Source organism: Primulina tabacum, chromosome 8, assembly GCF_025594145.1.
Source record: "Primulina tabacum isolate GXHZ01 chromosome 8, ASM2559414v2, whole genome shotgun sequence".
In the NCBI taxonomy this organism is placed as follows: Eukaryota; Viridiplantae; Streptophyta; class Magnoliopsida; order Lamiales; family Gesneriaceae; genus Primulina; species Primulina tabacum.
The window spans coordinates 7,814,990-7,881,057 of NC_134557.1; the positions used below are offsets into that span (position 1 = coordinate 7,814,990).

At 36.4% G+C, this 66,068-nt stretch overlaps 4 protein-coding genes across 9 annotated transcripts; 2 read left to right on the forward strand and 2 right to left on the reverse strand.

The window, feature by feature from the left end:
• Positions 1 to 12,906: 12,906 nt before the first annotated feature.
• LOC142553539 (glucomannan 4-beta-mannosyltransferase 2-like) lies at positions 12,907 to 18,011 on the forward strand. The gene is made up of 9 exons (XM_075663871.1): positions 12,907 to 13,620; positions 13,731 to 13,829; positions 14,228 to 14,480; positions 15,936 to 16,046; positions 16,202 to 16,338; positions 16,416 to 16,529; positions 16,626 to 16,825; positions 17,089 to 17,292; positions 17,399 to 18,011. The coding sequence occupies exons 1-9, from the start codon at positions 13,291 to 13,293 to the stop codon at positions 17,559 to 17,561; spliced, it is 1,611 nt and encodes a 536-aa protein (XP_075519986.1). The 5' UTR covers positions 12,907 to 13,290; the 3' UTR covers positions 17,562 to 18,011.
• Positions 18,012 to 25,550: 7,539 nt separating this feature from the next.
• LOC142553540 (histone deacetylase HDT1-like) lies at positions 25,551 to 28,195 on the reverse strand. 2 transcript variants are annotated; one of them, XM_075663873.1, is made up of 8 exons: positions 28,051 to 28,195; positions 27,368 to 27,438; positions 27,072 to 27,288; positions 26,726 to 26,782; positions 26,424 to 26,608; positions 26,254 to 26,310; positions 26,098 to 26,179; positions 25,551 to 25,927 (listed from the first exon to the last, which is right to left on the reverse strand). In XM_075663873.1, the coding sequence occupies exons 1-8, from the start codon at positions 28,061 to 28,063 to the stop codon at positions 25,809 to 25,811; spliced, it is 801 nt and encodes a 266-aa protein (XP_075519988.1). In that variant the 5' UTR covers positions 28,064 to 28,195; the 3' UTR covers positions 25,551 to 25,808. The 2 variants fall into 2 exon arrangements, with proteins under 2 accessions (XP_075519988.1, XP_075519987.1); XM_075663872.1 differs by having other exon boundaries at positions 26,098 to 26,188; positions 28,051 to 28,194.
• Positions 28,196 to 29,400: 1,205 nt separating this feature from the next.
• Positions 29,401 to 30,585, reverse strand: LOC142553541 (uncharacterized). The gene is made up of 2 exons (XM_075663874.1): positions 29,903 to 30,585; positions 29,401 to 29,759 (listed from the first exon to the last, which is right to left on the reverse strand). The coding sequence occupies exons 1-2, from the start codon at positions 30,306 to 30,308 to the stop codon at positions 29,623 to 29,625; spliced, it is 543 nt and encodes a 180-aa protein (XP_075519989.1). The 5' UTR covers positions 30,309 to 30,585; the 3' UTR covers positions 29,401 to 29,622.
• A 14,227-nt stretch (positions 30,586 to 44,812) lies between these two features.
• On the forward strand, positions 44,813 to 53,479 carry LOC142553542 (uncharacterized). Of its 5 annotated transcripts, none has more exons than XM_075663880.1 (5): positions 44,813 to 45,691; positions 49,177 to 51,529; positions 52,506 to 52,603; positions 52,862 to 52,911; positions 52,993 to 53,479. In XM_075663880.1, the coding sequence occupies exons 1-2, from the start codon at positions 45,244 to 45,246 to the stop codon at positions 49,203 to 49,205; spliced, it is 477 nt and encodes a 158-aa protein (XP_075519995.1). In that variant the 5' UTR covers positions 44,813 to 45,243; the 3' UTR covers positions 49,206 to 51,529; positions 52,506 to 52,603; positions 52,862 to 52,911; positions 52,993 to 53,479. The 5 variants fall into 5 exon arrangements, with proteins under 5 accessions (XP_075519995.1, XP_075519992.1, XP_075519994.1 ...); XM_075663877.1 differs by having other exon boundaries at positions 49,177 to 52,058; positions 52,858 to 52,911; positions 52,993 to 53,478; XM_075663879.1 differs by having other exon boundaries at positions 49,177 to 52,058; positions 52,993 to 53,478.
• Positions 53,480 to 66,068: the final 12,589 nt, after the last annotated feature.

Sequence of the window (66,068 nt, forward strand, 5' to 3'; positions counted from 1 at the left end):
CAGTAATTATCACGCTTGGCGTGCTAAGACAGGTATGCTTCTGAATATGGTTTGTTCTGAGGTTAATTTAACTTCAGTGCCTAGACACACGTGGTTGATAGATTCTGGTGCAACAACTCACATCAGTGTATCTATGTAGGGTTGCATGGATTGCCGAAAACCAAGTGATGTTGAAATATTCATCTATGTTGGTGACGGCAACAAAGTTGAAGTTGAAGCAATAGGAAAATTTAGATTATTATTAAAGACTGGAATATATTTGGATTTTTATGAAACATTTGTTGTACCGTCTTTTAGACGGAATTTGATTTCCATTTCTGCATTGGACAAATTTGGTTATTCTTATTCTTTTGAAAATGGAATATTCAGTTTGTTTCTAGATTCAAAATTGGTTGGTTCTGGTTCTTTATCAGGATACGATAATCTTTATTCTTTGGATGTTATTGCTTCATTTAATGAATCCCTGCAAACAAGTAGAGGCACTAAAAGAAAATTAACCAGTGAGAATTCAGCTGCGTTATGACACAAAAGACTGGGTCATATCTCTGAAAAGAGAATAAAGAGACTTGTGTCAGACGAAATTCTCAAACCTTTAAATTACACAAACTTTAATAATTGTGTTAATTGTATAAGAGGAAAACAAACCAACAAAAGAAGATTTGAAGCCAACAGTGTTCAGGCGTCTTAGAACTTATACATACTGATATTTATGGACCATTACCTTTGGCTTCTTGAAATGGTCAACAGTATTTTATAACGTTCACAGACGATTTTTCAAGATATGGCTTCATTTATCTCATTCATGAAAAGGCACAGTCATTGGATGTGTTCAAAAACTATAAAGATGAAGTTGAAAATCAACTTGGCTTAAATATTAAAAGCGTTAGATCTGACCGTGGTGGTGAATACTATGGTAGATATGACGGTTCAGGTGAACAACGTCCAGGACCTTTTGCTAGATTCCTGGAGGAATGCGGTATCGTCCCACAGTACACTATGCCGGGTTCGCCCATTATGAATGGTGTTGCTGAAAAAAGATGAAACAGAACGCTTAAGGACATGGTGAGGAGTATGATCAGTCATTCTGCCTTACCAGAATCACTCTGGGGAGAAGCACTAAACACCGCAGCATATATCCTTAACAGGGTTCCAACTAAGGCATCGAACAAAACCCCTTATGAACTTTGGACGAGTAAAAAGCCCAATCTTAAGCATCTGCACGTTTGGGGATGTCCAGCTGAGGCAAGGCCTTACAAGCCTAATGAAAAGAAACTGGACTCAAGGACGGTTAGTTGTTATTTTATTGGATACTCTGAAAGATCCAGGGGGTACAAGTTTTATGATCCCACGAGTAAGTCGATTTTTGAGTCAAGAAATGCCCGATTCTTTGAGGATGTTGAGTTTGCGGGGGGAGATAAAGTAAGGGATATTGTCTTTGAAGAGGAATATGTAAATATTCCCACATGATGTCTTGGACATTGATCAGGATCATATTCCTCACTTTGACCAAAACACAATACATGAAGACAATATTAGAGATCCTCCCATTCCAGATGAACAAACTCAAGCACCTCCAGAACGTATGCCATTAAGGAGATCCACTAGAGAGCGGAGAAATGCAGTGCCAGATGATTACATTGTATTTCTTCAAGAACATGAGGCAGACATTGGATTGATGGAGGATGATCCTATTAACTTTCGTCAAGCCATGGAAATTTCTAACTCTCAAAAGTGGAATGATGCCATGAATGAGGAGATAAAGTCCATGAAGGACAATGACGTATAGGATCTTGTCCCATTGCCTAAAGGTACGAAGCCCATTGGTTGCAAATGTATATTTAAAATCAAGAGGGATTCGAAAGGCAATGTGGAAAGATATAAGGCTCGTCTTGTCGCTAAAGGCTTTACACATAAAGAAGGCATTGATTATAAAGAGACTTTCTCTCCGGTTTCTTCGAAAGACTCTTTAAGGATTATAATGGCTTTGGTGGCGCATTTCGATCTTGAGCTTCATCAGATGGATGTAAAGACTGTGTTTCTAAATGATAACATTGATGAAACGATTTATATGGTGCAGCCAGAAAATTTTGTGTCCAAAGACACAAATAATATGGTTTGCAAATTAAAGAAATCTATCTATGGGCTCAAGCAGACATCTCGACAATGGTATTTCAAATTTCATCAAGTTATCATCTCGTTTGGTTTTGAGATGAATTTGGTCAATGATTGTGTGTACCATAAGTTCAGTGGGAATAAGCATATTTTTCTGGTTTTATATGTTGATGACATTCGTTCGCTAGCAACGATATAGAGTTGTTGCATGAAACCAAGATATTTCTACCTATGAATTTTGAGATGAAAGATCTTGGTGATGCATCTTTTGTATTGGGTATTCAGATACATCGGGATCGTTCTCGGGGTATTATTGGATTATCTCAGAAAGGTTATATCGAGAAAGTTCTCAAGCGATACGGGATGCAAGATTGTAAACCAACAAATACCCCTATGGCTAAGGGAGACAAATTTAGTCTCAAACAATGCCCAAAGAATGATTTTGAGGAAAAAGAAATGCAGAAGGTTCCCTATGCATCTGCAGTGGGGAGTCTGATGTATGCTCAGGTTTGTACACATCAAGATATTGCGTACGTGACAAGAATGTTGGGACAATATTTAAGTAATCCAAGAGTGGAACATTGGAAAGCAGTCAAAAGGGTTTTACGGTACCTACAGAGAACAAAAGATTACATGCTCATATATCGGAGGTTGGATCAGCTTGAGATCATTGGGTATACTGACTCCGATTTTGCAGGATGCCAAGATAGTATGAAATCTACGTCGGGCTACATCTATCTCCTTGCTGGAGGTGTCCATTTCATGGAAGAGTGCTAAACAGTCACTTATAGCCTCGTCCATCATGGCAGCTGGGTTTGTAGCGTGTTATGAGGCATCCAATCATGGAATGTGGCTTGCAAAATTTTGTCACGAGACTGCGCATTATTGATGGCATTGAAAGGCCACTAAGGTTACATTGTGACAATAAATCAAGCAGTTATGTATTCCAATAACAACAGGAGCTTGAAGAAGTCAAAACATATTGACATCAAGTTTCTGGTTGTTAAAGAAAGAATTCAGAGTGGAAAGTTGTCTATTGAGCAAATCGGTACAAACTCCATGGTTGCGGATCCGCTTACTAAGGGAGTACCACCCAAACTATTTCATTAGCACACTGCTAGTATGTGTGTTATGTCAATTGAGGAAATTTAGTTTTTTAGTGGGAGTTTGTTATTTTAAATGCTTTTCAGTTGTAGACATTTTCAGTAACAGTTATGTAAATTTATTTTCTGCAGAAATAAATTTCAAGTTAAGTCACACTCTGATTATGATTTAAAGTTTGATCTCGATAAGGTTAAAGGGATGACCAGTTGTTAATAGGCCATGTTACGGTCACATTGCATGAAATTTTCATGCTACACATCCACTTCACGATCCATGTCATTCAGTTGTGTTGGCATATGTGACCATTGATGGGTCTAGTTACCTTGAGTGTAGCGAAGACTGCTTTGATCCTATATTGATGTGATTGATGGACCGGATTGGTTATAGATACATTTCAGAATGACAACAATTTTGAGCTCATAAGGTTATTTTCACAAACATAATTATAAAGTTGCACATATAGCTCAAGTGGGAGATTGTTGGATCAATTTATTTATATGAGCTTATGTGTGAATAATTATGTGTTGTGGGTTGTCTATTAAGTTAAGCCCAAAATAAAGTGATCAATTAATGTTTCGGGTTATTGGGCTTTAATGTATCTAATGGGTTGTGGGCCTTTAATGTGTAGAGACATAATTGTAATTTCTATATTTATGATGGGCTAAAACAGAAATATCAGAAGATATTGATAAACATTATCTATAAATATGGGTCATGGTCCCCAGATCTCGCGTGATCACTTTCACTATTCTCTCTTCCATTAAGAAAATAGTTCTGAAGAGAAACTAAAGGATTCTTTCATGGAAAGAGCGCGTAGATCTGGAAGATCAAGACACGTTCTAAAGAATTCAGGATTATGGCTTCAGGTACGCTTCCGCTTAAGTTTTCAGTCAAATTATTAATGATTTAACGTGATGTATTCTGCGATTTATGGGTTTTACCTAAAATATGTCTCTTGTAAGACGATCTCACGAATCTTTATCTGTGAGACGGGTCAACCTTACCGATATTCACAATGAAAAATAATACTCTTAGCATAAAAAGTAATACTTTTTCATGGATGATCCAAATATAATATCTATCTCACAAAATACGAATCGTGATATCGTCTCACACAAGTTTTTGTCATAATAGTTAAAATGGCTTGCAACTTTTTTTCCTATCAATTTAAAATATACTTACTATTATTTATTCCTAGGAGGTAAAAATCCGCTTATATTGTACGTTAAATTTTGTAGCCAATTGTGGCTATGGTTTTTTTAAAAAATAATAATAATAATAATAATAATAATAATAATAAGTCGGCGAATGAGAATATTAATCAAAATTAATAATTCGAATTAAATTCGCTTATAATTCGAATTATAATTCAATAAGTTGGCGAATGAGAATATTAATAATCAAGATTTTACTCCTATATATTCGTAACTTTTAATTAAATGAATGATATTTTTTACACAAAAACTCCTCTGAGACGGTCTCACAAATCAATTTTGTGATACATATATTCTATTTAAGTCACTCGTGAAAAATATTTATTTTTATGCCAAAAAAAATACTTTTTATTATAAATATTATCAGAGTTGATCAATCTCACAATAAAGATCCATGAAATCGTCTCACAAAAAAAGTTGCTCTTTTCTATTGAGAAAGCACTGCACTAATCTCTTACCTTGTATGAGAATTCTATATTTTGGTTTAGTAGTTAAACCTAGCCCATGAAAATTTTAATTTGCCCCACCAGCTTTGAAGAATAATTAAAATAATTTATTTTTTTATGTTATTATAACTAGTTGTTCAATTGTACTTAGGGGCCAAGAAAAGTTAAGGTATCCAAGTCAATAATTAACCATAGCGCACAATGTCTTAAATCTTGCCGCACTTAGTTTATAACCATAATAATTAAGGCATTCCCAATCATTAATTATATTCTCTGCATCTGCATTTTTTAAAATCAGTCTTAATTATGCAATTCAGTTTCCATATTTGATATTATTTTACCTATTATTTTACAAATCTACTTCTATTTAATTTACTTTCCAACTATTTTTTATTGAATTAAAATATTCGTTAAATAAATGTCAAATAAAAAATTTATTTAAAGAATTTATCTTTCTAATAATTTTTAAAATTTATTTGAAAACATATATAAATCTAAATATATGATATTGGAGTACCAAGTTTTTACGCAATGGTGTGCTTTTGTAAAATCATAACTTGACTACTTGTCGGGTGAACGACATCATGTGTACATTTCGTTGCTCAATTTGAGTTTTTAAGGTAATTTTGTGGTTAATAATTACCATAGCTTCTTTTTACTTGTATTATTATTATTAATTGGGTTGCAAAGAGGGAAAAAAAATATTACTTTAGGGCAAAGTTGATTTTTTTTTATTTTTTATTTTAGTCATGACATGTAAAGAAAAATAGCTAGATAAATTTTGATAAAAATAAATGAAAATTTTCCCCAACTTCAAGGTCAAACTTGGCTCGGGGGTATGTGATTACTGAAAATAAATGAAAATATTTTACCTTTAGGAAATATGCACAAATTGAGCAAAATTTCTCAACCACTGATATTAATTAATTTGAGTGTGTCTACACCATTGTATGCTACAAACTTTTTACATGTTCTCTATGGATTTAAACTTTCCCTTTCCAAAATTCCAACACATGTGCCTAATTATGGATTATAAATCTAGGGTTTTACTTTTGAATGTAGACTTTACTTTATTAATTCTTTAATAAATTCCAAGATATTCCACCTATTTAAATAATCATTGTTCAAATAAATTAATCAAAACTCAACCCAATAAATTACGGAGAATATTGTTAGATGTATTGCATCATTTGGATTAAGTTATTGAGAATTGTATATATGGATTTGGACAAACTTCTTCTTAAGCTAACTTTTAATGTTGAGTTAGATCCATATCTTAATCATAATATGATATCAGAGAAAAGTTCCAATCCTGGTCCATGCCCACCGTCATGTGTTGAACTGCCCTATGAGCCACTCGATAATGTCTTGTAACTTCACGCTCCAAATGTTCATTCTTGGGGCGTGAGATAGATGTATTAGATGTCTCACATCGGTTGGATTAACCATTTGAAAATATTATATATAGACTTGGACAATCATCTGTGATACCCTCGGGATAGCCCGGGTTGTGCCCGAGTCATGGACGATTCTTGTGCCCGGGACATGGACGACCCAGGATACTGGATGGATGGCCAGAATCAGGACAAGTCGGCAGGAAGGGTTCATCAGGAGCCGGGCGGGTGAATGCCCGGGACGTCTCCTCCCCGGGCCATCGGACGCCCGGGCTCTCGTTCAAACTCCCGGGAATTTTCTACCTGGGCCACCTCGATATGAGGACCGCACTCGAGTATACTAGCAGAATAGGATGTGGGCGACTGTCTCATCTCTGACACCAGGCCGATGGGTTGACAAAATCAGATGGGCTGGATGTGACCAGTATGAGATTTGACATGTCAGAATATGGGGTGTGCTCAACGGTCCTCCTATAATTAATGCTCAACACAAAGAACGAGGTCATCATTGTATCCTCTACTATAAATATCAGGTTCTCTCTTTACATTTACATTCATTTATTCACACCAATATCACAACCATCACTTGGTTACATTAGTTCTTGGCTTGAATCATTCACTGACTTAAGCATCGGAGTGGCCACGCCGGACACCCCTCCGGCGCTCATTCACGAGTTTCTTTCCTTGTTTACAGGTTATAGCTGAAGCCATATTGCAGAGATATATCTTCATCACAGATATAGTCCTTGCTCAGTTTCCTTTATTATCTTGATAGCAGATCCGGTGGAGCACCCGACCCTGCTCACTCAATTCACCCGGATCGCATCATTTGCGCCGTCTGTGGGAACTTGAGCTTAAGACGTAGATATGGTTTCCATTCAAAAGTAAGTCCGACCAGCTCGGCACTTAGATCTTATATGTGGATTTCATATGGGCTCAAAGCTCAGCAGTTATCCCGGATTGACATGAAGAGCATTTGCTATGCACTCAGTAGCATATAACTATATTAGTCACCTAATTTAGCTATACCAGAGAAGTTTCACTCTACCGGAAATGAATTCGGATTAAATATTTCTAGGTTAGTGATTTGATTTTTAATAAAACTAATACAGCAGGTAAAGAAAAATCTCTTAAGCCCGGGAAGTACGAGGCCCCGGCACATTATCTTAAGTTCGGGAGGTATGAGGCTCCGGCACATTCTTGAAAGTCCGGGAGGTATGAGACCCCGGCACATTATCTATTAAGTCCAGGGATCCGTACCCTGGCTCGGGGCTCCATACCTCGACCATTCATGAAGGCCAGGACTTCGCACCCTGGTTATCTATTAAGTCCAGGGATCCGTACCCTGGCTCGGGACTCCGTACCTCGACCATTCATGAAGGTCAGGGCTCCGCACCCTGGTTATCTATTAAGTCCAGGGATTTGTACCCTTGCTCGGGGCTCCGCACCTCGACCATTCATGAAGGCCAGGGCTCCGCACCCTGGTTATCTATTAAGTCCAGGGATCCGTACCCTGGCTCGGGGCTCCGTACCTCGACCATTTATGAAGGCCAGGGCTCCGCACCATGGTTATCTATTAAGTCCAGGGACCCGTACCATGGCCTAGTGATCCGTACCCTAGCTCGGGGCTCCGCACTTCGATCATTCATCAAGCCTGGGAGACGTAAGTTCCCGGGACCTCATCCCATCTCTGGGATACATGAAGCCCCCGATGCTTTTACAGACTAACTAAATATTTTCCATGATCGGGCACACAAGACTAATTGGGACAACGAGTATGACTCTAGCCCGACTATTTAAGGAGGGAGTGATGATACCCTCGGGATAGCCCGGGTTGTGCCCGAGTCATGGACGATTATTGTGCCTGGGGCATGGATGACCCAGGATACTGGATGGATGGCCAGAATCAGGACAAGTCGGCAGGAAGGGTTCATCAGGAGCCCGGCGGATGAATGCCCGGGACGTCTCCTACCCGGGCCACCGGACGCTCGGGCTCTCGTTCAAACTCCCGGAAACTTTCTACCCGGGCCACCTCGATATGAGCATCGCACTCGAGTATACAAGCAGAATAGGATGTGGGCGACTGTCCCATCTCTGACACCAGGCCGATGGGTTGACAAAATCAGATGGGCTGGATGTGACCAGTATGAGATTTGACATGTCAGAATATAGGGTGTGCTCAGCGGTCCTATTATAATTAATGCTCAATACAAAGAACGAGGTCATCATTGCATCCTCTACTATAAATACCAGGTTCTTTACTTGCATTTACTCTCTATTTATATATTAATTCACACATTAAATGCTCTCATTTATTGTTCATTTACTCCCATTCTCCACACCAATCACTCAGCCATCACTTGGCTATATTGGTTTTCTTGCTTGAGTTCCTCACTGACTTAAGCATCAGAGTGGTCACGCCGGACACCCCTCCGACGCCCATTCACGTGGTTACTTTCTTGGTCGCAGATCTCTCAAATCGCTCAGGAAGGAAAGAAGTTTAGTTCATACGGCCATCTCATATTTCCTTAACATTTTGATAGCAAATCCGGCAGAGTACCCGATCCCGACTCGTCCATTTCGCCTGGGTTGCATCAATCTGTTTGAGTTAGTTTTTGAGTTTGAGTTAAGATCAAGTTTCAATTTTTAATATACAAGCTAGAGTCAACCAAATACAAAATTCTCTAAAGAAATTCCATGTTGGAATAATTTTTCATTTCAACTGTGCTCGTACAAATTAAGGACCTCTCGAAATCAATGGTCATTTTTTAGTATTTAAAATATTGATTAGTCCAAAGTGAATTTTGCATTTTATAATTAACATTTCGGAGGTCACAACTGGGTATACTCTGTAACGTCAACCGATGCAATGCATGTGCGATTACGTTGTATTGCCTATTTAATTGATGACTTTTTAAATTGGTACTGATGATGATTGAAATTCATTATAAAATTTTACAAATTTTAATATCATTTTGTCAGTAAATAATTAGATAATTAAAATTTATCGACAAATTTCATTTCAATCTTGTATCTATATTATATATCGGTTTCATAGATATTGGATATTGTGAAAAGGGATGAAAATATCATAAATTCTTAATTATATCAGTGAAATTATTCGGCAATTATTTTTTTGTATTGAATTATCGTATACGTATCAGTTTCATCAATAGTGCATAGAAGGAAGAGGATTTGAAATTAGTTTGACTTTGAATGAAAAAATGTTCAAAATAAAAAAAATATGAAAAAATAACGTGGTTACATCGTGGCTAATGGGAAGGAAATTGGGTTTTTAAAATCGAAAATTGTTAGTTTTTCCCTCTTGACCAGGTAGTTTTGTATCTTTTTCTATTTTGAGTATATCTCTTGTGAGACGGATTAAACATGCCGATATTCACAATAAAAAATAATATTTTTAGCATAAAAAGTAATATTTTTCATTAATGACCTAAATAAGATATCCGTCTCACAAAATACGACCCGTGAGATCGTTTCACACAAATTTTTGTCTTCTATTTTATATAGAATTTGGGCAATATATACAACAATTAGTACGTCAGGTATGATAAAAACAAAAAAAAAACAAAAAAAACAAAAAACGAAAAACCCTTCCATCCCTATCCAAACTAAAATACCGCATTGATAGTATGTTGTCCAAATTCTTTATAAAATAAAAAAAGTTATTCAAAATATCATTTTTTACTGCAACAACATCATTTTGTTATTTGTCATGTTACGGAAAATATTATGTAATATATATTGATTTGAGTGAAAAGTATCCAACCCACAAAAAGTACCACATTTTGTCCAAAAATATTATTGTGCAAAATATTATAATTTTTTTTAGTTACGTTATGAAAAAAATTGTGTAATATATATTGATTTAAGTGAACATTGTTATCTTTCATTGCATGTATGAACCATATCATGAATCTCATAAAATATAAATTCGTGAGATGGTTTCACGCAGATATACTCTTAAACATTACGTGTTTCTCCGATACATACTAAACTTTATGATTCTTGTAGTTGTTTTGGTGAACATGAGATCAATAGCTAATTTTCATTTCCGTACGAAAAAAACAAAAATTATAATCGTGTCGCAACAAACTATATTAAATGAATGAAAAGACAGATACCTTAATTGATGTATTATTTTTTGTAATTGAAATTTTCCCTGCCCTATTATATTAAATTGCCTGATAGGTGTGGGCAACTTAAATTCACGGGCTCTCTGAATTTAATAATTGGAGCAGATCTAGGAGATGGTCGTTAAACTCTGTATGCCTATGAACAAATGATAATTTCGAGTATTTGTTGGAGTATCATTTTCTATATAAATAAAAAACATTCTTGTCTTTATTAATATTTTAAAAAAGTTTTATGTCGTTGGAGCGGGATAAATATGCGTAAAAATCAGAAGAAAAAATAATAATAGCTTTTTGATTTGAGAGTGGCCATCATTGGTTCAAGATAATTCTTTGGAACCTAAACAACATTACAGTATGTTTGGCAACCAGGATTTGGGAGGATTTCATGAGATTTGGATTTCAAAATTCTATTTTTACTGTTTGGCAAGTTGATTCAAGAAAAGAATTCGGATTTGTTTAGAATTTTATGGGATTTCAATGAGTATATTCAAATCCCATGAAATCCTCTTAAATCCTGGTTAACAAACTGACTGTTAAGCAACCAATATATATTTTTATTATTTTTCCGGCGGAAATTATTCCGGAATTCCCAAAACAAAGACAACAACAATAAGAAATATATATTTTTATATATTAATTATAAGATGGTTTCTCTCAAAACCGGGAAATATGACACAGAGATGACCCACGATAGAGACCTGCAGTAAAGGTTTATTGCATGCCAGTAGCAAATCTCGCAATTTTGTGCGCGCATTTTAGCCTATTACTTTTGACCAAACGAAGAAAACAAAGAAGAATTGCAACCTCGAGCATGATATTTTTTAAGGCTGACATGTGTATCACTGCACAAGATCTTGACTTCCAATACTGAACCACGAAGAAAAGTGGTCATTACTATTGATGAAAATTAAAAAGCAGAGCGAGCTTGTTGATGTGTCATATGATTTATATCTCTCCTCATATGTTGAATAGATAAAGATATATTTGACTCTAAAAAAGTTTGGATATCTTTCATTATAATATTATTCGGACCCAGATCTTCCGTATCATCAGTAATTGCACCAATTGTTAGTGAAGAGTCTGAAAAAGATATGAACATCTTTCATCTCAATTCTCAAGTAAAATTCCATACCATGTCGAATAGCGATAAGCTCCGCTCTTTTAACCGATCTGAGATGCCTAACAACACTAGTCATAGCACCTCGAACTGTGCCTTGTGAACCCCTAATCACAGCCCCCACACTATACATATGTTTCGCATCATCGAACCCACCATCCACATCCAACCTCCACTTATTCTGAGCAGGTGGTTAAGCCCAATAAATATTATAATCTGTAATGAATCCCCTTGAGTATGAGATTTTTTTAGAAATCTTTTTTTCCAGAATTCCTACACTATCCTTGTTGGAGTGCGTGAGCGCGAGGACAAATTATCACAAGTTCAATGCCATTACTAACACTTTTTCGGTCGAATTTGTCGCGCAAAATCTGTCTAGTGTTAGTTTACCCAAGTGACATGAATTTCAAGCTATGTGTTATGTTCGAGAATCTACCCGATATACAAAAAAAAGTAACAACTGCGAATTTCACGACACAAAACAAAATGTGAGTAATTTTCTAAAAAGTAGTCTATCCAATGCCACTAATATATGTTCACAAAAAATAATGTTTTCAAAATAACACATGGATTTCCTAAAAATAGAAGAGTATTTGAGTATTTGGATATTGTCAGCACTTTCTCTCGATCATCATCAGCTTACAATCATGGAATGTGACGAATTTGAGTCAGTCTGCTTTTAGGTTTTACCGCATACCATCAATAATTGTTTTAGCAAAATTCGGATCCCATTTCCCTATAAAAGAAAAAAATCCGTATCCGAATCATGACCCGGAGCAGCTGCAAGTTTGGCCCACTTCTTTTTTTTTTCCCCTGAACATTATCCATACATTACTACCTACATAAAAATCCAATCATTGTACGAAAGAAAAATTTCTGGGAACTAAGATGAGGCAGGTGATTAATAAGTTAAGGGGTTGTTTATTTATAAAATTATTATAAATTTTTTTATATTTTATAATAATAATTTTATTTTCCACTCATATTTTTCTCTTGGAAGATTAAATTTTTTTCTTGAAATCCTTATCCTCACCAATAATTGTAGTGCAAATGAGTCTCTTTTAGACTTTGGCCACAAATTTTCATCTAAGATATATATAGTTTTTCCAAGTGACTTGCCAAATTTCGAATTTCAAATCAAAATTCGATACTTTCAAAAAGAATTAACGTGAGACCGTTGCACAAAATTTAAAAAAATGAGTAAGAAAGACAATAAATAATAATCAAATAAAAGATAGAGTTGAAAATTTATGCCACTGACTGCTCAATATTATTACTTCATTTTTTTTTCTTCAATAAAAAAGACTAAACAATTAACAACGCTAAGCCTAAATCAAACAAAATAATGACTATAAAAAACCTCTTCGTGTCTCCCATACTTACTCCCCCAATTACTCACTTGCTCCACTCGCCTCAACTCCTCCCCTTCTCTTCTCTTCTCTTCTATCTGCTCACGACGCTACAGTGAATAAGCATTCATTGGCTCGAACTAAGAGCAGAAACACCAGAGTGCAAGAGAAGGGGGTGTGTCGCCTCGGTTCTTGAAAATCTTCTGTCACATTTGTGCTGCCAAGTTCCCTTTTTCGAATATATTCTTGGATTTGAAAACAGGCACAAGAAGTTAGCAGATCTATAGGTTTTGTTCAGATGTAGCATATAGCAGAGAGAGATTGAAAAACAGAATATCCCCCCCTCCCTTTTTTTTTTCCTTCTACATTCCCCTGTTTCTTGATTTTTGAAAACTGAAAAATGGCTGAAGTGTCGGAGAACAGTTTTATCCCAGAAGCATTACCGGGATACACTGCAGACATGGCGGGGCAGATTGGTCTTTTGTGGGAGCTAATCAAAGCGCCATTGATCGTTCCATTGCTGAGAATCTCCGTGTACATCTGCCTAGCAATGTCAATCATGGTTTTCATGGAGAGGCTTTACATGGGAGTCGTTATCATTCTCGTGAAGCTTTTCTGGAAAAAGCCTGACAAAAGATACAAATGGGAGCCGATGAAAGACGATTTGGAGATGGGAAATGGCGCTTTCCCTATGGTTCTAGTTCAGATCCCCATGTTCAACGAAAAAGAGGCAAGCCTCTGGTTTCATGACTCTCTACTTTCTTCACACACACACACACAGAGAGAAAGATGGATATGCTTGAAGAGAAAAAAAAAACACATTTGTTTGATTCTTTGCAGGTTTACAAGATCTCCATTGGTGCTGCGTGTAATCTTTCATGGCCTGCTGATAGGCTGGTGATTCAAGTTCTGGACGATTCCACTGATCTTCTCATCAAGGTACAATACATGATTGAGTAATCTTTTTCTCTGTCGTTTCATCCATTAATCCATACAAGGGCTGTTCCATTGTGGTGTACTTTGCAGCTGTAGATTTATAGAAATTATACATTTTCATGTAATGACACACATTCATGCACCTATATTATATTATTATAAGAATTTTTGGAGGGTTCTATGCAAAAGTTGGACCACATTAACTTAACTCAATCGAAAGGAGGCCAAAGGTGAAGGCTTGAATTTCATATATTTTGAGACAGAATTTTATACATTTTCATGAAATCATGTATAAATTTGAAATGCTGTACAGTAGATGATTAGTTGTCATAAATTGGTCCGTTAAACGTAAAGCACAGCCGTTGTATAGGACAAGGTTTAAACTGAATTAAACGTTGTAGGATATAGTAGAGAAAGAATGCATAAGGTGGGCAAGTAAAGGCATCAATATCCGTTACCAAATTAGAGAGACAAGGGGAGGTTACAAAGCCGGAGCTCTTAAAGAAGGCCTGAAACACGATTACGTCAAAGAATGCGACTACGTCGTCATTTTCGACGCGGATTTCCGACCGGAGCCCGACTTTCTCCGGCGGTCAGTTCCTTTCCTGATTCACAATCCTGATATTGCCCTTGTTCAAGGCCGTTGGAGGTTCGGTAAGCATCAAATCTAAGTCGTACGTTTGTGAGTAAAACAAAATTTAAAATACACTTTCTCTTGTTGTTTAGCTTGGTAAATCTTTTTCTGCTAAAGTGTGACATTCAAGATGCTTTTCCTTCAATTACTACAGCATGCAAGAGTGTCGGTGGTGGAAACATGCATGAATATAGTGTGTCGGTGGACTTATTATGAGCATGCCTTAAAATTTTGTTTACTATTTCAACTTCTAGATATTAAAGTTGTTATTTAGATTTTGACAAAAACTTACGTGAGACGGTCTCACATGTCGTATTTTGTGAGACAGATCTCTTATTTGGATCATACATGAAAAAGTATTACTTTTTATGCTAAGATTATTACTTTCTATTGTGAATATCGGTAAAGTTGACCCGTCTCATAGATAAAGATTCGTGACGTGTCACAAAAGAGTTACTCTTAGAATTTAACTCTTAATATTAGTTACTTACATTATTTATTTATTTATTTATTATTGAAATCCATTCGTATTTAGAAATTTTGAAGTAGTATCAAATTATTCAAAAGCTCAAAAGGACAAAATCTAATTGTTTTGAATTTGCGTGGGCTGCTGCTTTTTAATGATATTCTGTCCGATATCTAAGCAGCAAGTGTGATCTATTTAGACCCTCTTCCTTGACTGACGGAGTGGGGGGCCGTTAGCGCCCTGTATCATCTCATCTGAGACACTTAAGTTTGTCTAATTGGCGCCCTGTATCATCTCATCTGAGACACTTAAGTTTGTCTAATTGGCGCCACACATCACGGCGTCAGGACCCAACTCTTTTCAAATTGGCGGAATATTTATATTTCCCGTATGCTTAATTATGCCAAAAGTCAATATTCTTTAGAAAACATTTTCTCTTGAATTTGTGTACGTGATAAAATGTTAAATCAAAATGCAACTGTAAATCTGTTGTAATATATTCGTAGGTATTAGTCACGGAACTCTTGGACTTATGCCACTGACGTTTCAACAACTAATAGACGGAAAAAAAAAGACGAAATCTCGAGTTCAAGACGTATAATAATAAACATTTATCCCATGATATATTTTTTATAAGAAACCATATATGTAAGTATTTGATCTTATTGTTTTAATGATTATTGGGGAATAAAAGTTAAAGTTGGTCAAAAGGTCAACCACGAGGTGGAGGGCAGGGCTGTAATTCACCGCCCCCTATTTCGGAAACTGTTCTGTGCCGACAATATTTTGTATGACATCTTGGGTTTGTTGACTGTAAAGTCACGTGCTGTCAGAAATCTTGAGTCTCTTTTCTTGCTTATGTTTGGAACGTGGGTCACATTGGCTGATGATACGTTTCTTGAAAAACTGGATTACCTTTTTCCGAAAAATTTGGACCGTAAAACATGAGTTTTTTTTTTACTGGAAATACAGATGTCGTTATTTTTTTGAACGTGGATAAATTTTACAGTGAATGCGAACGAATGCATGCTGACAAGAATGCAGGAGATGTCATTGGACTACCATTTTACAGTCGAGCAAGAAGTGGGATCATCCACTCATGCCTTCTTTGGCTTTAATGGTATGGTAACTCAACAATGATACAATCATGCTTAATTATATATGATTAATTCGATAATGAATTTAATTAGCTTTTGCTCCATTAAAGTTATATATACGTCACAAAACTTGATTAATTTACAAACATAATAATTTTATTTTGAACTATAATTGCAGGAACCGGTGGAATATGGAGGATTGCGGCGATAAACGAGGCAGGAGGGTGGAAAGACAGAACCACAGTGGAAGACATGGATCTTGCTATTCGAGCTGGTCTTAAGGGTTGGAAATTTGTGTACTTGGGAGACCTCCAGGTATTGTATCAACTTAAAATCAAATCTACGTACTCTTGTTGATTTAATAATCTTTTTTATGTATATAATTATTATAGGTTAAAAGTGAGCTTCCGAGTACTTTTAAAGCTTTTCGATTCCAGCAGCATAGATGGTCTTGTGGTCCGGCAAATTTATTTAGAAAAATGGTGCTAGATATTGTGTGGAACAAGGTAATTTATTTTGCAATAATCTTTACTTAAATCGACATTTTGTGTAAGATAACTGGACAAGAACTCACCCTTTTGTTTTGTGCTAATCTTTTGCAGAAAGTTTCGTTGTACAAGAAGTTTTATGTGATCTATAGCTTCTTCTTTGTCCGAAAGATCATCGCTCACTTCTTCACTTTCTTCTTCTATTGCGTGGTTTTGCCATTGTCAATTCTAATCCCAGAAGTCGAGGTCCCGAAATGGGGAGCTATTTACATTCCATGCATCATAACAGCCCTTAACTCAGTCGGAACCCCAAGGTATACACATCTATATGTACAGCAAAAATACTATTTGCTAATGGTTTCAACACAAACTGGAGCTTCTCTTTAATTTCCTGTGTGTATGCTATGATCTCACATTGACACCGCAAGAAATTGTGAAGTGGTTAAGAAGTTTCTGAGGCTTGTTTTTTTGAGATTAACCCTCTTCACTTGTATTTATGGTCTCATCGTGAATTTATCTAAAGTGCTATGATGCTAATGTCCGCATGACTTATTCATCAGACTTGGGTGATTTTCAGGTCATTCCATTTGTTGTTCTATTGGGTTCTTTTTGAGAATGTGATGTCGTTTCACCGGACCAAGGCCACGTTCATCGGGTTGTTGGAAGCAAAGCGAGTTAACGAATGGGTAGTCACTGAAAAACTTGGTGATGCACTTAAGAACAAATCCAATAGTAAACAAGCTGCACCTAAGAAACAGCTGTTAAAATTCCTCGGAGACAGGTAAAACATCTCGAAACTTCAGATTAGATTGTTGTAACTTCTGTGCCTCTACACCTCCCCTGCTAATCGAATCCTACTTGCTTAAATATGTTCGTCTCTTCTACAGAATACAGATGCACGAACTTGGATTCGCCTTGTTTCTTTTCGTCTGTGGGTGCTACGACTTCTTGTACGGAAAGAACTGCTATTTCATATACTTATTCCTTCAAGTCATCACCTTTACCATTGCGGGATTTGGGTATATTGGCACCATAGTCCCAAGTTCTTGACAGCAGAGCAGTGTCTTCACAATTCAGCTTTCAATTCTACACAAAATATGTATACAAGAGTTGTGCTTTTTTTGGACCAAAAGCCAACCAGGTCCTGTATTCAGGACAAAAACATAAATAGAAAGTGCAAGGTTTTTATTTCAGTCAGATTTCTATTGCTGATCGTGGCCAAAAGAATTGCCAGAAGATGCAGCAAGTTATGCATTCAAGAAAGATTGAAGGAGCATAAAGATAATATATGTAGTGCTTAAATATATATATATATAGTGGTTGTACTTTTCGTGTGAAATTGTGTTTCAGTTTTGTCAACTTATTGCACAAGTGTAAACTTTTCTTTCCTGAGCTTTTAGATGAAATAAGATGGCCATACTTAAAATTGGTCATATTGTAATATTTACTCTCATCTTTTGCTAAGCTCATATATCGTTATCTTTCAAGATGATGGATCAAGTCTACTATATCCCTTTGTTCTTGTTGTAATCCCAAATGCTAGACTTTGAACGTGCAATGAATCGCTTAAACTTGCTTTATACAAGATTTTCTCCAGAGCGATCTCTCCAAGTTCATATATATTGTTAGTTGTGTCACATAGGTTGGATAAAATATCTGAAAGTTGTATATATGGTCTTGGACAATCCTCCCCCTTGAGCTAGCTTTTGGGGTTGAGTTAGGTCCAAGTTCCAATCTTAACATGATATCATAACTCAGGTTCCACCATTATGTGTTGGACTACCATAGTTGGGTCACTTGTTCTGCTATGGTCTTGAACAATCCTCTCTCATTGAGCTAGCTTTTTATTAGATATACTCGCTTAGTTAGTTCATTAGAGTTTCGGTTAATCAGTGAGTTAGTTAGTTAGTTGGTTAAATACATGAACACACATAAAAGGCCCGATCTGTATCAAAGACTGTAAGTTTTGATTCATTTTTCTGATATACAAAATAGTTTCGTGCATCTCGCAATATGGTATCAGAGCTTCCGCGCCGGAAATGTCACTCGCAGCTTCAACTGTCGATTCTTATGCATTAATCGTCTGATCTTGGTGAGTCTATTTTCTCTTCCAGATAGTCAGATTATTCATCTACTTCCAGTGAAAGATCTCCCATGGCGCATGGAAATATGTCTGAATTTCCTCGATTAGGCAGTCACTCTGCCATAGATGATCCAATGAGCCCGTACTTCTTGCATCATTCCGATAATCCGGGCCTCACATTGGTTTCGCAACCTCTGACCGGAGACAATTACGCCTCTTGGAGCAGAGCCATGAGAATTGCATTATCAGTAAAAAACAAGCTGGGATTTGTGGACGGGACAATTGTGAAACCATCAGAGACACATCTCCTTAGTTTCTGGATTAGAAACAACAATATTGTAATATCTTGGATCCTCAATTCCGTCTCCAAAGATATTTCTGCAAGTATTCTCTTCTCCGAATCCGCATCCAACATATGGGATGATCTCAAGGAACGTTTTCAACAAAGTGATGGTCCCAGAATTTTTCAATTGCGACGTGATCTCGTGACCTTGCGCCAAGATCAACTTTCTGTAAGTGTATATTTCACAAAACTCAAAGCTCTATGGGAATAATTCATTTTCGTCCAATGTGTAGCTGTGGTAAATGCATTTGTGAAGGGGTAAAGAAGTTGGACGATCACATTCATATGGAATATGTCATGACTTTTCTTATGGGACTCAATGATTCTTTTGCCCAAATTCGAAGTCAGGTGCTATTAATTGATCCTCTTCCCCCTATCAACTGGGTTTTTTTCTTTGGTTGTTCAAGAAGAAAGGCAACGAACAATAGGCACACATGTCACAAATCCTACTTCTACAGGAGATATGGCATTTGCGCTCAAGAATGATCAACCACAGAAACATGCCCAAGGTCGAGGACCAGTGAGGTTTCCAAAGGAAAGACCATTTTGCACAAAATGCAATATTCATGGCCATACAGTGGATACGTGATATAAGATTCATGGGTATCCTCCAGGATTTAAGCTTCGAAGGACACCCACACCTCGATACACAGCGGCTAATGCAAACCAAGTGTCTGAAACACGTGGTTCCTCAGGACATGTTCCCACCAGTGATGGTCCATCTCCGAGTCTACTTCAAGGATTCAACAATGAGCAGCTACACCAGTTGAGACAACTATTTGATCAGCAGATATCTTCACTTGACAAACGTGTTACTACTCCTATCAATAATTCAGAAACCGCACACACCACAGGTATATGTTTATCCACATATGTTCCTAATGGTTTATCTTCTCCGTCGTGTTGGGTTATTGACTCCGGAGCATCCAGACATATTTGCTCGTATGCATCATTATTTAATTCCCTACACCCTGTCAATGGATCCACCGTTACTCTACCGAATCACACAACCATTGAGGTTAAGTTTTGCGGCAGCATTACACTTAGTGAACATTTAATTCTTGAAGATGTCATGTTTATCCCACACTTCAAGTTCAATCTACTGTCTGTCAGCTCCCTACTTGCCAATACTACGTCTATGATCAGTTTTTATCGAAATTCATTCATTGTCCAGGAGGCGACCACGAGGAAGATGATTGGCAATGGTAGGAAAGTTGAGGGACTCTATGTTCTGGATACAAGCTCGGGTCTTCAAAACAATTCCATCAATCAAGTTTCGGTGGAAACGTGGCACAATCGTCTTGGACATCCGTCTGTTCAAGTACTTCATACCTTAAAAGACCAGTTACAATACAAAGAAGGCCACTTAGATAAGTGTAAATCTTGCCTCATTTGTCCAATAGCTAAGCAACGACGCCTTGCATTTGTATCTCATCATCATATGTCTGATTCCCCTTTTGATCTTGTTCATTGTGATGTCTGGGGACCATACAATGTTGCAACGATTAATAATCAACGATATTTCCTAACCTTGGTAGATGATTGCACTAGATTCACATGGGTATTTTTACTGTCACACAAGTCCGATGCTTCTAGAGTTGTCACTCAATTTTACACTATGGTTCATACTCAATTTCATAAAAAGATCAAGGCATTTCGTACAGATAATGCCAAGGAACTTGCTTTCACAGATTTGTGTGTGGCAAGAGGCATCATCCATCAATTATCATGTGTCCAGACACCACAACAGAATTCTGTGGTTGAGAGAAAACACCAACATCTTCTTAATGTTGCCAGAGCCTTATTCTTTCAATCCCATGCAGCTGCTGAACTTTGGGGTGAGTGTGTGTTGACAGCAACCTATTTGATCAACCGGGTACCATCTCATACAACCCACAACAAGTCTCCTTATGAGTTACTCTATCGCAAGGCATTCGATTATTCCTTGATACGCACCTTTGGCTGTCTAGCATTTGCCTCTACTTTGGCTGCTCACCGTGACAAGTTCTCGCCCAGAGCTCAGGCATGTGTTTTCTTAGGCTATCCTTCCAACATCAAGGGATACAAATTGCTGGACATCAATACCAAAGAAATATTTGTTTCACGGGACGTCACCTTCCATGAAACTGCATTCCCATTCAAAACGATTATGTCCAAGCTTCATATTGATCCCTTTCCTGAGGTGGTTCTCCCACTATCATTGGATACATCGCGTATTGACTCTGTCACTCCAACTTTGGTTGAGCCTCAAACATCAAATGACTCCAACATCACTCTGCCACTGGTTCCAACTTCAACTCCAACAGTGTCTATGCCCCATCGCACATCATCTAGACACTCTCAACCTCCCTCATATCTTCGTGACTATCATTGCAACTTATTGCAATCCAAGACCCAGCTGCGTTCTAAGTTCCCATATCATTTAAGTTCCTATATCTCATATGATTCTTTATCACCTTCATATCGAAACCTCGCACTCAATGTATCTTCAAATTTTGAACCCCAATATTTTCATCAAGCTAAACATCTTCCTCAATGGCAAGCAGCCATGAAAGATGAACTTGATGCCATGGAAGCAAATCACACATGGTCTATAGTTCCCCTACCACCAGGAAAACATGCCATCGGCTGTCGATGGGTGTACAAGATTAAGTATGCGTCCAATGGATCGATTGATAGACATAAAGCACGTCTTGTCGCCAAAGGATACACACAACAAGAAGGTATTGATTTCTTCGAAACCTTTTCTCCCGTGGCCAAGTTAGCTACTGTCAAAGTCTTATTAGCTCTTGCGGCCAGCCACCAATGGAATCTTGCTCAGCTAGACGTCAACAACGCATTCCTCAATGGCGACCTATTGGAGGAAGTTTATATGGATTTACCCCTTGGCTATATCCCTCAAGTTCCAGTTATTACTTCATCGCCCAAACTTGTCTGCAAGCTTCATAAGTCACTCTATGGGCTTCGTCAAGCATCTCGGCAGTGGTACACTAAATTTTCCCGCGCCCTACTTCAATCGGGTTTTACTCAATCACAATCTGATCATACGCTATTCACTAAAGGCGTGGGATCTTCATTCATTGCCCTGCTGGTTTACGTCGATGACATTATTATCGCAGGGCCATCCTCTAATCTTATTCAGGCCCTCAAGACTCATCATCAGGGACAATTTAAGCTCAAGGACTTGGGGTCTCTTAAGTATTTTCTTGGTCTTGAAATTGCCAGATCACAAAGTGGTATTTGTTTCTTACAACGTCAATACACTCTTAAGCTGTTGGAGGATACTGGTTTCTTGGCTGGTAAGCCTACCTCAACGCCAATGGAACCACGCATTCACCTCAACAACACTGATGGAATGCTTTTGACTGATAGTTCCCAATATATTCGCCTCATTGGACGTCTTCTTTATCTCACTTTGTCTCGCCCGGACATCATGTTTGCAGTGCACAAGCTCAGTCAGTTCGTATCTAAGCCTCGCACACCTCATCTATAGGCTATACATCACCTTTTACGTTATCTCAAGGGCACACTAGGACAAGGCATATTTTTCTCGGCCTCATCATCCAATCATTTACGTGCCTTCTCAGATGCGGACTGGGCATCATGTGAGGATACTAGAAAATCTGTTACTGGCTTTTGCATTTTTCTTGGTGATGCATTGATATCTTGGAAAGCCAAGAAACAAGCTACAATTTCACGTTCATCCACAGAAGCTGAATATCGAGCCTTGGCGAGTACAACCAGTGAAATACTTAGGCTCATTCAATTACTTCGTGATTTTACGTCCATACCTCTTCGCTAGCCACATTATTTTGTGATAGTCAATCGGCCATACACATTGCTCATAATCCCGTGTTCCATGAAAGAACCAAACATATAGAAATAGATTGCCACTTTGTTCGAAGTCGCATCCTCGATGGTTCCATCAAATTGCTGCCCATTCGAATCGGCCTCACAACTCGCGGATATGTTCACCAAGCCATTACCATCCTCCACCCTCTCGACATTACTATCCAAGATGTCTATCAAAAACATATATAGTACATCTTGAGGGGGGATATTAGCATATAGTCGCTTAGTTAGTTCATTAGAGCTTCGGTTAATCAGTGAGTTAGTTAGTTAGTTGGTTAAATACATGAACACACATAAAAGGCCCGATCTGTATCAAAGACTGTAAGTTTTGATTCATTTTCTGAATATACAAAATAGTTTCGTGCATCTCGCAATACTTTTGGGATTGAGTTAGAAATCTTAACATATACAACTCTCGGAAATTTTATCTAACCGATGTGGTCAACCAACACTTATAAATTTGTCAAAAGAATATCGGGGAGAAAACATACAATAACAAAAATAATTCTCATATTTTATGAACATGGCGTTAATTTAATGATTTGGTATCCAACCAAAATTAAAGACAAACTTGAATGCTATTAATGTAGTTGCATTATATGAGTACGATAAAACTGGCTCGAGAATGACATTGCATTCTGGTCCATGTTCCCACCTTGAATAGGACATTGCCCCATTTCAAATTCCAAGTAGAAACAATTTTGATTCGAATGTTATCTCTAATTTAAAGTTTGACAAAGAATGGAATGATTAGGATTTAGAACCAAGAAAGAACGTCGGCGTATCGATTTAGCAGATATTGGTGTGGTCATTATTTTAGTTGTATGGCCACTGCAAATGGGTTTCCAAGACTCTTGCTTGTAAAAAAACAAATTCACGTGACATTTGGGGACGAAGTGGGCCGACCCAACTTTAGTTAGTTCAAGTGTCGCCGCCACGGCTGTGCGCTGTCTTAGAGTTAATTCGAATCGGAAACTTGTCCCTCTTACGACACTCCATTATTGACAAGTATTTTATAGCTATTATTAAATATTCGAATGAATAACATTATATATTTATTATCCAATAATAATTATTAAATAAAAGAAATTTCAACTTATTTCGAATCAAATTCTCTCCACACAATTGTATGGGAACATCGAAACCCCGAATGGGACGGAATGCTAGAAAGGTTATGTTGTAAATGATATTCGATTTAATCAGAACAAAAAATGAAAATGAGCATTGCTTGAAGAGGTAATTTATCTTTTAATTTTTGTTCTTTTTTTATAATATTTTACATAAGAGTTTTGTTTTTCTATAATATTGAATTTCTCAAAATTCTAGATTTGATATTTAATATTTTAAAAAAATTGTTTCCTAATAAAATAAATTTTTTACATATTTCAGAATATTTGATGCACAATAGAAGAATGAGATATGCAGAAACAGGGTTAAGACTCGGGACACTTGAAGACAACATTACAAATTGTTGATTGAAAAAGTTGTTTTGTAAACTCGATTTCTTTTCTCGTTATTATTTTGTTCTGAAACATCACACAAGTATGTTCACTTGTGCATAATTATTTTTGTGTTATTTTTAATTAAGTTATTTTTTTGTGTGTTATATTATTCTGTTGTATGTTGTCAGGAAGTATTACATCCGAGACACTACTTATTTTTGATACACACGATCCTTAGTAACAAAAAATTTTCAGTCGAGAAACATGTCATATATGTAAGAAATTGTTTCACGACCGATCCGGAAAACTCTATTGTCAATTTTGTTTATTTCGGTTTTTTACATCCTTCTTTTTTTCCTTTCCTTTTTAAAATTTAAATTGCATATAAAATATTCCTAGTGAATATAAAAATCTCAAGCCCAGGGGTTTGGGAATCTTGAAGAGAGTCGGTCCAATAGCAGCGAAAATAGTACATTCGAGAGGCGATACTAATGCTAAAACATGAATTGCAATATTTAGCCGCGAGAAGATGTCATTGTCTCAAATTATTAACTACACAAGTAATAATATATTTAATTCTAATGTAAAAATTACTCGAAATTAACTGTACAAGTACTTGTCGGATCATATCTATTATATAAGCTTATTGTTAGTATTCTCTCATTGCATTGGTGGTATATTATAATTCTCATCGATTGCATTTTGATTGATGAATTTCATATCAATATATTTCAAATTTATTTTTATAGTTTCAGATAAGTAAGAATATGATCTTCAAATTCATAACTTCCATGTTTATATATATAGTGTTACATGTTAAATATGATGTATTTCAATTTCACTAATAATTAAAACATTTGAAATTTATATTATTTTGTATAACTAACTATGTAAATATGTAAAATATGAATTTAAGATTTAATATATTGTTTCATTTTTAACAATAAAAATATAATCAAAATTCATAAATTTCGAATTCATCTTTCCAAATGTAAACTCAAGTTTCTTATAACCGATTTAGTTTTTGGTTCAATTTCGGAGAACTAAAATTTAGATAATTGGATTTTAATGCTAAAAAAAATTGATGATAGGACTCACCAAATCATGAAATTGAATAAAGTTAAGATGCTAGATTCGGGATCTAAAGAATTTAAATAAGTATCCAGGCCATCAATAATTTAGTTTTTTTTCCATTTTGAAGAAAATAAAAAGCAAACCCAAAAGGATCCATTTCGATATCATTTTTTTCTGGGGGCATAATGGTTACCTCTCGAGAAACACATTGTCTTGAATGAAGATAAATTAAGTACAAGAACACGTAAACAAAAATGAAATACTAATTCATGGCGGATTTTCCCAAAAATGTAATAGGGTAATAGGGTAAAGAAGATTCTTGATTCTAAACATTCAAAAATTTAAGAAAACTTAAACCAAAACATCAATTAGCCAGATTTCTTGTGGTATATGATGCGGTGCAACCGCAGGTGGAACAGAAGAGTACTCTTTGAGAGGGAGGAGCTAAATGCAGAAGAAGTGACAGTTTAGGAAGATGAAGATGGATGGCACTATAGCTTCTTTCATTTGCGAGACATGCGGCCATTCGACTTCTTGTTCTTTCCATTTGGTTTATTGGAAGCTGGACCTTTTCCAGGTTTTTTTGAAGGTAAAGGAATGGCATCATGGGCAGTCTTGTTACCTACACAATATTTACGTAGTACTGTGTTTATCTTTGAGATACACACGGTAGTGTAATTTTTAATAGAGGACAAGTTTAATGGTGTATTTTTTGAACTAATCGCTGTTCGAGACATGCTCAAGTACATGCAATGGCCCTGTTTACAGCAAAAAAAAGGATAAAGATGAAACCTGTTTTGTTAGGAGTGGAAGGTTTAGCTTTCTTGTTTAAAACAGGAGCTTTTTGTGCAGAATCAGCTGGCCTTTTCTTGGTCTGCTGTGCCTTTATAAAGAGAAATTAGCAAATTCTTATCATATCAATCATGGCAGAAATACATGAGCTGGTACCTTCGACGGTTCTTCTTCTTCGCTGGAAAAACTCCCATCCATGTCATCTTCAGAATCCTGAACACCAACTCCCAGAGTAATCAATGGATAGTTTACATAATACTATGTCTTAAAAAGAGAAAATAGACTAATGTGTGATGTCAAAAAAAAAAACAAATAACAAAGCATACTTCTTCAGAGTCGTCATTAAAATCCTCCCGTGCTGATTTCATAAATGCTATCTCATCATCAGGATCAGATTTACTGTCATCCTCATCTTCATCGGAGACAGGTAGCCCTTCTTTCTTGTTTCCAGCTTTGGTGGTGGCAGCAGTTTTAGCATCCTTCACATCCCCGAGATTTTGCTTGATATTCCCTAAAATTTTAAAATGACAAAAAAAATGGAGTCATCATTTCTAGGATAAGTTATTATAGTAAAAGCTGTACAGCCTTCTCTAAAAGGGGAATAACTGAGGGTCAGAGAGAGGATTACCAGTTAGAAGTGCGTCCATTGGTTCATCCTCAAATTCATCCGAGAAATCTTCCTCGTCTAAATACAAAGAACAATTGCATTATAATACATAGCTCGAAAATAGAGAGGCTCGGGAACACTTTAATTTCTAAGTTTTCTTCAAATCCCAGACACTCGTACATGCATGTGATAGTTTGTTGCAGCATACAGTAAAAAATGCACTGGCAAAAACATAAATTGAATAGAGGTAGGATGAACAGAATTAGGGAAAACAATCAAAGCAGGATGAGACACCTTAAAACAGGGTTTGACTGCTTACAGGAAGAATAGCAATAACACAATTTATAAATGGGCCAAAAATATGCACCTGAAACTGGATCATCAGCAATATAACCCATAAAGTACACACTTCCGGTTTTGCAGTCGTGTGATAGCTCAAATTCTCTCTCAAATACCAAGTCAAACATCAATTGAGTTCTTTCTTCAGCTGAAAGAGCTCCCAGAACTAAGCTCTTGGCATCAATCGTCAGACGAAGGGGAACATACTTGGCTCCTTTCACATCCTTCACCTCCCCCAATGCTGCCTGCAAACATATGTCAAATTACCAACACTTACAAGCTTATAACGAAAGGCAACTTTATGTCGAAAGAAACAACTCTCACCTGTGAGATATGTATCAATTTGCCAAACTCAGGTTGCACCTTAAGTGGTTCACCAGGTTTGACTTCAACTCCTAGAATTGCAAGAAGACAACAAATTAGAAAAATCACATCAAAAAAAGGAAAAAAAATTAAAGGAAAAAAATACGTATATAAAAATTAATTGATCAATAACAACATGAATTCGAGATGGGACAGTTAGGAACCTTTTGACGGCCATGTTCAAAACAGGCAATTCACCGTTTCATATTAAAACGTGCTATATGTTGCTTCGAATTCAAATCATAAATCCAGATGATTGGAAAAGCAAACAAAAAGAAAAAAGAAATACCCAAAATTAAGAGAATTATGTACAGGCCGATAGAAGGAACTAAATTTTTAAAAAAAAACATTAATTGACAAAACTCGTAGCTCGGTCGGACCCGAAATATTTCAACCACAAAGAGAGCCATCAACTTGATCAAACAGCTTTAATATTTCAAAGAATACCAAAAAAGCTTCAAAGCAAGGGAATGCATACTTATATTCCATAAAAAAAGGTTAAATACTATATAAAATGACAAATAGTTAACCCAAAATTTAACTTGAAACTGCAATTCGAAAGGGGAAACACAATCAACATAACAATGACTGAACATAATACAATTTAACGCAAGTTCATTCAAATCAAACAACCAGGAGCTTACCCCAAAACTCCATTGAACCAAGGCAGAAAAAGCAAGGAAGCTTGCAGAGAGGGGGAGGAAGGAAAAGTTTTCGAGTTCGAAAGAGAAGAGGCGGAGCAAGGGTACGAGGGTTTAAGTAGGGTTTTATAAACAAACGATGCAAGGGTTACGGCAAAACAATTTGCCTTTTGCCCCCTAAGATATATTTGTGTTTAGGCTGTGTTTTAAATATGGATGGGCTTTTTAATTGGGCTTGTTTAAATATAATAATTTCAATTTGCAAAATGACCCCTTGTAAATTTTTACAATTTTTATATTATATCTATTGAGATTTAAATCGACTTAATTCTAAAAAAAAAATTTACAATCATGCAACGCGTACGTCAATGTATTAGGAAGAAAACGACGTGGTACAAAATTGAATAAGTATTGGATTAATTAAAATGACAAAATTGTAGATTGTGAAACTTGCAATAAATAAATATAATGCTATGGTAAAAAAATCATATCACATCTCTAATCATATTTTATAACTATTTCGAAATACTATAAGATATATGCAGATTAAGTTATCTTATATAATAAACTTCCATATTCACTAAAGTCTAAAACTCTAATAAAATACTCATGATCCTCGTTATGGTACATATATATTATTTTATCTCAACTCACGTGACCATCAGAGTGACTTCGCCTTCAAGCAAATCATCATTTATATTATATATACATGAATATTTTTTGGGTGGTTCGATTCTGTTTTATCGAAGAAATTGATTTGTGACTATCGATTCAAAATATTTTAATGGATACAAATTTTCTATACATCAAAATAGCTCTGAGTAATTTACTATTACAAAGGTTATCAGATCTTAAACTGACGTGTTTTTTATTGCACTTAAAAAATTAATTTATATCATCATCATCAAATTATTAAATTTTAACTTGTTTTGGTGTTATGGTCAATTTTTTAAAATATCAACCACAGCCCTTTAAAATTATAAAAGTACTCTATCTTCACTTAAAGGAAAATATGATAAAAATTTATTTTAGTGAATATGTGAATTCTCTTATCATTATCATATTTATTTTTCAAAATTATTAAAACTACTAAAATATTTTATTTAATTTTTATATAAATTTTGAATTTTGAAACGACCTGACTATCTTTTGTTTAATGATAGGTCAGAAAGTACGAATGACATAAAAATGTGAAATTCTAATTATTTTAGTTTGGATATAAAATTTACATTTTCTTCGAAAATAATGCGCACAATCCTAACAAAAGTTATGGTTGACGTTTGACGGTCGTTGTTTGCATTAATCCACCCTAACCAGCGGGTTTCTTTGTTCCACGAGGGAAATTGTTGGCGCGACACAAATTCTATTATTGATTACAAATTTCCATGACCAAGATTACAGCCTTGATTTTTCTGGAAGATTTTCAAATTTTTTAATCAATCAAAAAGTTTTTACAATCTTTTGAATTTAAAAACTTATCCAGATTCTTGAAAACAGAGGTAGTCCTGAATTCTGATCGGTCAGAGCGAAAAATTCATGAAATTGAGCCTAGGCAACCTCTTGTTGCTACCCTTTTCAGCTTCCTTTGAACATCTTGTATTCGACGCTTGACGCCGTGCCACCACTTTCCGCCTCGGCGGACGCCGTGGCCTTTGGGCAGAGAAAGAAGTTTCTTGACCCCAACTCCGATAGCTTAACGTCACGGTCCAAACCTGCAGTTCCGATTTAAAAAAAAACACAGTTAGCTACTTGAATTTGATTGATATTTTTATGGCACATGGAGTTATCTATCAATTACATGTGAAGTTATATGCCGAGACACAATGTACGAAATTCAAATGAACAAAAAACATACTTTCCAAGCTAAACTGGGAGTAATGGAGGTCAAAGCTTGGAGCAACTGTTGAAAGAACAGGCCGGCGTGCCTCCTTGGCGTACTGGAGCAGCGTCGCCGCAATCAAATCCTCCACTGTCGCCTCCGGCGGGATCAACACTTGAACAGGGCCAAGACTCCTCTGTACGGTGATGTTCAGCAGCAACTTGGTCAGCTTCAGCGGCCTCACCATGGCCACCGCTTCATCCGGAGTGTTCCCACCTCTTCTCCTGCCTGCCATCAAGTCCGGCACCGTCCGCGGCCTCGGAAGAATTTCCGCCTCTTCCCCATACCGTCTGCCGTTAAACGACGATGACTTCTCCGACAACCTCCCCCTCTTGTTCTTCTCATGACCTCCATACCGTTGATTAATCTTAGACGACGGCATATGAAATTATATTGCTTGCCCTTTGTCTATAATTGTAGTTAATATATAAATATATATCCTGTGTATGCTTTATAATTATGGGTGGGAATTGCTAGTTGAAAACGGTTCACCTCAGGCGGCGGTAGCGGAAGAAGAGGAGGCGGGGGAAGCCAAGAGCTCGAGGATTCCGGGGCTCGGCGGCGGACATAACCCTACGCCAGGATTGTAATAATTAGGAATGAAGCAAAGGGTTGAGTAAGTAACGAATGTTAGCTAGAAAAGTAAGATAATTGGTTCTTGGGGAAAGGGGGGCTTATATATACATATATGTATATACAGTAAGAAAATGGGAAGAAATTTTATTTTTGAATGAAATATTATCACTAAACGATTCGCAAATATATGTATATACAGTAAGAAAATGGGAAGAGATTTTATTTTTGAATTAAATATTATAATTAAACGATTCGCAGATATCTGTTTATAATTGAGAGAAAATTTTGATTGGTGAAGAAGAGGAGGAAATGCAATTTGGTTATTATTGTTTGATTTATTTTTTATTATTATTTTGATGATGAAACTGGTTATGATTATCATTTGATGTACATTGGATAAATTTTCGAGTTAAATCAATAGTCAACAAACTAGGTTAGGCTGATAAATTACATTGGTTGACAGACCTGTTTGATAAAGTGTTGGTACGAGAAACCAAACTTATTAATAAATCGATCATTTATTTCATAACTCGTACATTTCTTTAAGGGGTTGGGTTATTTTGGTTGCTTGCAATTTCGAATATATCATTTTGATTAACTCAATTTGAATGCACCATTGACTTATTTGATTAATTAAACAGAACTTATTAAATCAATGGTTAATAATGCATCAAGTCCAGGACTTATCCGTTACCTATTCTATATTTCTATTTGGAGTAGGTATCTTCTGAGACGGTCTCATTATTCTTTATCTGTGAGACGGATCAACCATACTGATATTCACCATAAAAAGTAATAATCTTAGCATAAAAAGTAATACTTTTTCATGGATGGATGACCCAAATAAGAGACTCGATAACAAAATACGACCCGTGAGACTGTCTCACACTAAGTTTTTATCTTCTATTTGAATATTCTAGTAGACAATTAATATTTATTTTATTTTAGATATAGAAAATTAAATTGTTTTTAAGATATTGTAATAAATAATTGAGTTAATTGTGATAAATATGTCAATATTATCTTAAGCGTCAGTGAAGAGTGTGAAGTTAATTATTATAGATGTCCATAAGTAAATTAATTATGTTGATAGAAAATTAAAATAGTTCAACCTTATAATAATCCATTTTAATTTTAAAGAGGTATTGGGAAAAAAATTAATTTAAGACGAATGTATGTGATAGGCTCATAATAGTTAGTATTTTTATTTTTATATTTCTCATTATTCCAACCTTCCGATATGTTTAATTGATACATTTTTGTGTAATTTTATTGTAGGAGGAACTTTCGCGGTCTTGGAGAAAATTTGAGTTAAAAAAGTGATGTTTATCACATTTGAAGTTTCAAGATAGAGTTTGAAAGTGAATGACCAAACCAGAAGAAGTCCTGGAATAAGGCGTGGTCACGCCTTATGACGATACTTCAGCTGCCAGAAAATTGCAAGAAGGAAAAATCTAAATAAAATATTATCTATTATTTTATATTTTATGATTAGGGTTAATTAAGAGGTTAGTGGGCTTTTTAGCAAAAAAAAAAAAAGATTTAGACCCAAATGAGCACACTATTCACGTAACAAAAGGGAGGAGGCGGCAGGAAGAATTTTTCTCCAATTTTCATTCCAACATCTCACGAGAAGGGAAGAAGAGAAAGGACGCAGAAATTTTCTCTCCAACTCTCTCTCTATTTGGCTAAGTTTTATTTCTGATTTAAGAGATATTTTTACTGTTTAATTTATCACTGTGAGGCATTTGTTCTTATAGTTAATATTCTTTTTATTCCAAGTATTTGTTGATTTATGATTTAATCAGATGAATATTGTATATCGTTTAATCTGACAATTTAATTCGATGTATGATTTTCTACTGCTAACCATAAATTCATTGATCCGTAATTGTCATGAATGATTGGTACATGAGTAGCATAGATTAGATGTATTGTGTTATCATAATATATTTAATCTAAATAAATCGACGGAACTAAATCTTCCAATTGCAGCTATCTCGGTTGTTAGATTTTAGAATTAACTGTTTTCACGAAACGAAAATGCTATTTTTAATTAATATGGAACGCTATCGTACCCAGTTAGTTATTGATAAGTTTTGACGGGATGCTGGGTTCAGTCAATTAATTTAGGAAAACACAAGAATTTTAGCGGCTATCCCTATAATTCTAAGGTTAATTGCTTGGAACAACTTGAATAAATTATTTGTTTGCCGATGACCAGTGATATAATTAAATAGTAGAATCCCCTTGAATCAGATCCTGTCTCATATTAAATTCTTTACTTTATTCTAGTTGATTAATTATCATTTAAATTTATTGTTTTTCCGTTTTTGAAATATTTTAGTTTAGCATTTTATTTAAATTAATATCCCAAAATTCCCCCCTTTTTATTTGCATTTTTACTCGAAAGAAATAATCTTCGTTCCCAGTGGATTCGACCATACTCACCATTACACTCGTTTTTATTTAAAAGAGTAGGAATTAATTTGGTGGTCAACGACAGCACACCAAATTTTGGCGCCGTTGCCGGGGAACGGTGCAAGGTTATTTATTTTCGAGTTTTTTTTATTTTTTTTTTGTGTGTCTCATTCTTCTTGTACAGGTGATTCATCAAGAAAAGAAGAATTTGAGAATTTTTTGTTGTGAAATACTTCGAGATGTTTCATCGACAAGTATTCACAAGTTTCGCCCAACAAAACGGAGAGCCATTTTATGCAGCATGGGAGAGATTCAATAATTTAGTAATTAAATTCAGGAATCATGATTTTTCTAACTATGTTCTTATTCGACTTTTTCTTAAAGGTTTGGATACAGTTTCACGAAGATGGGTATTTAATGGAGCACTAACAACTGGTAGTCCACTACTTTGTCGATGTGAAGACAGTGTGATATATTTGCTAAATGATATGGCCGACTTTGACTACCATCAGTATTGGGATCCTTCGCTGCATAGTTGGAGCCACCAATACACTCCAGAAATTAGCCAATCTAATTTTACAGACCAACCTTTCGAGCATCAAGAAGGTGAGGGATATAGTCTTGAAATAATCATAGGTCGATTGAATGACATGGTAAACAAGCGCGTGGCATTGAATGAGGAAACTGTTGAGCCTCAGTCTGAAGAAGTTTTGGAAGAAATATCACACGAAGACGAGGCACCAATGAAGTTGAGAGATGAACAAGCTCCTGAGACTATCGATTTGAGCTCGTCGATAATATTATCATACATAAATCTAGGAGATCCTTGTCTTTCTCCATTGCCGATTTCAACAGATTTTGTTCTTCAAGAGCCAACGATGATACTCTCATCTCATGCCTATTATTCAAAGTCACGTTTTGTTGAGGAGACGAGCTTACATTGCATACATCAAGCCAAACTTGAGGGCACATGGAACCAAGACCCATATATGGTGTCATATGACACGTACTTTGGGCGGCAACCACTCTTTGAATGAGTGCTTTTGAGGGTCAAGCCGACGACTAAAAATCAAGCGCTTTTGGGAGGCAACCCATTTTTTTTTCTCCTTATTACTTTTAATTTCTTTTATTTTTATTTTTTTCACATAGTACAATTTTTATTACCTTTGTGCAGAAGATGTCTTCTAACAAGGCGTGACCACGCCTTATAAGAATAACACTTCTGCACAAAAACAAAAAACAAAAAACAAAAAAAAAACCAAAAAAAAAAAAAACAAAAATTCTTGTAGAGGTTTTCGCACAAGGCGTGGCCACGCCTTGTTGAAACACCTCTACTGATTTTAAAAAAAAAAAAAAAATTTCCAGTAGAGGTTTTCACATAAGGCGTGGCCACGCCTTATTCAAATACCTCTACTGTTGGGAGATTCTTTTTTTTCCTTTTCCTAAAAAAATAAAATAAAAAAAATTTAATAAAAAAAAATTTTAACATGCTTTTTTTTTCCTCTCTCTCACAGCAGCGTCCACCACAGCAATAGGACACCTTGCTCAATGATGCCCAACAATTTTCAGGGGAGTTCTCTAACTTCCCTTGCTTGCTTTTACTGTCTATGTTGTGCATATAATTTTGTGTCATTGAGGACATTGCCACATTTAGGTGTGGGAGGGTATATTGCCTTATTTCTCGTTTTAATTTCTTTTTTCTTCTCATTTTTTGCATAAAAGTAAAAAATAAATAGTGACGTTGTTAGTTCCAAGCACCTAATTCATTTGTTATCTCTTTATTCTGAACCCTGATTGCCTCCGATGCGAATAAAAAAAATGATGTTTTCTTCGCGTGCAAATTTTTTTGCATTCTCAATTTTGGATTATGAATAAGTTGCTCTTGATGATTGTTAGAGAGGACAAGTGTGTGGGATTTAACACAATTGCTATATTTTTTTCTTTGGTGAGCTTTGAGCCTATGAGAAATCATGATATCATGCTCCATTTTCTTTGATTATGTGTTGTCATTGCATTGTTAATTTTTCTAGAACCTGCATTGTTATACATGTATTTGTCAACACTTTGTGATGGATTAGGTGTATAGACAAAATGATAAGGGCATTAGGTTCGAACCATTTTCTTTCGCATCATCTGAGCCATTATTTTAGCCTACCCTGATTCATAGACCCTTAGTGAACCAAGTTTTAGCCTCGGCCTTTTTCTTTGAATGAAAATAACCACACTACAAGTTGTGATAAATCCTTTTTGTTGGTTATCCCCCTTTTTGAACCTTGAATTGGAAAATCATGTAAACTTTTCACACATAGCATCACTCAATCCAAAATAGTGTGAATTGCCGGAATTTAGTCAATCTCGAATCCTTATAGTAACCGTCTACCAAAAAAAAAAACAAAAAAAAAACAAAAAAAAAAGAATGAGAAAGAAGATAAGTAGACGAAGTGAAAAAGAAAAAAAGAGCAAACAAAAAAAAAAAAAAAGAGGGCTGTTGATGTTATAATGAGGTTGAAAATGTTATTATTTGGATGCAATTGTTTTTGTGAAAAGTGCATATGATTTCTCCAATTTCATAGCTCATTGTTTCCTTTTCTCCTACCTTACCCCTAGCCACATTACAACCCATTTATAGCCCTTTTTGTTTGTGTATTTTAATTCATTCATTTAGTGGAAGGATGTGATATATTTGCAAGCCTATGGTAAAAATTTTCAATGCATTTGACATGAGAGTTTGTTGATATATATCCTATACACTAATGAGCGTAATGAGCGAATCTTGTGAGGAGTTGTTAAATCCCATGCATTTTAATTTCTACACATTCTGATTGCATTGATTGTTCATGATGTTATTTTGTGAGATGCTATGAAATTAAAATGTCTTGTTGCATGAAAAAATGTTTTGCATAAGTAGAGGAAGCGGAAGGAGGACGAAAAATTGAGATAATGAGTTGATCTATTTTATGCTTGAGGACAAGCATCGTTTAGATGTGGGAGATTTTGATAGGCTCATAATAGTTAGTATTTTTATTTTTATATTTCCCATTATTCCAACCTCCGATATGTTTAATTGATACATTTTTGTGCAATTTTATTGTAGGAGGAACTTTCGCGGTCTTGGAGAAAATTTGAGTTAAAAAAGTGATGTTTATCACATTTGAAGTTTCCAAGATAGAGTTTGAAAGTGAATGACCAAACCAGAAGAAGTCCTGGAATAAGGCGTGGTCACGCCTTATGACGATACTTCAGCTTCCAGAAAATTGCAAGAAGGAAAAATCTAAATAAAATACTATCTATTATTTTATATTTTATGATTAGGGCTAATTAACAGGTTAGTGGGCTTTTCAGCAAAAAAAAAAGATTTAGACCCAAATGAGCACACTATTCACGTAACAAAAGGGAGGAGGCGGCAGGAAGAATTTTTCTCCAATTTTCATTCCAACATCTCACGAGAAGGGAAGAAGAAAAAGGGCGCAGAAATTTTCTCTTCAACTCTCTCCCTATTTGGCTAAGTTTTATTTCTGATTTAAGAGATATTTTTACTGTTTAATTTATCACTTGGAGGCATTTGTTCTTATAGTTAAGATTCTTTTTATTCCAAGTATTTGTTGATTTATGATTTAATAATATGAATATTGTATATCGTTTAATCTGACAATTTAATTCGATGTATGATTTTTTACTGCTAACCATAAATTCATTGATCCGTAATTGTCATGAATGATTGGTACATGAGTAGCATAGATTAGATGTATTGTGCTACCATAATATATTTAATCTAAATAAATCGACGGAACTAAATCTTCCAATTGCAGCTATCTCGGTTGTTAGATTTTAGAATTAACTGTTTTCACGAAACGAAAATGCTATTTTTAATTAATATGGAACGCTATCGTGCCCAGTTAGTTATTGATAAGTTTTGACGTGATGCTGAGTTCAGTCAATTAATTTAGGAAAAACACAAGAATTTTAGCGGCTATCCCTATAATTCTAAGGTTAATTGCTTGGAACAACTTGAATAAATTATTTGTTTGCCGATGATCAGTGATATAATTAAATAGTAGAATCCCCTTGAATCAGATCTGTCTCATATTAAATTCTTTACATTATTCTAGTTGATTAATTGTCATTCAAATTTATTGTTTTTCCGTTCTTGAAATATTTTAGTTTAGCATTTTATTTAAATTAATATCCCAAAATTCCCCCCTTTTTATTTGCATTTTTACTCGAAAGAAATAATCTCCCGTTCCCAAGGGATTCGACCCTACTCACCATTACACTCGTTTTTATTTAAAAGAATAGGAATTAATTTGGTGGTCAACGACAGCACACCAGTATGTTAGGTTTTGTGTTCGGTAAAAAATTAGATCTAATATACGAATCAAATCGTGCAATTATTTGTACGACGATTAGCATTATAATACCCATGTATTATTGAAGTTTTCAAATATTTTTATACAATAATATAGCTAGTAATATGGAGTGGTATTTCTGAAATAATTAAATTTTGGATTAAAAGTAGCTACTATATTTAGAAATATGACATTGTTATTTTAGAAAAAGAAAAAAAAAACATATATGTATTTTCATTTTAGTCATTTTTTAAACACCAAATTAATGCGCAATGTCATTAATAACTGAAACTCAATAATACTCTGTATTTTTTTTTTTTACATATTTTTAATTATAAATGCCACTGAATGATTGACCAGTAAAAAAAAATTTGCCTTCGAATTTTTTTTTATTTTTCCAAAAAAATAAAAGGGTAAAACGATTTAAATGATGTTCGAAAACGAACAAAAATTGAATAGAAGTCTTGAATATTTATGTGTCTTTTTATCTTTTTTACCATATGTAGCTTGCTCTTTGTAAATATTATACAGGTAGATAGTTTATCTGTTACTATATTATTAACCTCGAAATGCTTAGGATAACTAATGTTGGAACCTGCTCTTCTCAAATTAATGATTTCTACAAATTTTAGAAGGGAAGTCAATAACTAATCTCAGTAAATTCTCAAAATATTTTTACTTGGGTTAGCAACACTGAAATATAATTCTTATTGGTTTGATATCAATAAGTCAGCAGTTGGAGACTGCACGGAAAGAAGCTCGTCGACAGATATTGAACACAAAATGGCTCAAGTGTATGAACAGTTGTGATATCAAGTATGAATCCAAACCAGAGTAAATGAAAAGAAAATGACACAAGTTTGTTTTTCGGAGCCTTTAATATTCTTAAGTCACTCTTTCTGTAACGACCATGGGCTATCCCGATCTTGGGCTCCCTCGGGGGCCTTTTCCCGTCTTGGGTTCCCACTGGGGCCTTTTTTCTCACGGGCTTTCCCATGCGTAATTACTCATAGGACTCTCCACACCAGGATGGTGGAGTGATACCTCCTCAAGTCTCGAATCCATGACCTCCTGACATAAGTATATAGTTCAAAGAGACTTGGTACCAATTGAGCTACAGTGGGAACCCAAGACGGGAAAAGGCCCCCGAGGGAGCCCAAGATCGGGATAGCCCATGGTCGTTACACTTTCTTTCTTACGAAAATATTTTATTAAAAGACTTTGAAAATTACAACACCTTGAAATTGCCCATTTCAACATGTCTTACCAAACTGCTAAGCTAAAACTTTTTGTATTTCACCCAATTAATAAAAATGAGTATTAAAACTTCTTAATCTCAATTACAAAGATTTCTCAAAAGAAATTATAAGAATCAAGTAACAAAATATCAGTGTGTGTTTGTTATGATCATTTGAGCTCTTAAAAAATGCTTTGAACTCAAAGATCATTTTCTTAGACATACAAAAATATTGAAGCAAGAAGGAGAGCTCTTAAGCATGTTTGACTGATCTATCGTCATTTAGAATATAAAAATTCGTTACAAATACATAAATCGTTGTGCCATGTTATTGTCCTTTCTGACAGATAATACACTTCGGGTAGTGCACATGGACTCTGACATTCAACGGGATGAAAAACTGTTAAGCAAGATCTTATCAAATCATCAACCGACCTTTGCTATTCAGAAATGATTAGAAGATATTCAGGGAATGTCTTTTGTCTAGACTAACTGATCTACCAAGGTATATTGTTCTATCAGTTGTCTTTTGATCAACTCGGCTTCTGTTAGCGACATTTTATATCACTTGACTTCTATTATTATCTTTTACTATTGATTAATCCACTAACAGTTTCACTTAGACAATCTGTAGGGTTTGGTTAACAGTTTTGTTTCGAAAACATATCTACAATTGAACAATCAATTTTCTTCTTGATTTCAGTTCGGCTAGACTCTATAATTATTCATTAGATCAACGACTTTATTAAATTATCAAAACATAAAATATTCCAACATTTCAATTTTTTTTATTAAAAGATATCATAAAAACTTATTTTAATAATTTTATACAACATGTACAACAATCATATCCTAAAAAAATGTTGATTTATTTTCTAAAATAATTATATTACGCATAACATAGAAATTTTTATTAAAAAATATAATTTTTTATTTTTTTATTTTTATTATTATCTTGAGTTTTTTCACACAATTTTTGTAATATATAATTATCACGAACGAGAGGTACTGGTTACTATTAAATTTAATGGACTATACAATATAACAAATCTGATATATATATATATATATATATATATATATATATATATTGATACACCATGGATGAGCCCATTATCCCTGGCCCATCCCTAGCCCAAATGGAAGACAGGCCCGTCAAGGGCCCATGTATTCTCTTATAAATACCAGGTTTGAGCGTATGATATTGGATTCACTATATTGTTTTCAGCAGCACCCTTAGCTGCTCCCCCTATATATCCTCAGTCACTGACTTGAGCGTCGGAGGGGCTACGCCAGGACACCCTCCTGGCCCCCTTTAACGGTCTTTTTCGTGATTTCAGGCTCAGGACAATTTCAAAACCCTGCGTCTGCACTAGTGACACTTGCTAGGAGCGGACCCTAAATTTCCCGTGAGTATCACTTGGCGCCGTCTGTGGGAAAACTTGAGTTGAGACGTAGAGATGGTAGGCAGGAAAGGAAGTAGAAGAGCTACCTCAGCATCATCGCGTCCTCAAGGGGGACCCGAACAGTCTCATGTTGAGACAAGACAGGAACAACCGCGTCTCGAGACGAGACAGGAACAACCTCGTCTAGAGACAAGAACCGAGCAGCCCCTTCAGGATACAAGGGTCGAGCAAACCCATCCCAATGAGAATGTTGGGAACTTGACTTTGGAACAGTTGGGCCAATTTATCACCCGGACAGTGGATGAGGCAATGAAGAGGAATAAAGAGTCTATGTTTGTAGAAGAGCAAGCCGCTCGCCAGGAGCAAGAGGAGAATGTGGAGGGCAGTCAGAGTAGGGGGGAGGAGACGCGACCCCTCCCAAGTGAGGAGAATCCGGAGATAGAGGAGATGTGGAAAGTAATACAGATGTTGAGGCAGCAGTTGGGGAGCAGAGCGCCGACACCCAAGAGAGGAAGTCCTTTTTCACTAACCATTTTAGAAGAAGGGCTTCCTCCAAATTTTTGACAGTCGAATGTGGGAGAGTACGATGGACATACTGACCCCGAGGAACACTTGGGGAGGTTTGAGAATGCGTCTCTGTTGCACCAATATTCGGATGGAGTCAGGTGCAGGGTGTTTCTGGGGACGTTGGTGAGGTCAGCCCAGCAGTGGTTTAACACTTTGCAGCCCAGCTCTATACGTTCTTTTCAGGACTTCTCAGTTGCCTTCTTGCACCGATTTGCTAGCAGCAAGAGGCACCAGAAAAATTATTTGAGCCTGTTCGTGATGAAACAGCAAGAGAATGAAACTTTGCGAGAATTTGTCCAGCGTTTCAACAGTGCAGCGCTGGAAATACCAGCGGCTACCCCTGACATCATGATAAGTGCCTTCACACAAGGACTGAGGGGAGGGGAGTTTTTCAAGTCGCTGGTCAAGAAGCCTCCATTGAGCTATGATGATCTGTTGGCTCGAGCTGAGAAATATGTAAACTTGGAAGATGCCCAACGGTACAGAAGGATGGAGAAATGGCCCGGAGGAAGTAGAGTTGAGGGAGCGGAGAAAGGAGGAAGGAAGAGGGGTGCGGGAGAAAGAGAGGAAGACAGAACTAGTAGTAGAAGACAATTCTCATCCCATGTTCCCCTGGATAGGAGTCGGGACGAGGTGATGGAGGTGAGAGAGCCCGCGGGGAGGTGGGAGAAGTCGCGAAGGGTTGGGTGCAGTGCTAGATTGCCTTCACGGGATAGACGAGAAGGATCCTCATTCAGGAGTCGACAAAGGTCTCGCTCGCCCCCTAGGCGTGGTCAAGGCCCTCCATGGATAAATCAGATGATCGGGGAGCAGAGAGGGGAAGGTCGATGTCAAGATGTCTCTCAGGAGCTCGTCGAACCGAGGAGGGGAATGAATGAGGATAACCACCCTACGAGAGGAATGATTCATATGATCTCAGGGGGTGCTACTGATGGAGACTCTGGGCGAGCTCGGAAGGCACATGGGAGAAGGTTGAAGAACTTTGAGATATTTAGGGGTGCAGACTTACCACAAGACCCCGTCATCAGCTTTGGGCTGGAAGACCTCCGAGGCGTTGTGACTTCCTACTAAGGCATCGCCTAGTAGAGGAGCAGCGTGTAGAAGAAAATTTTTATTTTCCTGCTAAGATATCATCTAGCAGAGGAGTTAGAGGGTGGGGGCGTTGAATTTTCATTCTCCTGCTAAGGTGTCACCTAGCAGAGGAGTTAGAGAGTAGGGGCGTTGAATTTTCATTCTCCTGCTAAGGTATCACCTAGCAAAGGAGTTAGAGGGTGGAGGAGTTAGAGGGTGGAGACGTTGAATCTTTATTTTCCTGCTAAGGCTCGGCTTAGCAGAGGAGTTAGAGTGTGGAGGTGTTGAATTTTTATTTTCCTGCTAAGGCCCGGCTTAGCAGAGGAGTTAGAGTGTGGAGGTGTTGAATTTTTATTTTCCTGCTAAGGCCCGGCTTAGCAGAGGAGTTAGAGTGTGGAGGTGTTGAATTTTTATTTTCCTGCTAAGGCCCGGCTTAGCAGAGGAGTTAGATGATGAAGGTGGTGAATTTTTATTTTCCTGCTAAGGCATTGCCTAGCAGAGGAGTTAGAGTGTGAAGGTGTTGAATTTTTATTTTCCTGCTAAGGCCCGGCTTAGCAGAGGAGTTAGAGTGTGGAGATGTTGAATTTTTATTTTCCTGCTAAGGCCTGGCTTAGCAGAGGAGTTAGAGGGTGGAGGTGTTGATTTTATTTTCCAGCTAAGGCCCGGCTTAGCAGAGGAGTTATGAGATGATGAGGTGAGAGTTTGATTTTTCCTGCTAAGGCCCGGCTTAGCAGAGGAGTTAGAGGGTGGAGGTGTTGATTTTATTTTTCTGCTGAGGCATCGCCTAGCAGAGGAGTTAGAGGGTGGGTGCGTTGAATTTTATTTTCCTGCTAAGGCATCGCCTAGCAGAGGAGTTAGAGGGTGGAGGTGTTGAATTTTATTTTCATGCTATGGCGTCACCTAGCAGAGGAGTTAGAGGGTGGAGGTGTTGAATTTTATTTTCCTGCTATGAACTATGTTAGCAGAGGATTCAAGGGCGCGGGGAAGTGGAAACTATTTCCCTTCAAAAGCTTAGTAGAGGACCTTGAAGATGGGGGCGACGAGGGCATACTGTGTTAGAAAAATTTATTTCGTTTGTCGTTAACGAACAATGTTTGCCGCTGCGAAAATTACGGGGTTCGACCTGCCCGGTCAGGTCGCGGGGATCGACCTGCCCGGTCAGGTCGTGGGGGTGTGGGGGCAACGCCCCCATAAAAATTTTTCAGAAATCACACAACCATTCGCAAGGCAATGTATCAAAATTCTCAACGTACTGGACGAGTGCTCGGGCGAGCGTGCGTTCGGCAGGTCGACTTGACAAGGGGATGGGGCGAGCAGGTGAAGGGAGCGGGGCGAGCAGGCAGCAGATGTGATGGGCGAGCGTGCGCTGGTTGGGCGAGCGTGCGGGAGTGAAGAAGGTGCTTGGGCGTGAATGCGGCGTGATGGCGAGCGTCGAGAGGGCGAGGGTGAAGCGCGGCAGGCAATGGCGAGAGCAGAAGGCGGGCGAGCGTGGCGCTTGGGCGAGCAGGAGGTGAACCGGGCGAGCTGGGGTGAAGCTCGGGCGAGCAGGATGCGCGGCGCGGGGCGAGCTTGGGCGAGCATGGCGCCGGGCGAGCATCTGCACGCGGTGCTGGGCGACCGCTGCGCCGAGAGCGGGCGAGCTGGGGTTAAGCTTGGGCGAGCGTGGCGCTTGGGCGAGCAGGAGGTGCGCCGGGCGAGCTGGGGTGAAGCTTGGGCGAGCGTGGCGCTTGGGCGAGCATGAGGTGCGCCGGGCGAGCTGGGGTGAAGCTTGGGCGAGCGTGGCGCTTGGGCGAGCATGAGGTGCGCCGGGCGAGCTGGGGTGAAGCTTGGGCGAGCGTGGCGCTTGGGCGAGCAGAAGGTGCGCCGGGGGAGCAAGGGTGAAGCTTTGGGCGAGCGTGGCGCTTGGGCGAGCAGGAGGTGCGCAGGGCGAGCGGGGGTGAAGCTTTGGGCGAGCAGGAGGTGCGCCGGGTGAGGCGATGGTGGAGCGGTAGCTTGGGCGAGGCGGGGCCGGCGCGCGGGGTGAAGCGGTAGCTCGGGTGATGTCGAGGTGATGATGAAGCGGTGCTAGGATTACGATTTGATTTGTTTCCAAATTTTTGGGGACTGACGAAAGGCTGGAAGATAATGCACAACTCGCACCCGGTAACCCGAGGACAGCACGACTAATCGAACTTCGAACCTGCGATTCAGTTCGACTCGGGAGGGGGAGACTGGTGATACCCCATGGATGAGCCCATTATCCCTGGCCCATCCCTAGCCCAAATGGAAGACAGGCCCATCAAGGGCCCATGTATTCTCTTATAAATACCAGGTTTGAGCGTATGATATTGGATTCACTATATTGTTTTCAGCAGCACCCTTAGCTGCTCCCCCTATATATCCTCAGTCACTGACTTGAGCGTCGGAGGGGCTACGCCAGGACACCCTCCTGGCCCCCTTTAACGGTCTTTTTCGTGATTTCAGGCTCAGGACAATTTCAAAACCCTGCGTCTGCACTAGTGACACTTGCTAGGAGCGGACCCTAAATTTCCCGTGAGTATCATATATATATATATTCAAATTATCAAAACATCTGTTCTTCAAAAAATTACTTATCGTGTACACAATTCGAAACAACACAAATAAATGGCAATCATGTACCGTGCTGGACCAGGACTGCGCAGCTGGATGGTCCACGTAATGAATCATGCAAAATGTGCCTTTCTCATTTTGAGGGATTTCAATGACTGAAACTCATCAAAATTTGTACAAATCCAAATAACACGTGAAATTGCGTGAAAATATAACCAACCTACCTAAAATAAACTAAAATAATCAGATCACCCAAATCCTGTAGAATAAGTCGGTATTAATCCCATCTTGACAAAAAGAAAAAGAAACTTAATGGAATTAAATTATGATTTTAACAAATATTAAATTCGATAGATTAGTTTGACTAATAAACTAAATATTCGCACCCCTTATTTGATTTCCGGTTTACTTACCTGCCTGAGGAATTTAAGAGAGGATTGCTTTCGGAGACCTATTTTGTATGTGTTTGAGCCTAATTACTTAATATCCTATGTAATATCCTAATCCACGAGCACTCCAATATCTTGAAATCTCAATCCTTCGACCCAATGATCAATAAATTTTTTTTTTACCGATTTTTATATCTTTTTCCCCGATGGACTGTTTGTGAATGTTTATTATTATCCATTACTATATTGTCAGTTTCTTTTTATTGCCAATAAGTAGGATTAGGCACAGAATACTTCAGGGTTCTACTTCAGAGCAATTGTGGCATAAGCATGTTGAATATTTTAGATTTGAAGTTGTCAAAATTGTTAGAATTTAGTCAGTTAAATAAATCCTATTATTTAGGACATTTAGATAACATTTGACTCTTTCCTTTGCCATTTTCCACATTCTTAGATGGTGCATAACTTGGTTTGTTTATTCGGATTTCTCTCTTTGTAAGGCTTATATAAGCAAAGAATTTGCTCCAAGTAAAAGTGCGAGTTCTCGTATATATTCTTCAGCAGATTACTGTTTGTTTACAACAATATGGTATCAGAGCACCACCGTGGGCCTGATTTTGAGAGTTAAGAAACTAAAGTTTCTTTAAGAAAAGAGCGAGTTAAAAAAAAGGGAAAAAAAAGAGAGAGCGTGAACTAGAAAAAGGCCAGAGAAGAAGAAAAGAGTGATCGAAGTATGGCAACTGAAAGCAACTTTGTTCAACCAGCAATTTCTGAGTTTGATGGCCATTACGATCATTGGTCCATGCTTACGGAAAATTTTCTTCGTTCAAAGGAGTATTGGGGCTTGGTGGAGAATGGAATCCCTGTAGCAGAAGAAGGTATAAAGCTTACTGAAGCTCAACAAAAGCCAATTGCAGAACAGAAGCTAAAAGACTTGAAGGTCAAAGACTATTTGTTCCAAGCTATTGATCGGAATATTATGAAGATCATTCTCAATAAAGATGCTGCAAAAGATATCTGGGACTCTATGAAGCAGAAGTACCAAGGTTCCACAAGAGTCAGAGGAGCACAAATCCAGGCCCTTGGGAAGGAGTTTGAGATTCTACAAATGAAAGAGGGTGAAAGTGTTTATGAATACTTTGCTCGAACACTCGCCATCACAAATAAGATAAAGATTCAAGGTGAAAGCATGATTCACGTAATGATCATTGAAAAAATTCTGAGATCTAATGACTGCAAAGTTCGACTATGTTGTGTGCTTAGTCGAAGAGTCTAACAACTTAGACACTTTAACAATTGATGAGTTCCAGAGCAGCTTGTTGTACATTTTAACCATTGATGAGTACGCAAGGTGTGGATATTTTTTTGCTGAAAAATCTGAAGCTTTTACCATCTTCAAAAATTATAAAAACCTCGTTGAGAAAGAAACGAGAGGTTTAATTCGTTGTCTACGTACAGATAGGGTTGGAGAGTTCACATCTCTCGATTTCAACGATTTTTGCAAATCTAGTGACATTAGTAGGCAGCTCACTACATCATACACTCCCCAACAAAACGAAGTGGCCGATGAAAGAATAGGACAATAGAGAACATGGTTAGAAGTTTGTATTCTGATAAGCAAGTTCCAAAGAGTTTCTGGCCTGAAGCAGTAAACTGGACAGTGCATGTGCTCAATAAAAGTCCTATATTGGTAGTGAAAGACAACCCATGAAGAGGCTTGGAGCTTTCACTATTTTTGGGTTTTTGGATGCATTGCCCATGTTCATGTACCAGACAATAATAGAAAGAAGCTAGATGATAAAAGTTTTCAATGCGTGTCGCTAAGGGTGAGTGAAGAGTCTAAAGCATATAGGCTTTAATATCCAGTGTCCAAAAAGATAGTTGTAAGTAGAGATGTAGTGTTTGAAGAAAATGAGAGCTGGAATTGGGGGAGGAATAATGAAGTAACAAGACATGATGTGCTCCAGTGGAGTGATATTATGAAGAAAAAGGTCAACATTATCTGTAACGCCCCGATTCGACGACTGTCCTCACTGTACCAAGACGAGTCTTTCCAGCGTGCTTATGTGGGAAACTTCCCAGGAGGTCACCCATCCCAAAATTGCCCCAAGTTAAGCACGCTTAACTTTGGAGTTCTCATGTGATGAGCTACCGAAAAAAAGATGCACCTTCGTGATATGAGTAGTACAAATCAAATCTTTTAAGCCAAGCCCTCTTCAACTGTATACAGTTCATTACATTGAACAGTCTCGGAATCTCTCTCATTCCCGTGTGGGTCGGTTCATTCATGTTCCCTCCACCTAGAAGCCTGCCAGGAGCCGCTCATTGTCCGTGCAACTGATGGCACCGGCGATCACCCCCCGCCCTCTTCGGCCCCGGGCCTCACATGCCCACCAGCTTTCGCTTGGTTCGTCCCCGAACCACACCGTACTAAGAGAGGTCGGCTCTGATACCAACTGTAACGCCCCAGATTCGACGACTGTCCTCACTGTATCAAGACGAGTCTTTCCAGCGTGCTTATGTCCTCACTCACACGCACCCTGGGAAACTTCCCAGGAGGTCACCCATCCCAAAATTGCCCCAAGTTAAGCGTGCTTAACTTTGGAGTTCTTATGTTATGAGCTACCGAAAAGAAGATGCACCTTCGTGATATGAGTAGTACAAATCAAATCTTTTAAGCCCTCTTCAACTGTACAGTTCATTACATTGAACAGTCTCGGAATCTCTCTCATTCCTGTGTGGGTCGGTTCATTCATGTTCCCTCCACCTAGAAGCCTGCCAGGAGCCGCTCATTGTCCGTGCAACTGATGGCACCGGCGATCACCCCCCGCCCTCTTCGGCCCCGGGCCTCACATGAAAGGCACGCCATATTCTCCTTTTACTCATCTTTCACACCATATTATGTGTTTGATACATGATTGCATGAAAAACATGATACAACTTTTATATTTTCGTTTTTATGGTTATACATGCACAAAACAAGAGTTTTTCTTTTTTAAAACTCTTCATAATGATGCACAAAGGGGCTGCCATGGTAGGGATACTTGAAGGGATGTTTTTCCACATGTTTAAGGGTCCTAGGTGTATGTTTAAAGGCTGAAAAAAATAGAGAAAGAATAAAAACGAAAATAGACTCCTTAAGGGAAAGGACTCTTCGACTAGAAGTGTTTGAGGGTCACGGCCGCTAGATGCGGTTAGGGAGGGTCCACTAGACTTAATTGGGCTGCATATGAGGGATGGGTAGAGGCTGGACGTGGTGGTTAAGGGCTAGAGGCGAAGCTAGCCTAGGTTCGAATCATATTAGGACTAGGACTCTTGTGCAGAAAAATTCAGTAGCTTTCTAGGCATATTCAAGGGACTTAATGGGCTGGAATATGGGTTAGTTAGGTGTTATTAAGATTTGGTTCAAGTTTGGTAAAGTTTGGTTAAGTTTCGAGTCCATACGAGTCAAAACTAGGAAGTATGTCTAAGTTTAAAAACGAATAGGAAAACACCTAGATTTAAGCTTAATAAAATTATGAAAAATTATATTTAAGTTTAATAATTATTAGAAGTCTAAGTTTTGAATTTGAGAATTTTATATTAAGGTTTGGTTTAATTCGGGATTAAAACGTGTTAATACGTCTTATTCAAAGATTTAATTAAAAGTCCTCGATTTAAGCTAAATAAAAATATGGAAAATTCATGTAGGCTTATATAATTATTTGGGACATGTTAGAGTCAATGGAATTAAGAAAAATTCGAAATCGTAAAATGTCGAGTCTAGGGGTAAAACGATCTTTTTACACCCAGAAATTTGTAAAGGTCATGGCAGTGCCCTAAATGCTGTTTTTATGATATTATGATGATTTTTAAATGTTTATTATATATCCATGATTAAATTATGATTTTTAAAATGTCTATTTGATTTTTATGATTGGGGGAAGACAATTAAAATACATGTTGCATGCTTGGTTTCAAAATGAAAAATGCAAATATTATTCATGATTTTTCTAAAGTGATGGGAATGAAAATTGTTGAACGAAGTGAAGTGATTGTGACTAATTCGTTAATGATGGCGATGTCGTGAGGGTGATGGTCCCAGTGGGAGCCCGACGATCGTGTTTCCATTATTGCGAATATGAGGTTATGAGGATATTATGTTTGAGGTAAGAATGAGAATGTCGTGAGGGGAGAAGGCCCCAGTGGGAGCCCATTTATGGGAGAAGGCCCCAGAGGGAGCCCCGACGATCGTATTTATATTCGATCATGATAGACCAAGGCTCAGTTGACCGGTGAGAGTGTCGCTGATGTTCCCGCCGCCCAGTACTGTGGTTATATGTAGATGGATCCATCGATTTTCATGTCATGTTGAGGAAAGTCACAATTAACGATCTGAATTCAACAAAGGAAAAAAAAGAAATGTTCATGATTATGTTTAAGGTTTTATGTCATGTCATGTTGAGGAAAAGGAAATTCATGTTTGCATGTCATGAAAATGTTTATGTTTAAAGTTTTATGCATCATGAAAATATTTACGAAAATGTTTATGTTTATGCATCTTCATGAAAACGATATTTTAAGTACAAGTATTTTTCACCGTTATATGTTGACTGTATTACGTATTACTCGTTATAAAGATTATGGTGTGTTGAGTCTTTAGACTCACTAGGTGTGATGGATACAGGTGAGTTTGAGGGAGGACTTGACGGGTGATTCGACTGGACTGAAGGCGCACACAACCCGAGGACCAGCGCTTCTACTATTTCCGCATTATGTTTTATGATTACTGATTTTAGATAAAGATTTTTAAGACTATTTATTTATGCTTTTGAGATATTTTTGAGAGGTTTAGTATGTGCTATACTTTTCAAACTTATTGCTTTATTTAGGTTGGGTAAAACAGTTGACGATTTCATTTTATGACTATTGCACTTGATTTTTAAAATGCTAGTTGGTTGAGATTTTGTTTTAAAAGGTAATATTTTCATGTGTTATTTGTCATGGTCGAAAATCGAGTGTTTATAAAAAAAAATTTAGTATTTTTAAAGCAATAAAAAGGACAGGACGTTTCATTATCATAGTGAGAAGTTGAAGAAGAAGCGACATCAGAAGAAGGAGGAGGAGAAAAATTTCCGACTTTTGGAGAAAGCACACTAAACTCACCAATAACAAGGAACAGGAGAACACCGGTCTGGATGAAGGATATGTGAGTGGGGGATAATTATCAGAAGACGATTTTAAGCATAATCTGGTTCTATTTAGGTCAACTCCAGATCAAAATACTTTAGAAGAAGCTGTTAAGAGTTCCAAGTGAAGAACTGCAATGGACTTAGAAATATAAGCAATCGAAATGAATAGAACTTGGGAGTTGACAGATTTGCCTAAAGGAGCAAAAAAGATTGGAGTAAAGTGGGTTTTTAAAACTAGACTACGAAAATGGCGAGGTCGACAAGTGTAAAGCTCCGTTGGTGGCAAAAGGGTATGCACAACAACATGGCATAGATTATACTGAAGTGTTTGCACTTGTGGCTAGGTGGGAATGGTAATAGCTGTAGCAGCTCGAATGGTTGGAGTGTATATCAACTTGACATCAAAAGTGCTTTCTTACATGGAGAGTCAAGTGAAACAGTGTTTGTCGAGCAACCACATGGTTATGAGAAGAAAGGGGAAGAGCATAAGGTGTACAAATTAAAGAAGGCATTGTATAGCCTTAAACAGGTCCCTCGTGCATGATACAGCCGGATTGAAACATACTTTGTCAAGGAAGGATTTGAGAGGTGCAGCTGTGAACACATTTTGTTCATAAAAACAGGGGATGAATATAAAATCTTAATTATTAGCTTATATGCCGATGATTTGATTTTTACTGATAATAATGTCAATATGTTCATCGAGTTCAAGAATTCTAGTGCAACATGAATTTGATATGACTGATTTGGGAAAGATGAAGTATTCTCTCGGGGTGGAAGTTTTACAAAATTCCGAAGGCATTTATATCAGTCAAAAAAATATGCAAAAGATGTGTTGGAAAGGTTTGGTATGGTAAAAAGTAGTAGTGTGAAGAATCCCTCATGGTGTTAGATTAACGAAATATAAAAACGAAGCCAAGGTGAATGCTGCTACGTATAAACAAGGTCGGAAGTCTTATGTATCTAATTGCAACAAGGCTAGAATTGATGTATCTGGTATATCTCATTAGCAAATTCATGGCAAGTCCAACTGAATTGTTTCTACAATCTGCAAAAATGGGTGTTAAGATACTTGAAGGGTACTGTGGACTTGGGAGTCTTTTATCAAAAGGAAGGATATGAAGAGCTGATGGCATATACTGATGGTGATTATGCAGGATATGTGGATGATAGGAAAAGCACTTTTGGTTATGTGTTCTTACTCAACGGGGGAGTTGTGTCATGGTCCTCCAAAAAAAAGCCCGTGGTTATTGTTGGTCCTATGTGCGGTAATTTGAGATAATAAAACTCGAAAATAAAGAATAAACTGGACACCGAGATTTACATGTAAAACTCCTAAAAATTATTAGGGTAAAAACTACGGGTAAGATGAAAAGATTTCCACTATAATATTTTATGGTGTACAACCTCACCTACTTTGTTTTCAAAGAGATCACACGCTCTCTTAATACAGGAGAACAAACACTCATAAATATTATAGAACTAATAGGAGGAATTTTAAAAGACAAGAGAGAATTGTGAACCTTGAGAAGACAGATATCAATTGTATTTGCATTCATCCAAATTTGAATTGTCCGCTTAAGAATTCTGCACCAACTTTTACATTAAATGCTATCTCCAATTGGCCAACCCTATTTGACTAAATAATTAACCGACATTTATTTTGTCCACAGATGAAGCAGAGTTGTGGCAGCTGCTTCTTGTGCCTGTCAAGTGGTGTGGATGGGGAGAATATTGGAGAATCTTGGTCATTCTCAAGGCAAGTGCACTACTGTGCTGTGTGACAATACTTCTACCATTAAGCTATCCAAGAATCTGGTCATGCATTGTCGCAGCAAACATATCGATGTAAGGTTTCATTTCCTGCGTGATTTGACCATAGATGAAGTTGTTGAGCTGAAGCATTGTGGCACAAAATAACAAGTTGCAGACATTATGAAAAAATCACTTAAGCTGGATGTGTTTATGAAGTTGCGTAAGCTACTTGGTATGCGAGAAGTACCAGGAGTAAACTGAATGAGTTACTGCAATCAGTTTAGGAGAGGAATTATTGGATATTTTAGATTTGAAGTTGTCCAAATTGTTAGGATTTTAGCCAGTTAAATAAATCCTATTATTTAGGACATATTTAGATAAGATTTGACTCTTTGCTTTGCCGTTTTCCACATTCTTAGATGGTGTATAACTTGGTTCTGTTTATTTGGATTTGTTTGTCTTTGCAAGGCTTATATAAGCCAACAATTTGCCCCAAGTAAAAGTTTGAGTTCTCGTATATAGTCTTCAGCATATTACTGTTTTTTTACAACAAAGCGTGCCGGACTTCACACCAAAACCCGAAGGAGGGTCTCCAAATAAATGCCTTAATTGTTTAAATCAGGTATATTTCCGAAAGACATTTTGGGATTTTCTCAAAATCTTTTTCTAGGATAAAAAAAGTTTTCATTTTTTTACTTGCCAAACCAGTGAATAACCTTCCCAAAAAGAATGATCTTTTTAGTAGAAGCTTTCCTTGATGCTTGTGCGAAAGTCCAAAAATTCAGGAATATGTTCTTCAAGATACGTACGTACCTTCTGGCTTTTTCCACTATGTAAGAGCACAGTGGTGTTCTCTCAACAATTTGAAGAGGATTATTAAGATATGATGTTTTGTTCCTTTTGCAAACTAATCACAACCTTTGTTTAAACGAATTGATAAAATAAAAGAAGAGAATTTATGGCATTTCTCAAAAACTTCATTCTCCTCTTTCCAGGAATTTCTAGACGATAATGTCTGTTTTTTAGGTGTTTTTGAAGTTGATGCTGTGATTTAAATATAATGATGCAGACCCAAGTTCACAAATCACTAGTGGGAGCTCCGGAGGAAGGGAAATCAGTATGCGAGTTATGCTTGTCTGTCACGGTTCGCCACTGAATGATGCTAAGGTATGATAACTTTAGTGACATTTGAAGAAATCGATTTATTAGATGATTTGTACTGCAATAATGCAGAATTATGGTCAAATTATTTCAAAACTTTATATTATACAAGATATTCAAGGTACTAAAATAAAGAGTGAGATGGTTGCGAGAGGCATGAAGACTTCTTATCATCTAGAATAATGTGACATAATTGATTGTATTTCCATACATACTCGGAATAATTCCTAATAATATAGTTAGCGTACTTGCATTTGTAGGAAGGTTGTTCTTTCTCTGGAAATAGCCCAATGAACATCCTCGGAATTATACAGGTATGCTATTTTACTTCTTGAAAGCCACCCACTATCTATTGAAGCTTTTATAACTCGCTTTCCCTTTCAAATATAAAACAGGCACAGAAAACTGCTGATGTACTTCTCGATAGCAAAGTAAACAGTAGCTGACATAATTGAATCATGTGTAAACTTGGGATGCACATGGTGGAACTATTGGAGAAGGCAAGTTGTCGTTGACACAGATACGAACGAAGTAACAATAAAATGATCGATGAACCCAATAAATAAATATATATTAGTTAATAACACGGAAAAATGACTTTGGCCAGCAACTGAAAGGAACAAAAGTCGAATATTTTCGTTCAAAAGTGCTACTCGAGAAATTCAGAGGGTAAATTTTGATTTTATTTGTGTGTATTTAATGAATATTTAATTTAAATATATAAATGTACGATAAAATGTTAGAAGGGAAGGGGCAACAATCCCTACAAACGCTTCTCAGGAACTTTGATGTTGCTTCCAACATTTGTTAAGCCACCATGTCTGCACAGGTTGGAACTTCCAACACTTGTTAATCCATGTTTTGAGAGGTGATAAGAATTGTATATTTGTGTTTTTATGATCTTCTATATAATAAAAAATGAGCCATAGTTTTCTATATTTCAATTTTTTGGCAGTTTTATTAATTTTTTGTCGAGATAACGATATGATGTCATTGAGGACCATTAATGAGTATATCATCGGATATACCAAATGTCTAAAAAATATATATTTTACTATCCATCATAAATAATAAAGCTTGTGGAATCAAAAAATGCAAAATTTATTGAGAATGCCTTAATTAGTGGGAGCAATCAACTTCAGGATGTTGATCATTATAATGCTCATCTACATACACAAGTTATATGATGATTGTTATTTATTACAATATCCCTCAAGTTAAAGTGTGTCTTGTATAACCAATCATATAAATTTCACAAATGGTGAATCATGGTCACGTGGATCTTAATGCTCATCATTGTATTGAACATTCAATTGAAACATGGTTTAGCTTTACTGGAAAGTGTTGATGTAACATTAAGAAGATTTAATGGGATTGAGAGATCAACTATTACAGTTTATTATATTTTGTATCTTACATAATCTAACTATTTATTCTTGAGGCAAAAACAATCTCGAGATGCTTTCACAAGCCATGAATAGTAAAAAATCTAATTTGTGATATAACGTTATGAATTCAAGTTTAAAGTTGTTTCATATGTCATTTATTGTGGATGAGTTTTCAACACAAAGAAAGTCTCATTATGCAATATTGAACAATATAAGGCTAGACTCCTTGCTAAGAAATTCACAAAAGAGAAGGAATTTACTACATGAAAATATTTTCTCATGTATTGAATAAAATTTTCTCCATGAGTTCATGATATTAATAACTAATTTGATTTAGATTTTTATTAGATGGATGTGAACGCAAAATTCCTCAATGATAAGAAATGATGATATAAAGTAAGAATGTCATATCAAAAAACATTTAGATTTCTTCTCTAGTGATGATGAATGTTTAATACTACAATAGTTGAAAAGTTATATAGACTGAAAAAAGTTGTATAGATTGAAACAAGTCTCACATTAGTGATATTTAAGATTTCACAATATTATCACTTTATTAAGTTTTGTTGAGAATATTGTGGACCATTATGTAAGTCAGAAGGTTAACGGAAATCAATTAGGAAAATTATCAGAGTGAACTAAATGTTGACCACTAGAAAGCTACAAAATATTACGAGACTCCTTCATGATACTAAAATTTTACATGCTCATGTATAGATGAACTGAAAATTTGGAAGTAATTTATTAGTTATACAATGGACCATAAGTTTGTCTCTTATTTTGAAACATTATTATATGATGTATGTTAGGGAGTTTCATTTTGGGCTTTATAATTGTGAATTTTCTAAAACATTAAGATTATATTAGGACAATTCAGTTATAGTTCTTGTAACTAAAGTGACAGTCGAATTAAGTATGTCTATATAAAGCATTTTAGCCGTTGCAGAACGTGTTAGTCAAAATTAAGTGGTCATTAAACATGTATCACTTGAATTACTTTTCTTCTGACTAAAGACATGCAAATTAAGATGTTTAAGGATAATGTGATAATTAATGACATGCCCGGTTCCTAAAAGAATTTATGGCATATATATTTGTTTTTTATTATGAAACTCATTCAATTATATTATTTCTCATATTCAATTATGTATATATTCAGTTATCTTGAGAAAATTACATGTTGGGGTAGGGCTTATTGAAGTTGCCTTGCACATGTTGCACAGATGTCACGTCGCATTTGTTCAATAAATTAATTTAGATAACTATCGAGGATATGACAAATCAAATTTCAAGATATTTATCATCTTAATCTATATGGTATTCTTGATTTATCTTCTTTTAAAACGTCATTACTTATAACAATATCACACTCCTGGAAAGTGGTTTCTTCCGCTTTCCCTAACACTCAAACTCAGAACCTCTGGGCTAAATACTTAGATTGATGAGAGTGAGTGCCATTGAGCTAGCCCAATTGGTACTCACTCTCATGAATTTAAATATTTATCACATAGGTCTAATGTTGGAATGAGAGGGGGAACTGGGAAGCGAAAAGAATATCTTTTTGGAATTCATTCCATCGAATTAACTTTTTCTTTTCTTTTATAATATTATATATATAATATTTAATCTTGTCGACACTGATATATCCGTTCGGACCAATAAAAAATTATATTGATCAAAACTCCAAACACGAAACTTGTATATCTCCGAATTTTCTACTTCTTATCCAAATTTCAAATCATCTAAATTTCATATGAATAAAATATAGCATATTTCATTATATTAACATCGTTAGTTATTTATTTATCTCACAATACTAAATTAATAAATTATTATATTTCTTCAAGATATTATACCGAGCCATTTGACAGGAATATCTTAGGTAACTTGTTTCTCACTTAAAAGAAAATGTTAATAATCAAATGTATACTTTTTTAAAAAAATTAATGCCACAAAAAACAATTGTTTAACTACCGATAAACTTTGTTTATTTTATAAGATATTCTAGGAGCATTAATATATTGTTCTTTTAGTACACATCACTAAAATATGGAATCCATGTGAGACGGAAAACGCCAAAAACCAAATGAAGTACCCAATATAAAGAGCATTTATTTAATTAAGTATCTAATTTTTTAAAATAATTGTTTGATTTATTTTTTTTTAATCCATTGCACCCAACAATGAATTAATGTGCAATCAATACGAGGACCAGAAATTGTCTGATATCTTTTAACTTGAACTCCCAACACGACATTCTTGTCACATGTGTAATTTATTTATCTGTCTCAACAATTTATAATAATTATTCATTTCTGAAATCAATTAATTTTATTCAAAACCCCAATAGATTTGTATTTTTATTTTTTTAAAATTTATATTATGTCTGTTTTGGTCTCTTTCATATTCATTTATTGGTCATCAATAATCACAGCCCACCGAGTGGCTCGATCACAGCTCTGCAGACTACATATCGTTTTCGCATGATTAATTTAGGATAATGTCCACTACTCCTGATACCCGCTCATTACTCCTTACTCATCCCTAGTTCAAATGGAAGACAGATCCATCAAGAGATCATGTATTCTTCTATAAATATCAGGTTTGAGCGTATGATAATTCATTCACTATATTGTTTTTCGGCAGCACCCTTAGCTGCTCGCCACTTATAATCCTTAGTCTCTGACTTGAGCGTCGGAGGGGCTACGTCAGGATACCCTCATGGCCCCCTTCAAACAGTTTTATTCGTGATTTCAGGCTCGGGACAATTTTGAAACATGCGTCTGGACTAGTGACACTTGCTGGAATCGGACCCTAAATTTCCTGTGAAGATCAATCCCCAATCGATACGAGTAATTGATAATGAATTTGATGATCTCTAGTTAATGAAGTAATAAGTCAATGTGATTCAAGTCGACACTAAACTAGTCCGAGCATAATATGAACTAATCAGAAATTAAAGTGTATCGAATTTATTAAAATAGGATTGCAACATCGATGCAAAATAATTTAGTATAAAATTTGTCAGTCGTCACATTGCAATCGTGACTAGGTAAAATATCACTATTAGATTATTCTAAAATCAAATTTGAAAACGAGGCTTTTCGTGCGAGAATACGAGTCGTTCCATTCGTCGATCTTTGCATATGTTTAAGTGAAATGAAGGCACGAGTATGAAACATGAGCAGTGTTTGAATTTCCAAAGCTATCGATCTAGTAAGATCACGATCATCATCCAGATCATTAACTACACTCGACAGAATATAAACTTTCATTTAATTGAAAAGCTAGATGGCAAGTTAAGTAATTCAAGGAAAAAACAAAGATAAAATGATCATCTGAGTGCAATAATGGTAAGCGAAAGAGCGTTCGAACCGTAATGTTTGAGTTATTGTACAGTTTAAAATATTTCGGTTGTACTATTACCATCAGTTATAACTTCAGTAAAGCGACAAACGTTCGGTCTTACAATTGGTATAAGGGCCTAAGTCACATATTCGATTCTAATTATGACAATAAGTGCAATTATTGGTAGGGATGTTGTTGGTGCAATAATTGTCCCTGCTGTCAAAGCAATTTAATCGTATTTTTTGAGTTGTTGTGCGATTTAAAATATATATGTTACTGTTTATCACGAAAATTGCGGGCGTGCCAAACACGTGTTCGTGCCAAATTTGTGAAATAATCTGACTTCGTTTACCAAGCGTTGCGAATCTCGATTCGACCGTTAGTTATAATTCCTTCGAAATGTCTCCAAACTAAAACGCATAAACTGGGGAAATAAAGAAATTATACAGAAAATCCATAAACAACATTAAACTTAAATGTGTTGTTATGAAATTTGATCAACATTCTTACAAGAAAGTCGGAGGAATACATAAAAATTCAAATACTTGACTACTGGAAATCGAAATAAATGAACATAGAATTGATGAAATTATGCAGAAATTATGCTGTAGATTTTTGTGAATTGATTTTGTCGGTCCTTTTTTCTGATTACTCCTTCTGCCTTTGTCACACTCCACGGGAAGTTTCAACCGCATTCCACGATCACTCCACGTCTTCCATATTGGGTAATGGATGTAACCGGCCGCAACTTTCTTTCACTGGGCCAACTGCAACTCCGATAGGCTTTATCTCTTGGGCTTCTCTTTTGGGCTTCTCTAAAAAAAATTAATTTTTGGCACAAAAATTGCCCCCTAGCCAATTTGGGCCAATGGTCAATTTGGCCCAATTTGGCTATTTTTAATAATTCAAATATATTTGGCCTATTTACAAGTTGGCCCATTTACATAATACGATACATATGAGGAGGATGAGGAAGAGGAGAAAAAGAAAGAAAACAGTGTATCCACAACACCATGCTTCCCAAACTTCTTCCTTATTCTTCTTCCCCCAAAACCCTCCAATTCTTCGCTGCTTCCACAACCTATTCTCCTTCACTTTTAGATAACTACTCAACCACTCACGGAGATCTCATGTCCCATATCACCACCGATTACATTGCCTTTGTAATGTCATCCAAGTTTCTGAAAATTTCCATCATCAATCTCTTTTACATCAAGTCACACCTTCTCAAGGTAGGTATATTTAAGCATTTTTCTCAATCTTACATCACAAAAACATTGTAGAATTTGCCACATTTCATACTGCACTCAAGATGTTTGTGTCTGTCTATGTTTGAATGAGTTTTTTGATGAGCAACACCTTGCAACACTTGTGGCAAGGGATTCTCATAGATGTGTCTGAACTTCCTTGTAGTGCTTCCTCACATATTCCTCCAATTTTGAGACATCTTGCCTTTTAAAAATATCTCAGAGAGCACCACCGTCAACGTCTCCAATATTTTCCAACATGTTTCCTGAAATCGGCATTCTGTAATTTGCACATTCTTCCTCTTGGTATTTTTCCACTATTTCAGAAGCTTCCAACAATTTCTCCGGACCATCATTAATTATGTCACTCGAGCTCACTGCTTGCACCTCAATAGAGCAACTTCCTTGTTGTGCATATTCAGAGCTTGGTCTATAGCCTGTGCAACTTATATAATCTTCCATGTACTTACAAGAAATGCACCAGCACAAGGAATTGTGATGCTCCACCAAATTCACAGAGGATGAGATCCCATTTTTTGGATTTTTGGCAAGCCATAAACTCAAAAATGGCAAGATTCATTCAATCTCACAAAGAAATGACGAGTGTCACGTCAATGACAACATATAGCGCACACAAAGCATAGTTTTGTTGATCAACACTCCATTATATCTCATGTGGTTCTCATTTATTTTTCAGGAAACATGGTTGGAGGAATCGAATATTTGAGCAAGGAAGTACCTTAAAGACCAATGGAGATGAAAAATCCTCATGGTAGTGTCGCTGGCCAATCCAAAAGAAAATTGTCAAACTTTGATGAATATCTTTTTTGCACTTGTTTGCCATTGTTTGGCAAGTGTCTTTTATGATGTGTAGAGTTGGTAAAGTGGCTTGAAAGCCAAACTTTGTTGTTGGAAACATGTTGTTTACCTTATACAAGCTGCTTGGGATTTGTTTTCATGTATTTGTATTTCTGGGATGTCACGTTTACAGGAGAAACTCTGCCCGGATTTCTGTAAAATAAATTAAAAACAACGGCTAAATAGCCTGTTTTCTTTAATATTATCACAGCATGTTATCACTATTGCTCATTATCACCCATACTTTCCAAACACCATCAAAGTATCGAAATATGTAATAAACGTACTCTACACGTCATCAATTCGGCTATCAAGACAACACATTATTCTCTTAAAAACACATCAGCTGCAAAGGATTCCACGAGCAAATTTTCTTTTTATTTATTCACAGATGGTCCATCACTATTTGCAAACAAGTTCAGCGGGGAATGACTTAAAAGCCTATTTCTCGCATATTACAGAAACTTTCTACGAGTCAATATCTCAACATTAGCCAAAGTGGCTATCCAGCCTACTTTGTACAATACTTCTCATCTATTCCATCTTTATAAAACATCCGTCTCCGGCTGTCGATCTTTCATCTGAGCCGGAGCTAAGATTAAATCCTTCATTTGTAACTCTTTCTCCTTGCTACCTCCATACTCCTCCTCAAATATTTTCTTTTCTTTGAATGATTCCTTCACCTTAGATCTGCGCTCAACAGCTTTTTCTCTCAACAAACGTCGTTTTTGGGTCCGAGAAAGCGGTTTTGGGAACTTCGGAATGCTCCACCCGTTTCCATACACCATTGGGGATTGCTCTGGGAGGAATAACAAAACAAGATTTTCTTTCATATCTATTATCGGTATCTAGAGGTGGTGGCCTCTGTATTAGCTTCTGGAATGACTGTCGGTCACTCCTTCTCTCGCCATTCATTGACCCATGAAATGAAACCTTTCCGAGGTGCTGGTTCTCCGGCCTTTTGGCCATGGATCCCCTACTGTACCTCATATTCCTCCCACTATAATACATATCATCTCCACTGTGACAGCGGCCTTTACCATGAAAAGTTTCTGTCTTGTTCTCCTTTACATCAAACATCATTTTCCGAGGCAGCGTGGCATACCAAATAAAAGCAGTACTCGTCAATGAATTGGGAAACAAACGTAAATTGTAGTTGGAAAAATTATCCAAATTTGCTATTTCCCCACACTGTATTGTAAACCTCGTCACATGTTCCACGTTAGATTGACAGTCTTCCCCTGAGTACAAAGTAAAGTCTGGAATGTCATATCCTCGTGGGTAAGGATTTTCACGATCAACAACATCGGGGTATGGCTTATGAAACTCTGGTCGGTTGATTGGCCTCACTCCCAGGCCATACAACTCTTGAATAACAACATGTATAGTCTCGGAGTCCAAAACTGGAGTTTTTCGCAATGGGTGCGGGGAATAATTTGCCCCCGAGTGTTATTCCCTGAACCTGGCGCCGAAAATCCACGCATTCCCCCATCACCATACATCCCTGAATGTGAGTTAGGAGATGTCACAGAGAACATATTAGGAGCCATTTGTTTACTGTTATTGCAATTCTGGAATTTCAACCCCAACTCCCCGTCCCTTTTGTGCGGAGGAGTATATCTTCCTTCCTTGGCAGATTTAGGAATCAGTGCCTCCCCCAAGCGGCGACTTTCACCTGCTTGAGAAACCCCTGATCCTTGGCCTTGATCTTTTAGCAAATTAACGTCAGTTTCTTGAAGTTCAACATTTTCTGGTGTAACAGCCTCTCCTTTTGCAGACTTCCTCCATTCCTTCATTTCTGCCACAAATTCCATCATAACAGTAGAAAAGGTTTGGGTCATTTCTCTGAGATCACTGCAGATATTTTTCTCCATGGCCAACATAAAGTTCAGTGGAGACCCATCACCACCAGAAACAGCAATTCCTTCTTTCATAGTCTCTTCCTCGAACTGGTGTACAAGCCTTTCAACCGTTCTTCCTTCTGCATCAGTTTCCTGAAACTCTTCTTGTGAACGATGACCTTTCCCCAGTGATGGAGGAATTCCTTCACTCTTCTCAGTACGCTTTGGAGGCATTGGGTCCCACTGGGCGTGCCAACTTGTTTATCACGAAAATTGCGGGCGTGCCAGACACGTGTTCGTGCCAAATTTGTGAAATAATCTGACTTCGTTTACCAAGCGTTGCGAATCTCGATTCGACCGTTAGTTATAATTCCTTCGAAATGGCTCCAAACTAAAACGCATAAAGCTGGGGAAATAAAGAAATTATACAGGAAATCCATAAACTACATCAAACTTAAATGTGTTGTTATGAAATTTGATCAACATTCTTACAAGAAAGTCGGAGGAATACATAAAAATTCAAATACTTGACTACTGGAAATCGAAATAAATGAACATAGAATTGATGAAATTATGCAGAAATTATGCTGTAGATTTTTGTGAATTGATTTTGTCGGTCCTTTTTTCTGATTACTCCTTCTACCTTTGTCACACTCCACGGGAAGTTTCAACCGCATTCCACGATCACTCCACGTCTTCCATATTGGGTAATAGATGTAACCGGCCGCAACTTTCTTTCACTGGGCCAACTGCAACTTCGATAGGCTTTATCTCTTGGGTTTCTCTTTTGGGCTTCTCTAAAAAAAATTAATTTTTGGCACAACAGTTACGTTTTTAATAACAGTTATAATTTTTAGTAAAACGACAACGCTAGATTTATAAATAATAAAAATAACATTACAACTAATAAATAAACAATAAAAAACATACATTCAAAATACACCATTTGAGGTTCAATGTTTGGTAGCAATTAAGTGCTTATTCATCTGTATCCAATTAATACAAGCAACATTAATTTTTTTCTTGGATATTCCCTACCCCTTTACTCATTCATTCTCCTTTATTCAATTTTGTTTCTTTTATATATGACCGGTGTCATTAAATTTTTGAGTAGGTCTTTTGTTAGACGATCTCACAGATATCTATTTATAAGACGATTCAACAATGCTCATATTTACAATTAGAAATAATAGTTTTACCATAAAAAATAATATTTTTCATGCCTGACTCAAATAGAAGATTCGTCTCATAAAACTGACTCATGAGACTTCCTCACAAGAGTTTTTGTTTAAAATTTTTTATGGTTAGACTCCATCTTGCCTACTTTAAAACCTTCTAAAATTCATGCACCTTTACAACTGACTCACAAAATTTGAGGGTCCTCCGTACTAAACTAAGAAGAGTGATCAATGTGTAAATTTATTTTCTTTTTAAAAAAATAAAAAAATTACCTATAAAATAAATCAAAATCTTTGTATTGGTGTAAAAAAAAAAAGGACCTCATTGACATTAAAGATAGATTTAATTTTCTCCCAACTAACTGTAAATCATTCCAAGCCATAATTGTCTACGCGTTTGGGCAAACTCTTGCCGATATAGAAAGGATAACCGTGGAATGAAAGGAAAAACAAGGGCGCGTGAGAAAGTTGAAGAGGGGACTCTCAATTAGAAAGTAGATTATTTTGGTTAAAAAGTTGGAACATTGTACATAAATTTTTTTGTCTAAGAAATTAATTGAGATATTCTAAAAAATATATCATTATTATCCACTTCTTTGTGCAATTTCAATTGGATTTTAGTGTCATTTTGGGACTATATTTTTTGTATTATCGGGGTTTTTATAAATCATTATATATAAAAGATATTTAATTTGATATTGATATTACTATTACTATTACCATTACCCCAATATAATAGGATTTAAAATACGAACTAGACTTTGAAAGACAGTTGTTAATTAAGCACATAACATTATACACTTCCAAAAAGTATTATACCATCAATCACAACAAGGACTACGATATATAATTGTTGATTTCATGGTTTTCTCGTGTCCAAATCGTAGCGAAAGTTTAATTTTTATTTTATTTTATTTTGATAATCAAAATATTTGGACACTTATATAGTTTAGATTGAGTAAACATGCATGTGATGTTAAATAATATACATTTAGTTAATTTCGTTTGGTTCCAACTATGCCGGTATAAGCGAACGTAGATCTTGTTTTAAATCCCTACGTGCGTTCTTCAAGCCTCCTTTCTTCAATCTCCCAATCTGGTCCACGAATAGAAGATTAGTTCATCTTCTAAATAGCACTAGAATATTTAGAAGAAGTTTTCGTTGAGATAAAAAAAATCGAGAGGTGGCTTAAAACCATAAACTTTCTTTAGGGGTGGCCGAATTCTTGGAGTAGAGTGGAAGAGTTTTCGAAAATTTGGAATTGTGGAGGCTAGGGTTTTAAGTCTCATACTTAAACCATGCTTTCATGACCTAATTTTCATACTATAATATTTAGGTTTCATAGTTAAATTTAATGGACTTGATTAATTAATTGGACTAGTTCATTAAGAACTTTATTTATTTAATATGTTGGGCTTGTAATCCTACAAGCCCATCAAATATTCTTTCCACTATATACTTAATTTAATATTTAATAAAGTCAACTTTTGAATTTAATAAATTAAATTCTCATATTTTATAAATTCACTCCTTGAATTTATTATCTCCAAGTTTTAAATATCTTAAATTCAACATTTTGAATTTACTATATCATAAGTTTAACTCTTTGAATTTATTCTTTCAAAATTTAATTATCATAAGTTCAACTAATTGAATTTACTATATTATAATTTTATATAAATTCAAGTCCTTGAATTTATTCTCTCAACGGAAACAAAATGATCCAGTGCTTGTGTAACCTTCAATGGTTCAGGGATACAGCTAGCCGTGGATTCACAACTCTTTGTGATTCAGGACATTTTTCTTTATTCGGGCTTACCCCAATTTGCCCTATTTCATGCGCCAACATTTGGTCATGAGAATGACATAAATCATTTTTCTGATTAAGCCCATTGAATCATGATAAGAGCGTCTAGTATCATCGCCCCATGATTCCCTATGTTTCAGTGATAGTGCCTGCAAGAACCAGTCGGTTATGATTAACGTACAGTACGGTCCCTTCATGTCATATATCCAGATTGAATATGTAACCATTGGTTCATCGAGGGTTTCATATTAGATTCGATAGTTATGTGATACGATCATGAAATATTCATAGTGTCATCGCATGCACAACTAGAGAACTCATTTCCTAATGTACATCTCACACTATGGCCAGAGATTTCATGCACTGTTATTTCGTTAGATCACATATGATATCCACACCCGTAGGTGAGCGTTGAATTTCCGAATACAATACACTGGCTCCTACACATTTCTCAATTGCACCCAACCTCACTACCTTGTGATCTTCACAGAGTAGGTAAACGAGTTCAAGCACAATCCTAATATGTAGAGCCTCTGTGTTGTCTCGGATAGTAATGACTAATCACGTACAATCACAACCACAGACTTTTCCTCTCGATAAATGATAACCACTTGGAAAGTCCGAGGGAGGGATGTTCGGTACAATCATCGTATGATTACCCATCTGCATGATTGGACATCTTTATGCCTTTACCACGAAACACGGTACACAATATCACAGATGCTAGTCTTAACCTCAAGCGGCATATATATACTTATTTTTAGGCGGCTGAATCGACTAAGAATGAATTTAGAACACACGGTGTTTACAAATGAGTTTCAGGATCGAATTACGATTTATTCGTATTAAAGTATGATCAAGGACTTTATCTATGCTGATTGCATTAGTATACAGATAAAGCAAAATGAAACCATAAAACTTTAAATTATATTAAAATAAAGATTGTTTAATACACTCGGGTCAATAAATTTCCTAGCCAAAAGTTGGCTTGCAGGACATCTACTCTAACAATAATCTCTTTAAAAATTTGAATTTCAAATATCTATAAACCCACTATAGTTTATTTGGAACGTGATCTTAACCAAAATACATGTGTAATAAAATAAGATAAATTTGATTATCATTCTACAATTTCACAAAAGCTTATTTGAGATGGTGTTACATGTGAATTCTTGAGATGAATCCTCGATCCAATTCGAGTCTTGAAAAATTATTTTTTTTATACTATAAGTATTACTTTTCACTTTAATTAAGAATCAAGTTGCCAATCTCACGAAAAAAAATCAATGAGATCCGTCTCACAATAGAGATATTCCTATAATTTTGTGTAACAATATTATGACAAAATATTAAGGAGTGCGTATTAGTTCTATATCTTTAATGACTTTTATGTAGTTTGAAAGTCTAGTGATATTCAATCTACACTTTTATATATTCTATAAAAGATTAATTATTTTTATTCAACTGTTAGTTCAAAGAAATTTAAAAAAAGCACAAACATAAATTACAAAATCCACAGGTTTTATGAAAAAGTTTACAAATGTCAATAAAAGTCATGTAAAAAAATTTCTATAAAATTCGGTGAAAATATTTAAAAATATGTGAGATTCTACAAAAATTAATAAAAATTTATAACTTTATAAAAATCTGTTATTTAAAAAAAATCAACAAATATCTGATACGAATACAACATAAGTTGGATGGTTGGTCCTAAATTGATTATCATTTTTCTCCAAAGCAAACTCGCTTATTTACCATGTTTCCTTTTTGACTTTATGTTTTATGATTTCTAGTTACGACCAC

Bases quoted from the DNA above. Each gene is read 5' to 3' on its own strand.
- LOC142553539 (XM_075663871.1), top strand. From the start codon at position 13,291: ATGGCTGAAGTGTCGGAGAACAGTTTTATCCCAGAAGCATTACCGGGA. The intron at 16,047-16,201 runs GTATGGTAACTC...CTATAATTGCAG, and splicing joins TGCCTTCTTTGGCTTTAATG to GAACCGGTGGAATATGGAGG. The intron at 16,339-16,415 runs GTATTGTATCAA...TAATTATTATAG, and splicing joins TGTACTTGGGAGACCTCCAG to GTTAAAAGTGAGCTTCCGAG.
- LOC142553542 (XM_075663880.1), top strand. From the start codon at position 45,244: ATGGCAACTGAAAGCAACTTTGTTCAACCAGCAATTTCTGAGTTTGAT. The intron at 45,692-49,176 runs GTGAAAGCATGA...TGATGGATACAG, and splicing joins AAATAAGATAAAGATTCAAG to GTGAGTTTGAGGGAGGACTT.
- LOC142553541 (XM_075663874.1), bottom strand. From the start codon at position 30,308: ATGCCGTCGTCTAAGATTAATCAACGGTATGGAGGTCATGAGAAGAAC. The intron at 29,760-29,902 runs GTATGTTTTTTG...TCGGAACTGCAG, and splicing joins CTCCCAGTTTAGCTTGGAAA to GTTTGGACCGTGACGTTAAG.
- LOC142553540 (XM_075663872.1), bottom strand. The intron at 27,289-27,367 runs GTGAGAGTTGTT...ATATGTTTGCAG, and splicing joins AATTGATACATATCTCACAG to GCAGCATTGGGGGAGGTGAA. The intron at 25,928-26,097 runs GTTTCATCTTTA...AATATTGTGTAG, and splicing joins TTCCACTCCTAACAAAACAG to GTAACAAGACTGCCCATGAT.